At 42.8% G+C, this 72,089-nt stretch overlaps 2 protein-coding genes across 3 annotated transcripts; one reads left to right on the top strand and one right to left on the bottom strand.

The window, feature by feature from the left end:
- Positions 1–63,970: 63,970 nt before the first annotated feature.
- LOC123119575 (FBD-associated F-box protein At5g60610) lies at positions 63,971–65,995 on the bottom strand. Of its 2 annotated transcripts, XM_044539431.1 has the most exons (3): positions 64,859–65,972; positions 64,622–64,756; positions 63,971–64,531 (listed from the first exon to the last, which is right to left on the bottom strand). In XM_044539431.1, exons 1-3 carry the CDS (start codon positions 65,747–65,749, stop codon positions 64,175–64,177), a joined length of 1,383 nt encoding a protein of 460 aa, XP_044395366.1. In that variant the 5' UTR covers positions 65,750–65,972; the 3' UTR covers positions 63,971–64,174. The 2 variants fall into 2 exon arrangements, with proteins under 2 accessions (XP_044395366.1, XP_044395365.1); XM_044539430.1 differs by having other exon boundaries at positions 64,622–65,995.
- A 67-nt stretch (positions 65,996–66,062) lies between these two features.
- LOC123119576 (uncharacterized) lies at positions 66,063–70,643 on the top strand. Its single transcript, XM_044539432.1, has 2 exons — positions 66,063–67,949; positions 70,269–70,643. The coding sequence occupies exons 1-2, from the start codon at positions 66,580–66,582 to the stop codon at positions 70,291–70,293; spliced, it is 1,395 nt and encodes a 464-aa protein (XP_044395367.1). The 5' UTR covers positions 66,063–66,579; the 3' UTR covers positions 70,294–70,643.
- The last annotated feature ends 1,446 nt before the right edge of the window (positions 70,644–72,089 follow it).

Raw genomic sequence — 72,089 nt, 5'->3', positions numbered from 1 at the left:
ATTGTCCACATTTTTTAAAAAAAATTCATTTAATTTTAAAAGTGTTCATGGCTTTAAATTTTCCCTTCTAGTTTTATGAGTGTTCATGTGTATTTTTCAAAAATGCGATTATATTTTCTGTAAAAAAGCAGAAAAAATAGACAAAGAAAAAGAAGCAAGTAGAAAGAAGAAATGAGAAAGGGGAAAAAGAAAAGGGAATCAAAAATAAAAAAATAACCAAAAAAGGGTTAGCAAAAGGGAAAGAAGAAGAAGAAGAAGAAAGAAGGAAATGATTTTTTTTGGAGAAGAATCGAAAGAGAGAAAGAATCAAGAAAACCGAAATCCCGAATGGGTCTTCCCATTTAGGGCGGTGCGTAGGCGATCCATGATCGGTATATGGCATTGGTGATTGAAAGAGCATTGTAATTTCCATGTAGTATACACAACAGTTTGGCTTTGCATGGCTGTCACATGGACTTGGAAATTGAGCAACTTGATGTGAAGACATCATTCTTACATGTGGCCTAGAGGAGAAGATATATTCATCACCAGGGTGCAGAATAAGTTATTCTTCACCTGAGGTAATCTTACGATCACTTCATAATTAAATTACATTTGGAATTCAAATAGTTACATTCCCTTGGATTCACTACGTAAAATTTGGTATAAGAAACTAAAAATATAGGTCATAAGACAAGAAAAATTGGAGTTTATGTATATTTTACACTACGTTTTTACGTTTGTAATTTTACATAACATAAAATATTTTTTATGGTGATTATATATTTTCTTACGGTCTCTTTTTACGTCAGAAATAAGACAAAACTTACGGAACGCAAAATTACAGTGCATTGGTGGTAAAATAGAGGGGGTGAAGAATAACTATTCCTCATCCAGGGTGACGAATAGTATATATATATATATACATATATATATATATATATCCTATATATATATATAGGTGTCCCATATGGCCGTCCTATATATATATATATATATATATATATATATATATATATATATATATATATATATATATATATATATATATATATATATATATAGGACGGCCATATGGGACACCTAGGTGCCTGGGCACCTTGCCTATAGACCGTTGGATTACATTGAGATGTGTGCATGCGTAACTACTATTAACACTAACGGGTGACCCGTTACCTCTTTTATTAGGAAAAAGTTATTGCTTGATATGGACATTTAATTCCCACATTAGAAGGAGAGAGAAAATCAGTAATTAATGATCCATTAAGGTCATGCATGCTCCATTACGTGCCCTTCTTTCTTTCTTATACGTGCACGTATTTCATTTTCTAGTATGTCTTGAAAATCATTTTCGGATATGTCTTCAATATACGTGTAGTTTTTGTAGAACACACTGTTTATTTTAATTTTTGTTATATTATTTATGGGTATGTCTCTTATATCATTTACGAGTATGTGTTCAAGGCATATACAGTGTATTTTATTTTGGGGTATATTATTTTATGGGTATGCCTTCAAATACCATTTACGAGTTTGTATTCAAAAAAGGTATATTATGTTTAGGTATGTCACAATTAATATTACATCATTTTAATTTTCAGAACACAGTGCGTGTAATTTTTTTAGAACACAGTACGTGTATTTTATATTGGTATATTATTTACGGGTATGTCTCCAATATCATTTACGTGTATGTCTTCAAGACATATATGTGTTTTATTTTTGAGTATATTATTTACGGGTATGTCTCCCATACCAATTACGAGTATGTATTCAAAAAAGTATTATATTTTGGGTATGTCACCGGTTACTGGTATATAATCGCCCAATGATATGAAATTGATAGTACCCAATACAATTACAGATGTGAGAAATTAAGAGTGCTCAATATATTTTTAGGTATGTGCATACTCATCATATTTATAGACAAGTACATACCCTCTCTTGAAAAATATAAGTATATACCCAATAATACATAGGTATTATGCGTATTCGCAAAGTGGGTATGATACCTAACTTTTGTCTACGCAAATATGAGGGCATGGTACCAAATCAATTTCAGTATATAGTCGCAAATACATAGCGTACAACTTCTGCATGAAAATGTAATGAGAGAAGGAAAAAAAATAAAAGGAGATGTACTAATTGAGAGAATTTAAAACACTTAATTATATGTCATACATGGAAAGTCTTGCATGCAAATACTAGGAAACAAATCAGAATTTCTAGAAAAGGCACTAACGGGTTGGACCCGATCAAGGTGCCCAGGCACCTAGGTGCCCCAAACATTTTACCTATATATATATATATATGAAGTAGGCAAAGGTTCATAGTTGCAATCAAGGAGCACTTAGTTTGCAAATTTAAGAAGAGGTTGTATGGCTTGAAGCATGCTCGTCGGCAATGGTACAAGAAGTTTGAGCCTTTTATGTTTATGTTTGTTTAGCATAAAGCACAACCTGATCACTATGACTTATGAAGAGGTACGTCAAGGATGATTGCATTATTCTCTTGCTATATGTTCATGACATGCTAATTGTTGGGAATGGCACAAAGAAGATTGCTCTCCTCGTGAAGGAATTGAGTAAATCGTTTGCCATGAAGGGTTTAGGACCAATGAAACAAATACTTGGCATGATGATTTCTTGTGATAAACGAAGAAGCTGCTTTGGCTCTCACAAGAAAGGTACATCAAGAAGATACTTGAAAGGTTCAATATGAATGATAAAGTATATTAGTTTTGAACAGCGTCCTACAAGCAAGAAGGAGAAAGAAGAAATGTGTAAAGTACCATACCAATCTATTGTAGCGAGAAGATGATAATTTGAAGCCTTTAGGTAGTCCAAAGTTGTGCGAAAACCCGCTACCCATTAGGGTTATGACCTGGAGTCATTTTGAAATTTGCACATGAAGGAAGGGGATGTCTAGCCTCCCATCTAGCAGTAATCAACACAAGTGACGAAATCCGGATAGCTTCCATTGAAGAAGAAGGGAAAACAAAGAGAGAAAGAAAAAGGAGAAAGATTGAAGGAAGAAGCTTGCCATCAAGCAAAGTGATCCCATCACGAAGGTTGTGAAGTTAAGATCCACTACCTTATCTCCTTCAAGCTGCAATTCTACCATCTACAATGAGATTGTTTTAGTCCCTGGCTATTGACCCCAAAATCTTGTTGTTGTCATCCACCATAGTGAAATCTTCATGTATGAGAGTCTCCAGTACTACCTAGAGAAAAACGTGTTATATCTTTTTTTTAAAACACCCCATATATTAATTAATTCAAAGAAATGTTCTTACAATCATTCGTTACAGCATACACCACGCAGGGCGGAACATAATTAAAAAGAATCCCATCGGACCTAGTATCGAAGCTAAACTTAGCAATCTCACCCTATTGGCAATCCGATTTATCTTTGAGATATTAAAATTTTGGATCATCCTGGATATACTCAGAGCCTCATTCATTAGATCAACCAGAGGGGACCTGTCAATATTCTCATTTGCAAGAAACGAATGTACAAAAGCACAATCAGTCTCTAAGATAATAGAATGGTGAAGCGTGATACCTATATAAAGTCCTGCGAGGCAGGCGCGGAGTTCAGCTTCATTCACACTGGTACACCGATCAATAAAATCCCACGAAGAAACAATAATTTCTCCGGAAGAATTACGAGCCACAACCCCCACACTGGCTGCACTAAGACTCTCCACAAAACTGGCGTCAACATTGATCTTAATATGGTCATTAGGGGAAGGTGTCCACATCACATTATCTTTAAACAGTGTAAAATCATCTACAACACCGCTCACTTTCTCCTTACCTTTGTTGCTAGCATCCATTTGAACAGTGTCGTTATTGGATGTGAAGGTGGCCCAATAGTTGCCCAAAAAAAGTGCAGAGGCATTAACAGATTCTTTCCCCTTTTTAAAAATTAAATCATTTCTTAAATGCCATGCTCGCCGGAAAAGAAACAAGATTTGCTCCCTCTGCTGCACGCTCAATTGAGCCAACAAAATCAACAACCAATCTGGTCCCGAGCACTTGAAGACAACTTCATCCGGAATATTCCATAGCTCTCTCATATTTGATAATAGGGGAAGAACATTTGGATAACTTCAATCCGTGGCTTTTACCCCAACTTGAGATTTTTGCATGTAAAAATACTGGTGTTCCTCTCTGTTGATTTTCTACCGCTCTTCTGCGTGGTTTTGTTTGACACCAAACACCTAAAATATATTAACATAGTGAACTGGTAACATCTGTTATACAACCATATCAATGTAGGTAGAAAATCACAGGCTAACATATTAGAGTATTTATATCCCATGACAACGCACGGGCAATTATCTAATACTTCCTTTGTTCCAAAATAAATGTCATTGATTTAGTACAAGTTATCAGTCACACTTATTGTGATAAAAGGAGCATAAAATAAAAAATGCCTGGTTAATCTCTTCGTGCTTATTTCAAGTTGAAAAACGAAAGCCTACGCCACATCGTGAGAGGCACTGTCACATCTCCCAGCCGACCGTATCGCTGCCGGAGATCCTCCACCGCCTCCTCCCTGCCAGCGTAACCTTGAGCCGACCGACCTCCCTTCCATGGCTCGGCGCCGTTTAGTTTAGCATACACGAACCCCCGTCCAGCCGCCGGCTGTCTCATCCACCGCCGCCCAACTTTCCAAGATGCATGGTTCCCTCACTCGTCCAACATATGCGTGTTACACGAGAACAACAATTTCCCAGACCTGAATTCTTGAAGGTTACAATAACCCAATTAAAGAAGTGAATCACCGTTTAGCCAACAATATTTTTCTGCAGGGAACCATTTAGCCAACATTCACGGGCATGACGACAGTGTTAAGCTTGAATATTCCCGGCAATCCCATACGAGCAGCACACTACACGAGAAGGGGTATGGCGTCGGTTTCTTTACGCCGCCAGGATGAGTTTGTTAATTTGTTTCACCGTCCTTGTGCCCCCTCTTTCCAGTCCAACCTCATCAGGGAAGAAAAAATGGTGACACGTATCGCTATCGACAACCACTCCACTTTGCTCTGTCGATTGAGCATTTTGTAAACAAAAAAGCAGAAACATGCATGCACAAAAGATCGTTGGAACAAGAAACAATGCTTATACAAAACGAGCCAATTCATCCTCGTGTCCTAGATTGATTTGTTCGATCGCTACATCAGACGATGGACGGCGAGGCCGAACGTGTGGTGTCCTTGACGCCGGCAACCACGGCATCCACGGCGACGACGCTGGAGCTGGACAGGCGCTTCGGCTCCGGATCGTTCTCCGAGGCAACGGCAGCGGCAACCGCCTCGGCGGTGACGCTGGACAGCTTGACCGCCTCGCCCTCGGCCGACGAGCGCTTGAGGAACTCGATGCACTCCTCGACGGCCTCGTTCCTTATGGAGTCGTCCCGGCGGCACGTCACGGCCCCGGCAGCACCGGCGCGTGGCGAGGAGGTCCTGCTGCTGCTGCTGCGCTGCACCGAGGCCTTGGACACCGCGGTGAGCATGATGAGGCGGAGCACGACGTCACGGATGCGCTCGAGCAGCGACACCGACGCGGCCGGCCGCGCCGTGGACGCGCGGCACCTGCCCCTCGCCAGCCGCGGCATGCACGCCGCGCTCGCCGCCCTCGCAGCCTTGCTCTTCATGCTGTACGTGCGTGCGTAGCTAGCTACTGTCCGATCGATCGAGTTACAGGACTTGCGGTGAGTGGAGTGGTTTGCTGGTGACTGTGCCGGGATACCGGGGCGTAGCTGGCTATAGGTCTATATATAGGGTCGTCTAGTAGCTGCGTGTAGTACAAGCGTATATTTGCTTGTCTAAATTACTGGTTAATAAGTATGGGTATGTGTGTCTCTTGCTCTGGCCGAGGTTAAGCTAACATGGCTTGGCTCTAGTTTAATAAGCGTCTAAGCAAATGGAAGAAAGCCACAGGAAGCAGACCAGATTGGGTGTACGTGGTCATTTGGTCATTTGGTCCGTCCAGTATGTGTTGAACGTGAGCTCGCTATACGACAGGTTATCGGCGGGAGTTTGCCGGCCGGCGTTTCAGCAGGTTTGGAGCGCCACGATGACACTAAAATCTAATCAAAATTTTCCTTTGACAGCTCGTTAAAAGCAAACTCCTGTCGAGCCATCGGATTTTGAAGCGCCACGGGCAAGGTTTTTGTGCAGTTGCAGTGAACCATCTGCTTCTTCTGGCCTGTCATAGTGGTTTTTATTTAGCAGCGCATGCCATAGTTTTTGTGCAGTTGTTTTCCGAAGTTCTTTTTTACAAAAGGAGGTCATCCCCGCCCCCCCCTCCCCCCCCGGCTCTCGCGTCGCCCCTCGTGGGCGACCGAAACCCTAGCGCCTCGAACCCTCCTCCCCCCTCTCCCCCTCCCCGCCGCCGCCCGAGGACTCCGCCGGCCCTGCTGTGCGGCCTCCCATGAAGGTGGCGTCGAGGCTCTGCTGCCCTGCCTCGTCGCAGGGGGCTCCGGAAGCCGGGGCAACGGCCCCGGGTGGAGATGGCGGCGCGGATCTCACCGGTGGATGGCGTCGAGGGAGCTGGCCGTTCCTTCCGGCCGTGTAGGCAGCGGTAGGGCGGCGGAGGTCCTCCGTGGCTGCGGGATGCTCCGGTGGTTCCACCGGATCTGGATCCTGGCCTCCTCCCCTTGCTTCAGCTCGCTCGGCCAGATCTGGCTTTTGGGCGTGGGGTGGCGGGAGCTCTGGAACGGGGGAAACCCCTGGTCTACTTCGGGTTGACCTCGACAGCGTCAGCGCTGCTGCGCAGGTCCCCTCCTGAGGGCGCGTCGAGCTTTCAATCTCGTCACCTCTCTTCCTCCCCCGCGTTCCCAGGTGAAAGCCTTGGCCTTTTGGGCCGGACGGCGGCGGCGTTCCAACGTCGTGTTCCTCCTTGGAGGCGTCGTCCTAGGGATGGGCGGAGGTTACGGCTGTGGCGTTTGGTGGATGGTGGTGGCGGCGGTGCGCTGCTTTCTAGGCCGCCGGTGATGTGGGAGGCGATTGGCTGGCCGCAATCCTTCAGCGGTTCTTGTTCGGTACCATCGTGGGCTGTTGGCTGGTGTTCGGCGTCCTCATGTAGTGGCATGGTATGGACGTAGGGGAGACGCTTTCTCCTCTCCAACATTGGCCCCTTTGGGTCGATGACAGAGCCGAGTTTCTCTCCATGCGATTCAGCCTCTCCCGTTCACTTTCGTTGGCGTCTCTGGTTGGCCTCTGCTCTGCCATTCTTGCCGCGGTGGGCGCTCTGGCGGCTTGACTGTGGTTTCTTAGTGTAAGCGATGGCGTTTGCAGCTTTGCTATGTGTAGCTCCTGGTTTCAAGCGTGATTTGCCTGCGATATTTCAGTTTTTGGTCAAGTTTTGGCCTTTGTAATCAGCTCCTTTGTATCCTAGCCGGTTGATGGCTTCATTAATCTGAAGTCGGGCTCCATGCCTTTTCTCTAAAAAGGTCATCCCCGGCCTCTGCATCAAAATGATGCATACGACCATATTATAATAAGCAAATAGTTCCACAAAGTCTCCTAGTCTCAGACAAAAAAAATGCTCATACCGAGCTGGAAATAAAGAAAGCAGGATAGCCACAAGCGGCAGTATAAAAGAAGATAGGAAACTAATCGCCTATCCTATTACATGACCGCCGTCCAAACCGGTTGAAAATAGCCCGTGCTACCGTCTCCCAATGGATAGACCCAGTAACCATACGCTCCCTGGCATCCATCAGAGTGAGTAGCGACCACATACGGATCAGCATAGTGGCCCGAAAGATAACCTGCAAGAAATGAACATTTGTTGCTCTGTTAAAAACCATATCATTCCTGTAGTTTCATATAGCCCATAATAAAGCACATACGCCTACACGGATGTGTCTCGCTGTTTCTATGTCAACTCCATTTAGCCACGTCCCAAACAACGTGTTGATACTAGTAGGAGGAGCAATGTTAAACGCTATATGGATAGACCGCCATAAAACTTTGGCCATCGGGCAATCAAGAAAGAGGTGTTTGATAGATTCATCATGATTACAGAAGCTACATCTTCGAGATCCGGTCCAGTTGTGTTTTTGCCAAGTTGTTCTTAGTGAGAATTACTTGTTTGTGGACAAACCACATAAACACTTTAATCCGTAAGGGCACTTTGACCTTCCAAATATGCAAAGATTGAGGGAGGGAAACCGAATTGATTAAATCCAAATACATGGATTTCACTGAAAACACTCCATTCTTGGTTAGTTTCCAGTGTACCTGATCTGGCTGTTGAGAACGGTGGACATCCATCAATCTTCTCACAAGATGGAGCCACGCTTCCCAACGGTTTCCCGCTAGCGTCCTTCTGAATTGAATGTTTAGAAGGTTTGACCGTAATACTGGTGCAACATATGCATCTCTACGCTGAACAATATTATAGAGAGAAGGATATTGGATAGCGAGAGGCGTCTCCCCTAGCCACGTATCCTCCCATAATCTCGTGGAATTACCATTACCAACGATAAACTTTGGCCTATTGAAAAAGGCTAATTTCACTCTCATTAGTCCTTTCCAAAAAGGCGAATCAGTTGGTCTGACCGTCACCTGTGCTAAGGTCTTAGTGTTAAGGTACTTATTACGCAGAATGTGGGCCCATGTGGCATGGGTCTCTATAGATAACTTATACAGCCACTTGCTGAGTAAGCATATATTCTTCACCTCTAGATTTTCATTTCCAAGACCACCTTGGTCTTTTGGCCTACAAATGACATCCCATATAGCGTGTTGGTATTTTCGTTTTAACTCGTCACTCTGCCAAAAGAAATGCGATCGATAGAAGTCCAATCTTTTCCGTACCCCTACTGGGATCTCAAAGAAGGACAGTAGAAACATTGGCACACTCGTGAGCACCGAACTAATGAGAATTAGTCGGCCTCCGTATGACATGAGCTTGCCCTTCCAGCAACTTAGTTTCTTTTCAATCGATCTTCAATGCACTTCCATTCTTTGTTAGAGAGCTTGCGATGGTGAATCGGTATGCCCAGGTATGTGAAAGGCAACGAGCCTATCCCACAACCAAACAGTTGTTTGTAGGTTCTTGTTCGTCTTCAGCTCTCCCAAAGCAGAACAATTCACTTTTATGGAAGTTAATCTTTAACCCCGACAACTGCTCAAATAAGCATAACACAAGCTTCATATTTCTTGCTTTCGCCAGATCATCCTCCATGGAGATGATAGTATCATCTGCGTACTGTAGAATAGACAGTCCACCATCCACTAGATGTGGAACAAGCCCACCTACCTGGCCATTCTCTTTAGCTCTTCCTATCAGAATTTTCAACATGTCTACCACTATGTTGAACAAGATAGGTGACATCGGGTCTCCCTGTCTTAAACCCTTGTGTGTCTGCAAATAGTGACCTATATCATCATTCACCTTTATTCTGACACTGCCTTTTTGCGTGAAAGAATCTACCTGCTTTCTCCAGGATTGATCGAATCCTTTCATCCGCAAGGCTTGTTGAAGAAAGGCCACTTAACCTTATCGTATGCTTTCTCAAAATCCACCTTAAAAACCACCCCATCTAATTTTTCGTGTGAATCTCATGGAGCGTTTCATGAAGGACCACAACCCCTTCAAGGATGTTTCTGTCCGACATGAAGGCTATTTGAGAAGGTTGCACCACACTGTGTGCAATCTGCATCAGCATGTTCGTCCCCACCTTAGTGAAGATTTTAAAACTGACGTTAAGAAGACATATGGGTCGGAACTGCTCAATCCGAACCACGTCTGACTTCTTAGGAAGTAAAGTTATCGTTCCAAAATTTAAGTGAAATAACTGAAATGCCTAGCAAACAAATCGTGGAACATTGGAACAAATCACCCTTAATAATTGTTGGGGAACGTAGTAATTTTCAAAAAATTCCTACGCACACGCAAGATCATGGTGATGCATAGCAACGAGAGGGGAGAGTGTGTCCACGTACCCTCGTAGACCGAAAGCGGAAGCGTTATGACAACGCGGTTGATGTAGTCGTACGTCTTCACGATCCGACCGATCCAAGTACCGAACGCACGGCACCTCCAAGTTCAGCACACGTTCAGCTCGATGACGTCCCTCGAACTCCGATCCAGCCGAGCTTTGAGGGAGAGTTCTGTCAGCACGACGGCGTGGTGACGATGATGATGTTCTACCGATGCAGGGCTTCGCCTAAGCACCGCTACGATATTCTCGAGGTGGATTATGATGGAGGGGGGCACCGCACACGGCTAAGAGATCCAAGGGATCAATTGTTCTGTCTAGAGGTGCCCCCCTGCACCCGTATATAAAGGAGGGAGGGAGAGGCCAGCCCTAGAGGGGGCGCGCCAAGTGTGGGGAGTCCTACTAGGACTCCTAAGTCCTAGTAGGATTCCCCTTTCCTTTCCGGAGTAGGAGAGAAGGAAAGAGGGGGAGAGGGAGAAGGAAAAGGGGGCTGCACCCCTTGTCCAATTCGGACCAGAGGGGGGGGCGCGCGCCTCCTTCCTTTTGGCCTCTCTCCTCTATTCCCGTATGGCCCAATAAGGCCCAGTACTTCTCTCGGTGAATTCCTGTAACTCCCCGGTACTCCGAAAATAGCCGAATCACTCGGAACCTTTCCGATGTCCGAATATAGTCGTCCAATATATCGATCTTTACGTCTCGACCATTTTGAGACTCCTCGTCATGTCCCCGATCTCATCCGGGACTCCGAACTACCTTCGGTACATCAAAACACATAAACTCATAATATAACCGTCATCTAACTTTAAGCGTGCGGACCCTACGGGTTCGAGAACAATGTAGACATGACCGAGACACGTCTCCGGTCAATAACCAATAGCGAAACCTGGATGCTCATATTGGCTCCCACATATTCTACGAAGATCTTTATCGGTCAAACCGCATAACAACATACATTGTTCCCTTTGTCATCGGTATGTTACTTGCCCGAGATTCGATCGTCGGTATCTCAATACCTAGTTCAATCTCGTTACCGGCAAGTCTCTTTACTCGTTCCGTAATACATCATCTCGCAACTAACTCATTAGTTACAATGCTTGCAAGGCTTATAGTGATGTGCATTACTGAGTGGGCCCAGAGATACCTCTCCGACAATCGGAGTGACAAATCCTAATCTCGAAATACGCCAACCCAACAAGTACCTTCGGAGACACCTGTAGAACACCTTTATAATCACACAGTTACGTTGTGACGTTTGGTAGCACACAAAGTGTTCCTCCGGTAAACGGGAGTTGCATAATCTCATAGTCATAGGAACATATATAAGTAATGAAGAAAGCAATAGCAGAATACTAAACGATCAAGTGCTAAGCTAACGGAATGGGTCAAGTCAATCACATCATTATCCTAATGATGTGATCCCGTTAATCAAATGACAACTCATATCTATGGCTACGAAACATAACCATCTTTGATCAACGAGCTAGTCAAGTAGAGGCATACTAGTGACACTCTGTTTGTCTATGTATTCACACAAGTATTATGTTTCCGGTTAATACAATTCTAGCATGAATAATAAACATTTATCATGAAATAAGGAAATAAATAATAACTTTATTATTGCCTCTAGGGCATATTTCCTTCAGTCTTCCACTTGCACTAGAGTCAATAATCTAGATCACATCACCATGTGATTTAACATCAATAGTTCATATCACCATGTGATTAACACCCATAGTTCACATCGTCATGTGGCCAACACCCAAAGGGTTTACTAGAGTCAATAATCTAGTTCACATCGCTATGTGATTAACACCCAAAGAGTACTAAGGTGTGATCATGTTTTGCTTGTGAGAGAAGTTTAGTCAACAGGTCTGCCATATTCAGATCCGTATGTATTTTGCAAATTTCTATGTCTACAATGCTCTGCACGGAGCTACTTTAGCTAATTGCTCCCACTTACAATATGTATCCAGATGAAGACTTAGAGTCATCTGGATCAGTGCCAAAACTTGTATCGACGTAACCCTCTTACGACGAACCTTTTGTCACCTCCATAATCGAGAAACATATCCTTATTCCACTAAGGATAATTTTGACCGTTGTCCAGTGATCTACTCCTAGATCACTATTGTACTCCCTTGCCAAAATCAGTGTAGGGTATACAATAGATCTGGTACATAGCATGGCATACTTTATAGAACCTATGGCTGAGGCATAGGGAATGACTTTCATTCTTTTTCTATCTTCTGCCGTGGTCGGGCTTTGAGTCTTACTCAATTTCACACCTTGTAACACAGGCAAGAACTCTTTCTTTGACTGTTCCATTTTGAACTACTTCAAAATCTTGTCAAGGTATGTACTCATCGAAAAACTTATCAAGCGTTTTGATCTATCTCTATAGATCTTGATGCTCAATATGTAAGCAGCTTCACCGAGGTCTTTCTTTAAAAAACTCCTTTCAAACACTCCTTTATGCTTTGCAGAATAATTCTACATTATTTCCGATCAACAATATGTCATTCACATATACTTATCAGAAATGTTGTAGTGCTCCCCTCACTTTCTTGTAAATACAGGCTTTTCCAAAAGTATGTACAAAACCAAATGATTTGATCACACTATCAAAGCGTTTATTCCAACTCCGAGAGGCTTGCACTAGTCCATAAATGGATCGCTGGAGCTTGCACACTTTGTTAGCTCCCTTTGGATCAACAAAACCTTCTGGTTGCATCATATACAACTCTTCTTTAATAAATCCATTAAGGAATGCAGTTTTGTTTATCCATTTGCCAGATTTCATAAAATGCGGCAATTGCTAACATGATTCGGACAGACTTAAGCATAGATACGAGTGAGAAACTCTCATCGTAGTCAACACCTTGAACTTGTCGAAAACCTTTTGCGACAAGTCTAGCTTTGTAGATAGTAACACTACTATCAGCGCCCGTCTTCCTCTTGAAGATCCATTTAATCTCAATGGCTCGCCGATCATTTGGGCAAGTCAATCAAAGTCCATACTTTGTTCTCATACATGGATCCCATCTCAGATTTCATGGCCTCAAGCCATTTTGCGGAATCTAGGCTCACCATCGCTTCTTTATAGTTCGTAGGTTCGTCATGGTCTAGTAACATGACCTCCAGAACAGGATTACCGTACCACTCTGGTGCGGACCTCACTCTGGTTGACCTACGAGGTTTGGTAGTAACTTGATCTGAAGTTACATGATCATCATCATTAGCTTCCTCACTAATTGGTGCAGGAGTCACAGGAACAGATTTCTGTGATGAACTATTTTCAATAAGGGAGCAGGTACAGTTACCTCATCAAGTTCTACTTTCCTCCCACTCACTTCTTTCGAGAGAAACTCCTTCTCTAGAAAGGATCCATTCTTAGCAACGAAAGTCTTGCCTTCGGATCTGTGATAGAAGGTTTACCCAACAGTCTCCTTTGGGTATCCTTGAAGGAAATATGCCCTAGAGGCAATAATAAAGTTATTATTTATTTCCTTATATCATGATAAATGTTTATTATTCATGCTAGAATTGTATTAACCGGAAACTTGATACATGTGTGAATACATAGACAAACAAAGTGTCACTAGTATGCCTCTACTTGACTAGCTCGTTGATCAAAGATGGTTATGTTTCCTAGCCATAGACATGAGTTGTCATTTGATTAACGGGATCACATCATTAGGAGAATTATGTGATTGACTTGACCCATTCCGTTAGCTTAGCACTCGATCGTTTAGTATGTTGCTATTGCTTTCTTCATGACTTATACATGTTCCTATGACTATAAGATTATGCAACTCCCGTTTACCGGAGGAACACTTTGTGTGCTACCAAACGTCACAACGTAACTGGGTGATTATAAAGGTGCTCTACAGGTGTCTCCGAAGGTACTTGTTGGGTTGGCGTATTTCGAGATTAGGATTTGTCACTCCAATTGTCGGAGAGGTATCTCTGGGCCCACTCGGTAATGCACATCACTATAAGCCTTGCAAGCATTGCAACTAATGAGCTAGTTGCGGGATGATGTATTACGGAACGAGTAAAGAGACTTGCCAGTAACAAGATTGAACTAGGTATTGAGATACCGACGATCGAATCTCGGGCAAGTAACATACCGATGACAAAGGGAACAACGTATGTTGTTATGCGGTTTGACCGATAAAGATCTTCGTAGAATATGTGGGAGCCAATATGAGCATCCAGGTTCCGCTATTGGTTATTGACCGGAGACGTGTCTCGGTCATGTCTACATAGTTCTCGAACCCGTAGGGTCCGCACGCTTAAAGTTAGATGACGGTTATATTATGAGTTTATGTGTTTTGATGTACCGAAGGAGTTCGGAGTCCCCGATGAGATCAGGGACATGACGAGGAGTCTCGAAATGTCCGAGACATAAAGATCGATATATTGGACGACTATATTCGGACTTCGGAAAGGTTCCGAGTGATTCGGGTATTTATCGGAGTATCGGAGAGTTACGGGAATTTGCCGGGGAGAAGTATTGGGCCTTATTGGGCCATACGGGAATAGAGGAGAGAGGCCAAAAGGAAGGAGGCGCGCACCCCCCCTCTGGTCCGAATTGGACAAGGGGTGCAGCCCCCTTTTCCTTCTCCCTCTCCCTCTCTTTCCTTCTCCCCTACTCCAACAAGGAAAGGAGGAGTCCTACTCCCGGTGGGAGTAGGAATCCCTCCTTGGCGCGCCCTCCTCCTAGGCCGGCCGCCTCCCCCCTTGCTCATTTATATACGGGGGCAGGAGGGCACCCCAGAGACAACAATTGATCTCTTGATCTCTTAGCCGTGTGCGGTGCCCCCTCCACCATAATCCACCTCGATAATATCGTAGCGGTGCTTAGGCGAAGCCCTGCGTCGGTAGAACATCATCATCGTCACCACGCCGCCGTGTTGACGGAACTCTCCCTCAAAGCTCGGCTGGATCGGAGTTCGAGGGACGTCATCGAGCTGAACGTGTGCTGAACTCGGAGGTGCCGTGCGTTCGGTACTTGATCGGTCGGATCGTGAAGACGTACGACTACATCAACCGCGTTGTGCTAACGCTTCCGCTTTCGGTCTACGAGGGTACGTGGACAACACTCTCCCCTCTCGTTGCTATGCATCACCATGATCTTGCGTGTGCGTAGGAATTTTTTTGAAATTACTACGTTCCCCAACAGTGGCATCCGAGCCTGGTTTTATGCGTAGATGTCATATGCACGAGTAGAACACAAGTGAGTTGTGGGCGATATAAGTCATACTGCTTACCAGCATGTCATACTTTGGTTCGGCGGTATTGTTGGATGAAGCGGCCCGGACCGACATTACGCGTACGCTTACGCGAGACTGGTTCTACCGACGTGCTTTGCACATAGGTGGCTGGCGGGTGTCAGTTTCTCCAACTTTAGTTGAACCGAGTGTGGCTACGCCCGGTCCTTGCGAAGGTTAAAACAGCACCAACTTGACAAACTATCGTTGTGGTTTTGATGCGTAGGTAAGAACGGTTCTTGCTAAGCCCGTAGCAGCCACGTAAAACTTGCAACAACAAAGTAGAGGACGTCTAACTTGTTTTTGCAGGGCATGTTGTGATGTGATATGGTCAAAGCATGATGCTAAATTTATTGTATGAGATGATCATGTTTTGTAACCGAGTTATCGGCAACTGGCAGGAGCCATATGGTTGTCGCTTTATTGTATGCAATGCAATCGCCCTGTAATGCTTTACTTTATCACTAAGCGGTAGCGATAGTCGTAGAAGCATAAGATTGGCGAGACGACAACGATGCTACGATGGAGATCAAGGTGTCGCGCCGGTGACGATGGTGATCATGACGGTGCTTCGGAGATGGAGATCACAAGCACAAGATGATGATGGCCATATCATATCACTTATATTGATTGCATGTGATGTTTATCTTTTATGCATCTTATCTTGCTTTGATTGACGGTAGCATTATAAGATGATCCCTCACTAAATTATCAAAGTATAAGTGTTCTCCCTGAGTATGCACCGTTGCGAAAGTTCTTCGTGCTGAGACACCACGTGATGATCGGGTGTGATAGGCTCTACGTTCAAATACAACGGGTGCAAAACAGTTGCACACGCGGAATACTCAGGTTAAGCTTGACGAGCCTAGCATATAACAGATATGGCCTCGGAACACGGAGACCGAAAGGTCGAGCGTGAATCATATAGTAGATATGATCAACATAGTGATGTTCACCGTTGAAACTACTCCATCTCACGTGATGATCGGACATGGTTTAGTTGATATGGATCACGTGATCACTTAGAGGATTAGAGGGATGTCTATCTAAGTGGGAGTTCTTAAGTAATATGATTAATTGAACTTAAATTTATCATGAACTTAGTCCTGATAGTATTTTGCAAATTATGTTGTAGATCAATAGCTCGCGTTGTTGCTTCCCTGTGTTTATTTTTGATATGTTCCTAGAGAAAAATTATGTTGAAAGATGTTAGTAGCAAAGATGCGGATTGGATCCGTGATCTGAGGATTATCCTCATTGCTGCACAGAAGAATTATGTCCTTGATGCACCGCTAGGTGACAGACCTATTGCAGGAGCAGATGCAGACGTTATGAACGTTTGGCTAGCTCAATATGATGACTACTTGATAGTTTAGTGCACCATGCTTAACGGCTTAGAATCGGGACTTCAAAGACGTTTTGAACGTCATGGACCATATGAGATGTTCCAGGAGTTGAAGTTAATATTTCAAGCAAATACCCGAGTTGAGAGATATGAAGTCTCCAACAAGTTCTATAGCTAAAAGATGGAGGAGAATAGCTCAAGCAGTGAGCATGTGCTCAGATTGTCTGGGTACTACAATCGCTTGAATCAAGTGGGAGTTAATCTTCCAGATAAAATAGTGATTGACAGAATTCTCTAGTCACCATCACCAAGTTAGTAGAACTTCGTGATGAACTATAGTATGCAAGGGATGACGAAAGTAATTCCCGAGCTCTTCGTGATGCTGAAATCGACGAAGGTAGAAATCAAGAAAAACATCAAGTGTTGATGGTTGACGAGACCACTAGTTTCAAGAAAAGGGCAAAGGGAAGAAGGGGAACTTCAAGAAGAACGGCAAGCAAGTTGCTGCTCAAGTGAAGAAGCCTAAGTCTGGTCCTAAGCCTGAGACTAAGTGCTTCTACTGCAAAGGGACTGGTCACTGGAAGCGGAACTACCCCAAGTATTTGGTGGATAAGAAGGATGGCAAAGTGAACAAAGGTATATTGGATATACATGTTATTGATGTGTACTTTACTAGTGTTTATAGCAACCCCTCGGCATTTGATACTGGTTCAGTTGCTAAGAGTAGTAACTCGAAACGGGAGTTGCAGAATAAACAGAGACTAGTAAAAGGCGAGGTGACGATGTGTGTTGGAAGTAGTTCCAAGATTGATATGATCATCATCGCACACTCCCTATACTTTCGGGATTAGTGTTGAAACTAAATAAGTGTTATTTGGTGTTTGCGTTGAGCATGAATATGATTTGATCATGTTTGTTGCAATACGGTTATTCATTTAAATTAGAGAATAATTGTTGTTCTGTTTACATGAATAAAACCTTCTATGGTCATACACCCAATAAAATGGTTTGTTGGATCTCGATCGTAGTGATACACATATTCATAATAATGAAGCCAAAAGATGCAAAGTTAATAATGATAGTGCAACTTATTTGTGGCACTGCCGTTTAGGTCATATTGGTGTAAAGCGCATGAAGAAACTCCATACTGATGGGATTTTGGAATCACTTGATTATGAATCACTTGATGCTTGCGAACCGTGCCTCATGGGCAAGATGACTAAAACGCCGTTCTCCGGAACTATGGAGAGAGCAACAGATTTGTTGGAAATCATACATACAGATGTATGTGGTCCGATGAATATTGAGGCTCGTAGCAGGTATCATTATTTTCTGACCTTCACAGATGATTTGAGCAGATATGGGTATATCTACTTAATGAAACAGAAGTCTGAAACATTTGAAAAGTTCATATAATTTCAGAGTGAAGTGGAAAATCATCGTAACAAGAAAATAAAGTTTCTACGATCTGATCGTGGAGAAGAGTATTTGAGTTACGAGTTTGGCCTTCAGTTAAAACAATGTGAAATAGTTTCACTACTCACGCCACCTGGAACACCACAGTGTAATGGTGTGTCCGAACATCGTAACCGTACTTTATTAGATATGGTGCGATATATGATGTCTCTTACCGATCTACCACTATCGTTTTGGGGTTATGCATTAGAGACAGCTGCATTCACGTTAAATAGGGTACCATCTAAATCCGTTGAGACGACATCTTATGAACTGTGGTTTGGCAAGAAACCAAAGTTGTCGTTTCTTAAAGTTTGGGGTTGCGATGCTTATGTGAAAAAGTTTCATCCTGATAAGCTCAAACCCAAATCGGAGAAATGTGTCTTCATAGGATACCCAAAGGAGACAGTTGGGTACACCTTCTATCACAGATCCGAAGGCAAGACATTCGTTGCTAAGAATGGATCCTTTCTAGAGAAGGAGTTTCTCTCGAAAGAAGTGAGTGGGAGGAAAGTAGAACTTGATGAGGTAATTGTACCTGCTCCCTTATTGGAAAGTAGTTCATCGCAGAAACCAGTTTCTGTGACGCCTATACCAATTAGTGAGGAAGTTAATGATGATGATCATGGAACTTCAGATCAAGTTATTACTGAACCTCGTAGGTCAACCAGAGTAAGATCCGCACCAGAGTGGTACGGTAATCCTGTTCTGGAGGTTATGTTACTAGACCATGACAAACCTACGAACTATGAAGAAGCGATGATGAGCCCAGATTCCGCAAAATGGCTTGAGGCCATGAAATCTGAGATGAGATCCATGTATGAGAACAAAGTATGGACTTTGATTGACTTGCCCAATGATCGGCGAGCCATTGAGATTAAATGGATCTTCAAGAGGAAGACGGACGCTGATAGTAGTGTTACTATCTACAAAGCTAGAATTGTCGCAAAAGGTTTTCGACAAGTTTAAGGTGTTGACTACGATGAGAGTTTCTCACTCGTATCTATGCTTAAGTCTGTCCGAATCATGTTAGCAATTGCCGCATTTTATGAAATCTGGCAAATGGATAAACAAAACTGCATTCCTTAATGGATTTATTAAAGAAGAGTTGTATATGATGCAACCAGAAGGTTTTGTCAATCCTAAAGGTGCTAACAAAATATGCAAGCTCCAGCGATCCATCTATGGACTGGTGCAAGCATCTCGGAGTTGGAATATACGCTTTGATAAGTTGATCAAAGGATATAGTTTTATACAGACTTGCGGTGAAGCCTGTATTTACAAGAAAGTGAGTGGGAGCACTACAACATTTCTGATAAGTATATGTGAATGACATATTGTTGATCGGAAATAATGTAGAATTATTCTGCAAAGCATAAAGGAGTGTTTGAAAGGAGTTTTTCAAAGAAAGACCTCGGTGAAGCTGCTTACATATTGAGCATCAAGATCTATAGAGATAGATCAAGACGCTTGATAAGTTTTTTCAATGAGTACATACCTTAACAAGATTTTGAAGTGGTTCAAAATGGAACAGTCAAAGAAAGAGTTTCTTGCCTGTGTTACAAGGTGTGAAATTGAGTAAGACTCAAAGCCCGACCACGGCAGAAGATAGAAAAAGAATGAAAGTCATTCCCTATGCCTCGGCCATAGGTTCTATAAAGTATGCCATGCTGTGTACCAGATCTATTGTATACCCTACACTGATTTTGGCAAGGGAGTACAATAGTGATCTAGGAGTAGATCACTGGACAGCGGTCAAAATTATCCTTAGTGGAATAAGGATATGTTTCTCGATTATGGAAGTGACAAAAGGTTCGTCGTAAAGGGTTACGTCGATGCAAGTTTTGACACTAATCTAGATGACTCTAAGTCTCGGTCTAGATACATATTGAAAGTGGGAGCAATTAGCTAGAGTAGCTCCGTGCAGAGCATTGTAGACATAGAAATTTGCAAAATACTTACGGATCTGAATGTGACAGACCCGTTGACTAAAATTATCTCACAAGCAAAACATGATCACACCTTAGTACTCTTTGGGTGTTAATCACATAGCGATGTGAACTAGATTATTGACTCTAGTAAACCCTTTGGGTGTTGGTCACATGACGATGTGAACTATGGGTGTTAATCACATGGTGATGTGAACTATTGATGTTAAATCACATGGCGATGTGAACTAGATTATTGACTCTAGTGCAAGTGGGAGACTGAAGGAAATATGCCCTAGAGGCAATAATAAAGTTATTATTTATTTCCTTATATCATGATAAATGTTTATTATTCATGCTAGAATTGTATTAACCGGAAACATAATACATGTGTGAATACATAGACAAACAGAGTGTCACTAGTATGCCTCTACTTGACTAGCTCGTTGATCAAAGATGGTTATGTTTCCTAGCCATAGACATGAGTTGTCATTTGATTAACGAGATCACATCATTAGGAGAATGATGTGATTGACTTGACCCATTCCGTTAGCTTAGCACTCGATCGTTTAGTATGTTGCTATTGCTTTCTTCATGACTTATACATGTTCCTATGACTATGAGATTATGCAACTCCCGTTTACCGGAGGAACACTTTGTGTGCTACCAAACGTCACAACGTAACTGGGTGATTATAAAGGTGCTCTACAGGTGTCTCCAAAGGTACTTGTTGGGTTGGCGTATTTCGAGATTAGGATTTGTCACTCCGATTGTCGGAGAGGTATCTCTGGGCCCACTCGGTAATGCACATCACTATAAGCCTTGCAAGCATTGCAACTAATGAGCTAGTTGCGGGATGATGTATTACGGAACGAGTAAAGAGACTTGCCGGTAACAAGATTGAACTAGGTATTGAGATACCGACGATCGAATCTCGGGCAAGTAACATACAGATGACAAAGGGAACAACGTATATTGTTATGCGGTTTGACCGATAAAGATCTTCGTAAAATATGTGGGAGCCAATATGAGCATCCAGGTTCCGCTATTGGTTATTGACCGGAGACGTGTCTCGGTCATGTCTACATAGTTCTCGAACCCGTAGGGTCCGCACGCTTAAAGTTAGATGACGGTTATATTATGAGTTTATGTGTTTTGATGTACCGAAGGAGTTCGGAGTCCCGGATAAGATCAGGGACATGACGAGGAGTCTTGAAATGGCCGAGACGTAAAGATCGATATATTGGATGACTATATTCGGACTTCGGAAAGGTTCCGAGTGATTCGGGTATTTATCGGAGTACCGCAGAGTTACGGGACTTCGCCGGGGAGAAGTATTGGGCCTTATTGGGCCATACGGGAATAGAGGAGAGAGGCCAAAAGGAAGGAGGCGCGCACCCCCCCTCTAGTCCGAATTGGACAAGGGGTGCAGCCCCCTTTTCCTTCTCCCTCTCCCCCTCTTTCCTTCTCTCCTACTCCAACAAGGAAAGGAGGAGTCCTACTCCCGGTGGGAGTAGGACTCCCCCCTTGGCGCGCCCTCCTCCTAGGCCGGCCGCCTCCCCCTTGCTCCTTTATATATGGGGGCAGGGGGGCACCCCAAAGACAACAATTGATCTCTTGATCTCTTAGTCGTGTGCGGTGCCCCCCTCCACCATAATCCACCTCGATAATATCGTAGCGGTGCTTAGGCGAAGCCCTGCGTCGGTAGAACATCATCATCGTCAGCACGCTATCGTGCTAACAGAACTCTCTCTCAAAGCTCAGCTGGATCGGAGTTCGAGGAACGTCATCGAGCTGAACGTGTGCTGAACTCGGAGGTGCCGTACGTTCGGTACTTGGACCGGTCGGATCGTGAAGACATACGACTACATCAACCGCGTTGCGCTAACGCTTCCGCTTTCGGTCTACGAGGGTACGTGGACAACACTCTCCCCTCTCGTTGCTATGCATCGCCATGATCTTGCGTGTGCGTAGCAAATTTTTTGAAATTACTACGTTCCCCAACAGTACTATGAAGACAAATTTCTCCGATTTGGGTTCGAGCTTATCAGGTTGAAGATTTTGAAGGAAATATGCCCTAGAGGCAATATTAAAGTTATTATTTATCTTCTTATATCATGATAAATGTTTATTATTGATGCTAGAATTGTATTAACCGGAAACTTGATACATGTGTGAATACATAGACAAACAGAGTGTCACTAGTATGCCTCTACTTGACTAGCTTGTTAATCAAAGATGGTTATGTTTCCTAACCATAGACATGAGTTGTCATTTGATTAACGAGATCACATCATTAGGAGAATGATGTGATTGACTTGACCCATTCCGTTAGCTTAGCACTCGATCTTTAGTATGTTGCTATTGCTTTCTTCATGACTTATACATGTTCCTATGACTATGAGATTATGCAACTCCCGTTTACCGGAGGAACACTTTGTGTGCTACCAAACGTCACAACGTAACTGGGTGATTATAAAGGTGCTCTACAGGTGTCTCCGAAGGTACTTGTTGGGTTGGCGTATTTCGAGATTAGGATTTGTCACTCTGATTGTCGGAAAGGTATCTCTGGGTCCACTTGGTAATGCACATCACTTAAAGCCTTGCAAGCATTGCAACTAATGAGCTAGTTGCGGGATGATGTATTACGGAACGAGTAAAGAGACTTGCCTTTAATGAGATTGAAGTAGGTATTGAGATACCGACGATCGAATCTCGGACAAGTAACATACCGATGACAAAGGGAACAACGTATGTTGTTATGCGGTTTGACCGATAAAGATCTTCGTAGAATATGTGGGAGCCAATATGAGCATCCAGGTTCCGCTATTGGTTATTAACCGGAGACGTGTCTCGGTCATGTCTACATAGTTCTCGAACCCGTATGGTCCGCACGCTTAAAGTTAGATGACTGTTATATTATGAGTTTATGTGTTTTGATGTACCGAAGGAGTTCGCAGTCCCGGATGAGATCAGGGACATGACGAGGAGTCTCGAAATGGTCGAGACGTAAAGATTGATATATTGGACGACTATATTCGGACATCGGAATGGTTCCAAGTGATTCAGGTATTGTTCGGAGTACCGGAGAGTTACGGGAATTCGTATTGGGCCTTAATGGGCCATACGGGAAAGGAGAGAAAGGCCCCAAAGGGTGGCCGCACCCCTCCCATGGACTAGTCCGAATTGGACTAGGGAGGGGGGGCGCCCCCTTCCTTCCTTCTCCTTCTCCCTTCCCTTCTCCTACTCCAACAAGGAAAGGAGGAGTCCTACTCCCGGTGGGAGTAGGACTCCCCCCTTGGCGCGCCCTCCTCCTAGGCCGGCCGCCTCCCCCCTTGCTCGTTTATATACGGGGGCAGGGGGGCACCCCAAGGACAACAATTGATCTCTTGATCTCTTAGCCGTGTGCGGTGCCCCCTCCACCATAATCCACCTCGATAATATCATAGCGGTGCTTAGGCGAAGCCCTTCGTCGGTAGAACATCATCATCGTCACCACGCCGTCGTGCTGACGGAACTCTCCCTCAAAGCTCGGCTGGATCGGAGTTCGAGGGACGTCATCGAGCTGAACGTGTGCTGAACTCGGAGGTGCCGTGCGTTCGGTACTTGATCGGTCGGATCGTGAAGACGTACGACTACATCAACCGCGTTGTGCTAACGCTTCCGCTTTCGGTCTACGAGGGTACGTGGACAACACTCTCCCCTCTCGTTGCTATGCATCACCATGATCTTGCGTGTGCGTAGAAAATTTTGAAATTCGTACGTTCCCCAACAATGGCATCCGAGCCTGGTTTTATGCGTAGATGTCATATGCACGAGTAGAACACAAGTGAGTTGTGGGCGATATAAGTCATACTGCTTACCAGCATGTCATACTTTGGTTCGGCGGTATTGTTGGATGAAGCGGCCCGGACCGACATTATGCGTACGCTTACGCGCGACTGGTTCTACCGACGTGCTTTGCACATAGGTGGCTGGCGGGTGTCAGTTTCTCCAACTTTAGTTGAACCGAGTGTGGCTACGCCCGCTCCTTGCGAAGGTTAAAACAGTACCAACTTGACAAATTATCATTGTGGTTTTCATGCGTAGGTAAGAACGGTTCTTGCTAAGCCCGCAGCAGCCACGTAAAACCTGCAACAACAAAGTAGAGGACGTCTAACTTGTTTTTGCAGGGCATGTTGTGATGTGATATGGTCAAAGCATGATGCTAAATTTTTTGTATGAGATGATCATGTTTTGTAACCGAGGTATCGGCATCTGGCAGGAGCCATATGGTTGTCGCTTTATTGTATGCAATGCAATCACCCTGTAATGCTTTACTTTATCACTAAGCGGTAGCGATAGTCGTAGAAGCATAAGATTGGCGAGACGACAACGATGCTACGATGGAGATCAAGGTGTCGCGCCGGTGACGATGGTGATCATGACGGTGCTTCGGAGATGGAGATCACAAGCACAAGATGATGATGGCCATATCGTATCACTTATATTGCTTGCATGTGATGTTTATCTTTTATGCATCTTATCTTGCTTTGGTTGACGGTAGCATTATAAGATGATCCCTCACTAAATTATCAAAGTATAAGTGTTCTCCCTGAGTATGCACCGTTGCGAAAGTTCTTCGTGCTGAGACACCACGTGATGATCGGGTGTGATAAGCTCTACGTTCAAATACAACGGGTGCAAAACAGTTGCACACGCGGAATACTCAGGTTAAGCTTGACGAGCCTAGCATATAACAGATATGGCCTTGGAACACGGAGACCGAAAGGTCGAGCGTGAATCATATAGTAGATATGATCAACATAGTGATGTTCACCGTTGAAACTACTCCATCGCACATGATGATCGGACATGGTTTAGTTGATATGGATCACGTGATCACTTAGAGGATTAGAGGGATGTCTATCTAAGTGGGAGTTCTTAAGTAATATAAGATTAATTAAACTTTAATTTATCATGAACTTAGTCCTGGTAGTATTAGCATATCTATGTTGTAGATCAATAGCTCGCGTTTAGCTCGCATGTTTATTTTGATATGTTCCTAGAGAAAACTAAGTTGAAAGATGTTAGTAGCAATGATGCAGATTGGATCCGTGATCTGGGGATTATCCTCATTGCTGCACAGAAGAATTATGTCCTTGATGCACCGCTAGGTGACAGACCTATTGCAGGAGCAAATGCAGACGTTATGAATGTTTGGCTAGCTCAATATGATGATTACTTGATAGTTTAGTGCACCATGCTTAAAGGCTTAGAATCGGGACTTCAAAGACGTTTTGAACGTCATGGACCATATGAGATGTTCCAGGAGTTGAAGTTAATATTTCAAGCAAATACCCGAGTTGAGAGATATGAGGTCTCCAACAAGTTCTATAGCTAAAAGATGGAGGAGAATATCTCAAGTAGTGAGCATGTGCTCAGATTGTCTGGGTACTACAATCGCTTGAATCATGGGAGTTAATCTTCCAGATAAAATAGTGATTGACAGAATTCTCTAGTCACCATCACCAAGTTAGTAGAACTTCGTGATGAACTATAGTATGCAAGGGATGACGAAAACAATTCCCAAGCTCTTCGCAATGCTAAAATCGGCGAAGGTAGAAATCAAGAAAATCATCAAGTGTTGATGGTTGACAAGACCACTAGTTTCAAGAAAAGGGGCAAAGGGAAGAAGGGGAACTTCAAGAAGAACGGCAAGCAAGTTGCTGCTCAAGTGAAGAAGCCCAAGTCTGGACGTAAGTCTGAGACTAAGTGCTTATGCTGCAAAGGAACTGGTCACTGGAAGCGGAACTACCCCAAGTATTTGGCAGATAAGAAGGATGGCAAAGTGAACAAAGTTATATTTGATATACAGATTATTGATGTGTATTTTACTAGTGTTCGTAGCAACCCTTCGGTACTTGATACTGGTTCAGTTGCTAAGAGTAGTAACTCGAAACGGGAGTTGCAGAATGAACAGAAACTAGTTAAGGGTGAAGTGATGATGTGTGTTGGAAGTAGTTCCAAGATTGATATGATCATCATCGCACACTCCCTATACTTTCGGGATTAGTGTTGAACCTAAATAAGTGTTATTTGGTGTTTGCGTTGAGCATGAATATGATTTGATCATGTTTATTGCAATACGGTTATTCATTTAAGTTAGAGAATAATTGTTGTTCTATTTACATGAATAAAACCTTATATGGTTACACACCCAATGAAAATGGTTCGTTGGATCTCGATCGTAGTGATACACATATTCATAATATTCAAGCCAAAAGATGCAAAGTTAATAATGATAGTGCAACTTATTTGTGGCACTGCCGTTTAGGTCATATTGGTGTAAAGCGCATGAAGAAACTCCATGCTGATGGGCTTTTAGAATCACTTGATTACGAATCACTTGATGCTTGCGAACCATGCCTCTTGGGCAAGATGACTAAAACGCCGTTCTCCGGAACAATGGAGCGAGTAACAGATTTGTTGGAAATAATACATACTGATGTATGCGATCCGATGAGTGTTGAGGTTCGCGGCGGGTATCGTTATTTTCTGAACTTCACAGATGATTTGAGCAGATATGGGTATATCTACTTGATGAAACATAAGTCTGAAACATTTGAAAAGTTCATATAATTTCATAGTGAAGTGGAGAATCATCGTAACAAGAAAATAAAAGTTTATACGATATGATCGCAGAGGTAAAATATTTGAGTTACGAGTTTGGCCTTCAGTTAAAACAATGTGAAATAGTTTCACTACTCACGCCACCTGGAACACCATAGTGTAATGGTGTGTCCGAACGTCATAACCGTACTTTATTAGATATGGTGCGATCTATGATGTCTCTTACCGATCTACCACTATCGTTTTGGGGTTATGCATTAGAGACAGCTGCATTCACGTTAAATAGGGCACCATCTAAATCCGTTGAGACGACACCGTATGAACTATGGTTTGGCAAGAAACCTAAGCTGTCGTTTCTGAAAGTTTGAGGTTGCAATGCTTATGTGAAAAAGTTTCAACCTAATAAGCTCAAACCCAAATCGGAGAAGTGCGTCTTCATAGGATACCCAAAAGAAAATGTTGGGTACACCTTCTATCACAGATCCGAAGGCAAGATATTTGTTGCTGAGAATGGATCCTTTCTAGAGAAGGAGTTTCTCTCGAAAGAAGTGAGTGGGAGGAAAGTAGAACTTGATGAGGTAAATGTACCTGCTCCCTTATTGGAAAGTAGTTCATCACAGAAATCTGTTCCTGTGACTACTACACCAATTAGTGAGGAAGCTAATGATGATGATCATGTAACTTCAGATCAAGTTACTACCGAACCTCGTAGGTAAACCAGAGTGAGATCCGCACCAGAGTGGTACGGTAATCCTGTTCTGGAGGTCATGTTACTTGACCATGACGAACCTACGAACTATGAGGAAGCGATGATGAGCCCAGATTCCGCGAAATGGCTTGAGGCCATGAAATCTGAGATGAGCCATTGAGATTTCATGGATCTTCAAGAAGAAGACGGACGCAGATAGTAGTGTTACTATCTACAAAGCTAGAATTGTCGCAAAAGGTTTTCGACAAGTTTAAGGTGTTGACTACGATGAGAGTTTCTCACTCGTATCTATGCTTAAGTCTGTCCGAATCATGTTAGCAATTGCCGCATTTTATGAAATCTGGCAAATGGATAAACAAAATTGCATTCCTTAATGGATTTATTAAAGAAGAGTTGTATATGATGCAACCAGAAGGTTTTGTCAATCCTAAAGGTGCTAACAAAATATGCAAGCTCCAGCGATCCATCTATGGACTGGTGCAAGCATGTCAGAGTTGGAATACACGCTTTGATAAGTTGATCAAAGCATATAGTTTTATACAGACTTGCGGTGAAGCCTGTATTTACAAGAAAGTGAGTGGGAGCACTACAGCATTTTTGATAAGTATATGTGAATGACATATTGTTTATCGGAAATAATGTAGAATTATTCTGCAAAGCATAAAGGAGTGTTTGAAAGGAGTTTTTCGAAGAAAGACCTCGGTGAAGCTGCTTACATATTGAGCATCAAGATCTATAGAGATAGATCAAGACGCTTGATAAGTTTTTCAATGAGTACATACCTTGACAAGATTTTGAAGTAGTTCAAAATAGAACAGTCAAAGAAAGAGTTCTTGCCTGTGTTACAAGGTGTGAAATTGAGTAAGACTCAAAGCCCGACCACAGTAGAAGATAGAAAGAGAATGAAAGTCATTCCCTATGCCTCAGCCATAGGTTCTATAAAGTATGCCATGCTGTGTACCAGATCTATTGTATAACCTACACTGATTTTGGCAAGGGAGTACAATAGTGATCTAGGAGTAGATCACTGGACAACGGTCAAAATTATCCTTACTGGAATAAGGATATGTTTCTCGATTATGGAGGTGACAAAAAGGTTCGTCGTAAAGGGTTTCATCGATGCAATTGAAAGTGGGAGCAATTAGCTAGAGTAGCTCCGTGCAGAGCATTGTTGACATAGAAATTTGCAAAATACATACGGATCTGAATGTGGCAGACCCGTTGACTAAACTTCCCTCACAAGCAAAACATGATCACACCTTACTACTCTTTGGGTGTTAATCACATTGCAATGTGAACTAGATTATTGACTCTAGTAAACCCTTTGGGTGTTGGTCACATGACGATGTGAACAATGGGTGTTAATTACATGATGATGTAAACTATTGGTGTTAAATCACATGGTGATGTGAACTAGATTATTGACTCTAGTGCAAGTGTGAGACTAAAGAAAATATGCCCTAGAGGCAATAATAAAGTTATTATTTATTTCCTTATATCATGATAAATGTTTATTATTCATGCTAGAATTGTATTAACCGGAAACGTAATACATGTGTGAATACATAGACAAACAGAGTGTCACTAGTATGCCTCTACTTGACTAGATTGTTAATCAAAGATGGTTATGTTTCCTAACCATAGACATGAGTTGTCATTTGATTAACGAGATCACATCATTAGGAGAATGATCTGATTGACTTGACCCATTCCGTTAGCTTAGCACTCGATCTTTAGTATGTTGCTATTGCTTTCTTCATGACTTATGCATGTTCCCATGACTATGAGATTATGCAACTCCCGTTTACCAGAGGAACACTTTGTGTGCTACCAAACGTCACAACGTAACTGGGTGATTATAAAGGTGCTCTACAGGTGTCTCCGAAGGTACTTGTTGGGTTAGCGTATTTCGAGATTAGGATTTGTCACTCCGATTGTCGGAGAGGTATCTCTGGGCCCACTTGGTAATGCACATCACTTAAAGTCTTGCAAGCATTGCAACTAATGAGTTAGTTGCGGGATGATGTATTACGGAACGAGTAAAGAGACTTGCCGGCAACGACATTGAACTAGGTATTGAGATACCGACGATCGAATCTCGGGCAAGTAACATACCGATGACAAAGGGAACAACGTATGTTGTTATGCGGTTTGACCGATAAAGATCTTCGTAGAATATGTGGGAGCCAATATGAGCATCCAGGTTTCGCTATTGGTTATTGACCGGAGACGTGTCTCGGTCATGTCTACGTTGTTCTCGAACCCGTAGGGTCCGCACGCTTAAAGTTCGATGACAGTTATATTATGAGTTTATATGTTTTGATGTACCGAAGGAGTTCGGAGTCCCGGATGAGATCAGGGACATGACGAGGAGTCTCGAAATGGTCAAGACATAAAGATCGATATATTGGACGACTATATTCGGACATCGGAATGGTTCTGAGTGATTCGGGTATTTTTCGGAGTACCGGAGAGTTACGGGAATTCGTATTGGGCCTTAATGGGCCATACGGGAAAGGAGAGAAAGGCCCCAAAGGGTGGCCGCACCCCTCCCCATGGACTAGTCCGAATTGGACTAGGGAGGGGGGGCGCCCCCTTCCTTCCTTCTCCTTCTCCCTTCCCTTCTCCTACTCCAACAAGGAAAGGAGGAGTCCTACTCCCGGTGGGAGTAGGACTCCCTCCTTGGTGCGCCCTCCTCCTAGGCCGGCTGCCTCCCCCCTTGCTCATTTATATACGGGGGCAGGAGGGCACCCCAAAGACAACAATTGATCTCTTGATCTCTTAGCCGTGTGCGGTGCCCCCTCCACCATAATCCACCTCGATAATATTGTAGCGGTGCTTAGGCGAAGCCCTGCGTCGGTAGAACATCATCATCGTCACCACGCCGTCGTGCTGACGGAACTCTCCCTCAAAGCTCGGCTGGATCGGAGTTCGAGGGACGTCATCGAGCTGAACGTGTGCTGAACTCGGAGGTACCGTGCGTTCGGTACTTGATCGGTCGGATCGTGAAGACGTACGACTACATCAACCGCGTTGTGCTAACGCTTCCACTTTCGGTCTACGAGGGTACGTGGACAACACTCTCCCCTCTCGTTGCTATGCATCACCATGATCTTGCGTGTGCGTAGAAACTTTTGAAATTACTACGTTCCCCAACAGCTTTTTCACATAAGCATCGCAGCCCCAAACTTTACGAAACGACAACTTTGGTTTCTTGTCAAACCACAGTTCATAAGGTGTCATCTCAACGGATTTAGATGGTGCCCTTTTTAATGTGAATGCAGCTGTCTCTAATGCATAACCCAAAACTATAGTGGTAGATTGGTAAGAAACATCATAGATCGCACAATATCTAATAAAGTACGGTTATGACGTCCGGACATACCATTACGCTGTGGTGTTCCAGGTGGCGTGAGTTGCGAAACTATTCCGCATTGTTTCAAATGAAGACCAAACTCGTAACTCAAATATTCTTCTCCACGATCAGATCGTAGAAACTTTATTTTCTTGTTACGATGATTTTCCATTTCACTCTGAAATTATATGAACTTTTCAAATGTTTCAGACTTTATGTTTCATCAAGTAGATATATCCATATGCTCAAATCATCTGTGAAGGTCAGAAAATAACGATACCTGCCGCGAGCCTCAATATTCATCGGACCACATACATCAGTATGTATGATTTCCAACAAATCTGTTGCTCGCTCCATTGTTCCGGAGAACGGCGTTTTAGTCATCTTGCCCAAGAGGTATGGTTAGCAAGCATCAAGTGATTCGTAATCAAGTGATTCCAAAAGCCCATCAGCATGCAGTTTCTTCATGCGCTTTACACCAATATGACCTAAACGGCAGTGTCACAAATAAGTTGCACTATCATTATTAACTTTGCATCTTTTGGCTTCAATATTATGAATATGTGTATCACTACGATCGAGATCCAACGAACCATTTTCATTGGGTGTGTAACCATATAAGGTTTTATTCATGTAAACAGAACAACAATTATTCTCTAACTTAAATGAATAACCGTATTGCAATAAACATGATCAAATCATATTCATGCTCAACGCAAACACCAAATAACACTTATTTAGGTTCAACACTAATCCCGAAAGTATAGGGAGTGTGCGATGATGATCATATCAATCTTGGAACCACTTCCAATACACATCGTTACTTCATCCTTAACTAGTTTCTGTTCATTATGCAACTCCCGTTTCGAGTTACTACTCTTTTAGCAACTGAACCAGTATCAAGTACCGAGGGGTTGCTATAAACACTAGCAAAGTACACATCAATAACATATATATCAAATATACTTTTGTTCACTTTGCCATCCTTCTTATCCGCCAATTATTTGGGGTAGTTCCGCTTCCAGTGACCAGTCCTTTTTGCAGTAGAAGCACTCAGTATCAGGCTTAGGTCCAAACTTGGGCTTCTTCACTTGAGCAGCAACTTGCTTGCCGTTCTTCTTGAAGTTCCCCTTCTTTCCCTTTGCCCTTTTCTTGAAACTAGTGATCTTGTTAACCATCAACACTTGATGCTCTTTTCTTGATTTCTACCTTCGCCGATCTCAGCATCGCGAAGAGCTCGGGAATTACTTTCGTCATCCCTTGCATATTATAGTTCATCACTAAGTTCTATTAACTTGGTGATAGTGACTAGAGAACTTTGTCAATTACTATCTTATCTAGAATATTAACTCCCACCTGATTCAAGTAATTGTAGTACTCAGACAATCTGAGCACATGCTCACTGGTTGAGCTATTCTCCTCCATCTTATTGGCAAAGTACTGTCAGAGGTCTCATACCTCTCGACATGGGCATGAGTATGAAATACCAATTTCAACTCTTGGAACATCTTATATCCTCCGTGGCGTTTCAAAACATTTTTGAAGTCCCGGTGCTAAGCCGTAAAGCATGGTGCACTAAACTATCACGTAGTCATCATACCGAGCTTTTGTCAAACGTTCATAACGTCTGCATCTGCTCCTGCAATAGGTCTGTCACCTAGTGGTGCATCAAGGACATAATTCTTCTATGCAGCAATGAGGATAGACCTCAGATCACGGACCAAGTCCGCATCATTGCTACTATCATTTTTCAATATTTTTCTCTAGGAACATATCAAAATATAAATGGGGAGCAACAACGCGAGCTATTGATCTACAACATAGATATGCTAATACTATCAGGACTAAGTTAATGATAAATTAAAGTTCAATTAATCATATTACTTAAGAACTCCCACTTAGATAGACATCCCTCTAATCTTCTAAGTGATCACGTGATCCATATCAACTAAACCATGTCCGATCATCACGTGAGATGGAGTAGTTTCAATGGTGAACATCACTATGTTGATCATATCTACTATATGATTCACGCTCGACCTTTCGGTCTCAGTGTTCCGAGGCCATATCTGTTATATGCTAGGCTCGTCAAGTTTAACCTGAGTATTCCGCGTGTGCAACTGTTTTGCACCCGTTGTATTTGAACGTAGAGCCTATCACACCCGATCATCACGTGGTGTCTCAGCACGAAGAACTTTCGCAACGGTGCATACTCAGGGAGAACACTTATACCTTGATAATTTAGTGAGAGATCATCTTATAATGCTACCGTCAATCAAAGCAAGATAAGATGCATAAAAGATAAACATCACATGCAATCAATATAAGTGATATGATATGGCCATCATCATCTTGTGCTTGTGATCTCCATCTCCGAAGCACCGTCATGATCACCATCGTCACCGGCGCGACACCTTGATCTCCATCGTAGCATCGTTGTCGTCTCGCCAATCTTATGCTTCTACGACTATCGCTACCGCTTAGTGATAAAGTAAAGCATTACAGGGCGTTTGCATTGCATACAATAAAGCGACAACCATATGGCTCCTGCCAGTTGCCGATAAATCGGTTACAAAACATGATCATCTCATACAATAAAATATAGCATCATGCTTTGACCATATCACATCACAACATGCCCTGCAAAAACAAGTTAGACGTCCTCTACTTTGTTGTTGCAAGTTTTACGTGGCTGCTACGGGCTGAGCAAGAACCGTTCTTACCTACGCATCAAAACCACAACGATAGTTTGTCAAGTTGGTGCTGTTTTAACCTTCGCAAGGACCGGGCGTAGCCACACTCGGTTCAACTAAAGTTGGAGAAACTGATACCCGCTAGAAACTTGTGTGCATAGCACGGCGGTAAAACCAGTCTCACGTAAGCGTACGCGTAATGTCGGTTCGGGCCGCTTCATCCAACAATACCGCCGAACCAAAGTATGACATGCTGGTAAGCAGTATGACTTATATCGCCCACAACTCACTTGTGTTCTACTCGTGCATATAACATCTATGCATAAAACCTGGCTCGGATGCCACTGTTGGGGAACGTAGTAATTTTCAAAAAAATTCTACGCACACGCAAGATCATGGTGATGCATAGCAACGAGAGGGGAGAGTGTGTCCACGTACCCTCGTAGACCGAAAGCGGAAGCGTTATGACAACACGGTTGATGTAGTCGTACGTCTTCACGATTCGACCGATCCAAGTACCGAACGCACGGCACCTCCTAGTTCAGCACACGTTCAGCTCGATGACGTCCCTCAAACTCCGATCCAGCCGAGCTTTGAGGGAGAGTTCTGTCAGCACGACGGCGTGGTGACGATTATGATGTTCTACCGACGCAGAGCTTTGCCTAAGCACCGCTACGATATTCTCGAGGTGGATTATGGTGGAGGGGGGCACCACACACGGCTAAGAAATCCAAGGAATCAATTGTTGTATCTAGAGGTGCCCCCCTGCACCCGTATATAAAGGAGGGAGGGAGAGGCCGGCCCTAGAGGGGGCGCGCCAAGTGTGGGGAGTCCTACTAGGACTCCTAAGTCCTAGTAGGATTCCCCTTTCCTTTCCGGAGTTGGAGAGAAGGAAAGAGGGGGAGAGGGAGAAGGAAAAGGGGGCTGCACCCCTTGTCCAATTCGGACCAGAGGGGGGCACGCGCCTCCTTCCTTTTGGCCTATCTCCTCTATTCCCGTATGGCCCAATAAGGCCCGGTACTTCTCCCGGTGAATTCCCGTAACTCCCCGGTACTCCGAAAATAGCCGAATCACTCGGAACCTTTCCGATGTCCGAATATAGTCGTCCAATATATCGATCTTTACGTCTCGACCATTTCGAGACTCCTCATCATGTCCCCGATCTCATCCGGGACTCCGAACTACCTTCGGTACATCAAAACACATAAACTCATAATATAACCGTCATCGAACTTTAAGCGTGCGGACCCTACGGGTTCGAGAACAATGTAGACATGACTGAGACACGTCTCCGGTCAATAACCAATAGCGGACCCTGAATGCTCATGTTGGCTCCCACATATTCTACGAAGATCTTTATCGGTCAAACCGCATAACAACATACGTTGTTCCCTTTGTCATCGGTATGTTACTTGCCCGAGATTCGATCATCGGTATCTCAATACCTAGTTCAATCTCGTTACCGGCAAGTTTCTTTACTCGTTCCGTAATACATCATCCCGCAACTAACTCATTAGTTACAATGCTTGCAAGGCTTATAGTGATGTGCATTACTGAGTGGGCCCAGAGATACCTCTCCGACAATCGGAGTGACAAATCCTAATCTCGAAATACGCCAAACCAACAAGTACCTTCGGAGACACCTGTAGAGCACCTTTATAATCACCCAGTTACGTTGTGACGTTTGGTAGCACACAAAGTGTTCCTCCGGTAAACGGGAGTTGCATAATCTCATAGTCATAGGAACATATATAAGTCATGAAGAAAGCAATAGCAGAATACTAAACGATCAAGTGCTAAGCTAACGGAATGGGTCAAGTCAATCACATCATTCTCCTAATGATGTGATCCCGTTAATCAAATGACAACTCATGTCTATGGCTAGGAAACATAACCATCTTTGATCAACGAGCTAGTCAAGTAGAGGCATACTAGTGACACTCTGTTTGTCTATGTATTCACACAAGTATTATGTTTCCGGTTAATACAATTCTAGCATGAATAATAAACATTTATCATGAAATAAGGAAATAAATAATAACTTTATTATTGCCTCTAGGGCATATTTCCTTCAATAATATGCCAGCACCGTTTATAAAACTCAGCCGGAAAACCATCCGGTCCAGGCGCTTTATTATTCTTCATCTATGAAATCGCCTCAAACACCTCTTTCTCCGAGAACGGGGCGGATAAGATCTCATTCTCATCCGTCGCAAGTTGAGGAACATCCTCAACCCGTGACTCGTCTAAGGACACAAAACTATCTCCAGGAGCCCCAAATAACTGCTTATAATAGTTAGTGATGTATAATTATGTTTCCCAAAGTGGCCTCTAGTGTTTTCTTCTTCGGCAACGGTTGAATTTTATTGACTCAAAATGAAGCAATAAAGGGATACAAACACAATGAGCGTATGTCATGCCTCTACATAACAAGGATACACACATAGAGCACCAATTATTATTTGGGGGCTGCTACGCGTCGGCCGGCAGACGCGAGCCGTTTGATCTGACACAATTTGACGGATAAACGTTTTCCTCTAGTTTGCAACAAAGATCTTGTTGCAGAAACATTTGCAGCGGAGGTTGTGTTGCGGAATATATTTTTGCAACATAGGTCGTGTTGCGAGATTTTTTTGCAACATAGGTCGTGTTGCGAGTTTTTTTTTCTACTTTCACCTTTTTTGCAACAACAATGATGTTGTGGAAAAACTTCTGCAACATAGCTAATGTTGCAGAAAATTGTGCAACTGAAATTATGTGTAGAAACGTCGACATCGTTGCCTTCACTGTGCTCGTCGCCGCCGACGGCAACAGAGCAGCAGCGCCGCCGCTCCCGCTGTTGCAGAAGCACACCGGCGAGTCGTGCCTCGCCTGAAAAATGACTTGAGGTGAGTGAGCCTGCAGTTCCGCGTCGAAGCCTCGCCCTGCCACAATACCCCTTGGAATCCCTTGCAATGGAGCAGCGCCGATTTGCAACCTGGATGCACCGCCACCTGCTTGCTCCCTTACAACGACGACGACTAGTTCGGCGGCGCAGATGAGGTCGGGAGATGGGCGGTGACGAGATATGGAAGGAGAGATGGAGATGGTTGATGACCCACAAGTATAGGGGATCAATTGTATCTCTTTTCGATAAGTAAGAGTGTCGAACCCAACGAGGAGCGGAAGGAAATGACAAGTAGTTTTCAGTAAGGTAATGTCTGCAAGTGCTGAAACTGTAAGTAGCGAGTAGTTTGATAGCGAGATAATTTGTAATGAGCAACTAACGATAGTATCAAGGTAGCCCAATCCTTTTGAGGCAAAGGACAGGCCATGACGGTCTCTTATAATAAGCAAAGCGTTCTTGAGGGTACACAGGAATTTCATCTAGTCACTTTCATCATGTTGGTTTGATTTGTGTTCGCTACTTTGATAATTTGATATGTGGGTGGACCGGTCCTTAGGTGCTGTTCTTACTTGAACAAACCTCCTACTTATGATTAAACCTCCCACAAGCATCCGCAACTACGAGAAAAGTATTAAGAATAAATCCTAACCATAGCATTAAACTCTAGGATCAAATCGGTCCCTTACGGAATAGTGCATAAACTGGGGTTTAAGTTTCTGTCACTCTTGCAACCCACCATCTATTTACTACTCCACAATGCATTCCCTTAGGCCCAAATATGGTGAAGTGTCATGTAGTCGATGTTCACATGACACCACTAAGGGAATCACAACATACATACCATCAAAATATCGAACACATATCAAATTCACATGATTACTTGCCACATGATTTATCCCGTGACCTCAAGAACAAAAGTAACAACTCACAAATAATCAACATGATCATGATCAAAGGGGTATTAATATGCATAATGGATCTTAACATATAATCTTACACCAAATAAACCATATAGTAATCAACTACAAGATGTAATCAACACTACTAGTCACCCCTAGCACCAATCTATAGTTCCGGTAACAAGATTGAATACAAGAGATGAACTAGGGTTTGAGATGAGATGGTGCTGGTGAAGATGTTGATGGAGATTGCCCTCCCCGAGATGGGAGAGTTGTTGGTGATGATGATAACGGTGATTTCCCCCTCCGGGAGGGAAGTTCCCCCGGCAGAATCACTCCGCCGGAGGGCAAAAGTGTTCCTGCCCAAGTTCCGCCTCGAGACGGCGGTGCTCCATCCTGAAAGTCTTCTTCTTACTTTTTTCTAGGTTAAAAGCACTTATATACCAGAAGATGGGCGCCGGAGGTGGGCCGAGGAGGCCACAACCCACCAGGGCGCGCCAGGGGGGCCTGGCGCGCCCAGGTGGGTTGTGCCCACCTGGTGGCCCCCCTCTGGTGTTTATTGGCTCCAGTAATTCTTAAATATTCCATAAAAAATCCTCGTGGAGTTTCAGCTCATTTGGAGTTGTGCAGAATAGGTGGCCTGACGTAGCTTTTTCAGGTCCAGATTTCCAGCTGTCAGAATTCTCCCTCTTGGTGTGTACCTTGCAAATTATGATAGAAAAGGCATTAGAATTACTCCAAAAAGCATTATTATGGATAAAAACATTGTAAATAACAGTAACAAAACATGATGCAAAATGGACGTATCAACTCCCCCAAGCTTAGACCTCGCTTGTCCTCAAGCGACAGGCGAAATTGAAAAACATGTCCACATGCTTTGAGAGAGAGGTGTCGATAAAAACAAAATACGGACATAGAAGCATCATGTTGATTATTATAACAGCAACAAATTTAAACATAATACTTTTATCATAGAACTTCTACCATACACTTCCCATGAATAGGTAACAGTTCATCACATAATCGAAGTATACAGCAAAAACTCTATTCGAAACCAACAAACTATGTTCTCAGTCAACTTTGCAACTACAATTCATCATCTTTTCAGGAAGGGTCACGTGTCGGAGCCTTTAGGCAAGTCCACGTACTCAACCATCATATAGTCTTGCTAACACTCACCGCGTACACATGAGCAAAACATTTCAACTGGACACATAGAAAGATAGGGGCTTATAGTTTCGCCTCCCAACATGTTCACCTCAAGGGTGATGTCAACAATAATAACTCATGCTATCTATATTCAGCTGGACATATGTGTCTAGATCTTTCCTCACCACATGATTCTTGCCAAAGGAGAAAAATAAAAAGAATAGAAGGAAAACTTTGACTCTTTGCATAAAAGTAAATACATAAAAATAAAGGATAGGCCCTTCGCAGAGGGAAGCAGAGGTTGCCATGCGCTTATTTGTTTGTATGCTCAATCCCTTAGTGCAAAAGAACGTCATGTTACATTGCCCCTTAAGATGACAACCTTTATTATGCAGTCTGTCGCTTTTATTCTTTGTCATCCAAGTTCGTGCAACGCTCAATTTTCTCTTACACTAAAAGATCTCACATATTTAGAAGCAATTTTTATTGCCTTTTTGCACCGATGATAACTTACTTGAGGGATCTTGCTCAATCCCTAGGTAGGTATGGTGGACACTTGAAAAAGATTTGGGTTTAAGGGTTTTTGGATGCACAAGTAGTATCACTACTTAATGCGGAATTTTTGGCTAGCAAAGATAGGGGGCAAGCATCACATGTTAAAGGATCTATGACAATTTGACTTCTATGTGAATATAAACATACATAAACCATTACGTTGTCTTCCTTGTCCAACGTCAACAATTTTGGCATATGATATTTTGATGAGGACTCACAATCACAAAAGATTTCCAGGATAGTATATTTATATGTGAATCTTCCCTTCCCTTATTAATTCTTTCATGAGTTGCATCACTGACCAATGCTATGTTTGTCAATCTCTAATAAAATTTTCTTACTTATATTTTTCCTTATGTGGTGCTATCACCTACCATAGGATTAGTGTATGATCTTATTGATTTATTTCCTTTCTCTTTTTCTTTTCTTATTTCATATCTTTATTTGCAACATGAAAGTAAAAGAAAGAAAAATTCAAACTAAACTTTATTATATAACTTGCGCACGATAACAATGATAGATCACTAAGAAAACTCTCAAAGAAGAAAAGATTGAACTAAACTTTATTCATCTAAGACAAAGATTGAACTAAGGTAAGTAAAAGCAAAAAGATAGTGGGATGATACGATACCGGGGCACCTCCCCCAAGCTTGGCGGAAGCCAAGGGGAGTGCCCATACCCGATACTCAGTTCTCCTTTGGTGGTGAAGAAGGTGATGAAGCGATCCTGTCCTTAAGGGTCAAGAGATCCAGAAATTCCTTTTGATGTCCCTCTGACGATGGCGTCAGAAAGCTGCTCCATCTTCGTCTCGATCTTCATCAGCCAAGCACCTTCTTCCATGTTGTTGGAGGAGCAGGAAGACATGATGCCTGGTTTGATAAATCTGACCAGAAAACAACAAGAAAAGAGAACATAGGATTTCTTCGTGATACGGTGGTTAACAGGTTCTGGAAGTATATATAGAATTTTTATCTTACATGACAAGTATGCAGAAGAAAAACGGAGTTCGGAAGGTGCCCCAGGTGGGCACAACCCACCTGGGCGCGCCAGGCATGCCTGGCGCGCCTTGGTGTCTTGTTCCCACTAGGGGACGCTTCCTGGAAGTTTCTTTATTTCTAAAATTCTAAAATATTCCAAAACTGACAAAAAATATTTTTGCAGATTTTTTGGAGTCCGTTTACTTACTGTATCACGTACCTCCTTATTTTGACGATTCCGGAGTGTTTCGGAAGGACTCTTTTATGTGTTCTTTCGATGTCAAAGTTTGGATAATATTACTTTCAACATTAATAGGCGTACCTGAGATATAATGCTTTATTCGTTGCCCGTTGACAACGTTCGGGTTAGTGCCTTCGAAGTTATTTATTTTGATGGCTCCAGACCGGTAAACCTCCTCAATGACATATGGGCCTTCCCATTTGGAGAGGAGTTTGCCTGCAAAGAATCTGAAACGAGAGTTGTACAAAAGAACATATTCTCCGACTTTAAACTCGCGCTTTTGAATTCTTTTGTCATGCCACCTTTTAATTTTTTCTTTGAATAACTTTGCATTTTCATAAGCTTGGGTTCTCCATTCATCTAATGAGCTTATATCAAATAGCCTCTTTTCACCAGCAAGTTTGAAATCATAGTTGAGTTCTTTAATTGCCCAGTATGCTTTATGTTCTAACTCAAGAGGCAAGTGACAAGCTTTTCCATAAACCATTTTATAAGGAGACATACCCATAGGATTTTTATATGTTATTCTATAGGCCCAAAGTGCATCATCTAATTTCTTAGACCAATTCTTCCTGGACCTATTGACAGTCTTTTGCAAAATTAATTTTATTTCTCTATTGCTAAGCTCAACTTGACCACTAGACTGAGGATGATAAGGTGATGCGATTATATGGTTAACATCATACTTAGCAAGCATTTTACGAAAAGCACCATGAATAAAGTGTGAACCACCATCAGTCATTAAATATCTAGGGACTCCAAACCTTGGGAAAATAACTTCCTTGAGCATTTTAATAGAGGTGTTGTGATCAGCACTACTAGTTGGAATAGCTTCTACCCATTTAGTAACATAATCAACAGCAACCAAAATATGTGTATACCCATTAGAGGAAGGAAAAGGTCCCATGTAATCGAATCCCCAAACATCAAATGGTTCAACGGCAAGTGAATAATTCATAGGCATTTCTTGACGCTTACCAATATTACCTATTCTTTGGCATTCATCACAAGATGAGACATACTTACGAGCATCCTTGAAGAGAGTAGGCCAATAAAATCCAGATTGCAATACCTTATGAGCAGTTCTGTCTCCAGCATGATGCCCTCCATATGGTTCGGAGTGACATTTCCATAGGATTTGTCCCTGTTCATGGTCAGGTACACAACGTCTAATAATACCATCTACTCCTTCTTTATAAAGGTGTAGGTCATCCCAAAAGTAATGTCTTAAATCATAGAAGAATTTTTTCTTTTGTTGGTAAGTAAATCTAGGTGGCAAATATTTAGCAACAATGTAATTAGCATAGTCAGCATACCAAGGAGTACTATTAGCAACATTTATTGTAGCTAACTGCTCATCAAGAAAACTATCATCAATAGGAAGTGGGTCATCAAGCACATTTTCAAGCCTAGACAGGTTATCAGCTACTGGGTTCTCAGCTCCTTTTCTATCAATAATATGCAAATCAAATTCTTGTAGCAAGAGAACCCAGCGAATAAGTCTAGGTTTAGCATCTTTCTTTTCCATAAGATATTTAATGGCAGCATGGTCTGTGTGAACAGTTACTTTGGAATCAACAATATAAGGTCTAAACTTATCACAAGCAAACACCACTGCTAAGAATTCCTTTTTAGTAGTAACATAATTTCTTTGAGCACTCTCTAGAGTTTTACTAGCATAATGAATAACATTTAATTTCTTATCAACTCTCTGCCCTAGAACAACACCAACAGCATAATCACTAGCATCACACATAATTTCAAAAGGCAAGTTCCAATCAGGTGGTTGAACAATAGGTGCAGAGATTAAAGCTTTCTTGAGTGTTTCAAAGGCTTCTAAACAATCATCATCAAAAACAAAAGTGATATCCTTTTGCAAAAGATTAGTGAGAGGTCTAGAAATTTTAGAGAAGTCTTTAATAAATCTCCTATAGAAACCAGCATGACCTAGGAAACTACAAATACCTTTGATGTCCTTGGGACATGGCATTTTCTAAATTGCATCAACCTTAGCTTGGTCCACTTCAATACCTCTTTCAGAAATTTTATGACCCAAGACAATGACTTCACTAACCATAAAGTGGCACGTTTCCCAATTCAAGACAAGATTTGTTTGTTCACATCTCTGCAAAACTCGATCAAGATTGTTTAAACAATCATCAAAAGACTTCCCATAAACAGAGAACTCATCCATGAAAACCTCAACAATCTTTTCACAAAAGTCAGAGAATATAGCCATCATGCATCTTTGAAAGGTAGCAAGTGCATTACATAAACCAAAAGGCATACGTCTATAAGCATAAGTTCCAAAAGGACAAGTAAAAGTAGTCTTTTCTTGATCAGGTTGAGAAACAGGTATTTGTGAAAAGCCGGAATATCCATCAAGGAAGCAAAAGTGTGTGTGCTTAGATAATCTTTCAAGCATTTGATCAATAAAAGGAAAAGGGTAATGATCTTTTCTAGTTGCTTTATTTAATTTTCTAAAATCAATTACCATTCTATAGCCTGTAACAATTCTTTGTGGAATGAGTTCATTCTTATCATTAGGAACAATAGTAATACCTCCTTTCTTAGGGACACAATGAACAGGACTTGCCCATCTACTATCAGCTATGGGATAGATTATACCTGCTTTCAGAAGTTTTAATACTTCCGTTCTTACCACTTCTTTCATCTTTGGATTTAACCGACTTTGATGATCAACAACTGGTTTAGCATCAGGTTCCATATTAATTTTGTGCTGACATAGAGTGGGACTAATGCCCTTTAAGTCATCAAGAGTATATCCAATAGCATCTCGGTGCTTCCTTAGAACTTTCAATAATCTTTCTTCTTCATGTTTTGAAAGGTTAGCACTGATAATAACATGATATATCTTCTTTTCATCAAGATAAGCATATTTCAAAGTGTCTGGCAATTGTTTTAATTCAAACACAGGATCACCTTTAGGTGGAGGAGGACCTCCTAGAGTTTCAATAGGCAAATTGTGTTTAAGCATAGGACGTTGTTCAAACAAAATCTTATCTATTTCATTTCTTTCATGCATATGTAAATCATTTTCATGCTCTAGCAAGTATTGTTCTAAAGGATCAGTAGGTGGCACAGCAATAGAAGCTAGACCAATTAATTCATCCTTACTAGGCAATTCTTTTTCATGATGATTTCTACTAAACTTGGAAAAATTAAACTCATGAGACTCATCACCAAAGCTAACACCCACAGTTTGTTTCTTGCAATCTATCTTAGCATTAACTGTGTTCAAGAAAGGTCTACCAAAGATAATGGGACAGAAGTCATCTTGTGGGGAACCAAGAACAAGAAAGTCAGTAGGGTATTTTACTTTCCCACACAAGACTTCAACATCTCTAACAATCCCACAAGGTGATATGGTGTCTCTATTGGCAAGTTTAATAGTAACATCTATGTCTTCTATCTCTACAGGTGCTATGTCTTTCCTAATTTCTTGATATAAAGAGTGAGGAATAGCACTCACACTAGCACCCATGTCACATAAACCATGATAACAGTGATCTCCTATTTTAACTGAAATGACAGGCATGCTAACAACTGGTCTATGTTTATCCCTTTTATCGGGTTTGGCAATTCTAGCAGCTTCTTCACAGAAGTAAATAACATGCCCATCCACATCTTCCTCTAAGAGATCTTTAACCATAGCAATATTAGGTTCAACTCTAATTTGTTCATCAGGTTTAGGTGTTCTAACATAGCTTTTGTTAACCACTGTTGAAACTTTAGCATGTTCCTTTATCCTAACACGAAAAGGTGGTTTCTCAATATAAGCAGTAGGAACAACTGGATCAACATTATAAAGTAAAGTTTCTTCTTTAACCGGTACTGGTTCTTTAATTTCATCTTTAATAGGTGTGTGATATTTAAACCACTTCTCTTTAGGGAGTTCAACATGAGTAGCAAATGATTCACAAAAGGAGGCTACTATCTCAGAGTCAAGTCGTATTTAGTGCTAAACTTTTGAAAAGCATCGGTATCCATAAAAGATTTAACACAATCATACTTAAGCTTTATACCCGACTCTTTACCTTCGTCGAGTTCCCAATCTTCAGAGTTGCGTTTAATTCTTTCCAAAAGATCCCAGCGGAATTCAATAATTTTCTTCATAAAAGAACCAGCACAAGAAGTATCCAGCATAGTTTGATCATTACGAGAAAGCCGAGCATAAATGTTCTGAATAATAATTTCTCTTGAGAGCTCATGATTGGGGCATGAATATAACATTGACTTAAGCCTCCCCCAAGCTAGAGCGATACTTTCTCCTTCATGAGGCCAAAAATTATATATATAATTCCGATCACGATGAACTAGATGCATATGATTAAAAATGTATACAAACAAATGCAATGTGTATGAGAAAATTTGATCATGAATTTAAAAAATGTTAATCTAGTACTTGAAAAAAATGTTAGATATTTATTTGAAAAAAATTAATCAAGCATTTGAAAACTGTTAAATGTGCCTAGATCATGTATTAAAAAATATTAATCTTACATTTGAACAAAAATGTTAATCAAGCACTTGGAACATGTTAAATATGCATAGAAAAATGTTGACCACGTATTAAAAATGATATTGCATTTGAAAAATAATCAAGCTTTTGAAAATTTTAAATATGTATAGAAAAAATGTTGACCATGTAACAAAAAAATGTTAGTCTTGTATTTAAAAAGGGTGACGCTATGCGTCAGCTGGTGGATGCAATGGCGGGATCGGCCGGTTCGGTAGCCACTCGATCAATGCATCAGGCTGTAAGGTCAGCCGTACGATCCACCGTGTCAGCCCGCTTCGATCTGATTACTTCACGTGGGTGTTGAGGCGACATGGACAAGGCACCGTTTTCACGTAGCACGTGGGTACAGTGGGCCACAGTACTGGTTTAAAGTATGTTACGTGCAGACACTCGCTACTTTTGCACTGATGCACGGCTGATTTTGAAGCAAGCCAAGGGGCCATGTTGTCATGCTATAGAAGCAGAATGCTTAGGAAATGATATAAAGTTGCTTGTAAATATATATAGAACATTCAAGATTAATAATATAATAGCATGAAACAATAAAAAATTATAGATACATTGGAGACGTATCAGTCCTCATCCTCAAGTATTTCTGCGGGGTTGTTTTGTTGTTCTTGGGAGGCTTGAATGTCCTCCCACTAGTTATCAGCTTCGTCGGTCGCTGCGCCGTTGTCACTGGCGACAATGTCGTGCCTGCTGGGGCCCCCATTGGTACCTTTCACGCACTTCCGCCGATGCCTCGATGGGCTTTTAGGTGTGTCCATCATGTATACGTCATAAGTGGACATTGTTGTCCATCTCCAGGTATTGGTCAAAAGCGTAGTGGTTTCTGGAGTGCCATCGACATCCTCATCCATGTCGGTAGCCTCCTCGTAGTCTAGCACGTCGGTTAAGTCATCGAGTGTGGCGACTAAGTGGGTGGTGGGTGGGACATAAACTTCCCTGTCATCGACTTTAAGTCCGATCTTGTCATAGACCGAAGTCTGGTCGTTCGAGATTGATAAACTCTGAATGCGATCCAACATCTCATTAAGGTGAGACAGATCTTCAGGGTGCATGGCCTGGCTAGGGGTTGGGCAGACTCGAGGCATGACTTGGGCGCTGCTTGACGCGAGCTCGGCGTGCTGGTCAGCCCAGTCCGACTCTAGGCCTTGCAGCGGATTCCACAGATGGGACCGAACCCATCGGGAGATCGGATCCGAAGTTTAGGTCAGAGGTCTGCTCTAAGGTCGAGCCCGCGGCAACCGAGAGGTCCTTGATCCGGTCTGGAGCCCAGTCGGAAAGAACAAGCTCGCATGGGAGTCCGCCGTGTATTCTAGGCTTCCGAAAGTGACCATCTAGTCCGAAGCAAAGTTTTCGATGGGTGCTAGATGGCATGTCAAGTCGGCATGGAAAACCATGCTGCCAAACATGAATAGTTGGCCAGGGACAAAGATGCCATCCTAGCCAGCGTTGCAGTTGATTCGTAGATTAGTCATAGATCCTTTTTTGATCCCATAATGGAACTCTCAATGAAAGCACCAATGTCGGTGGTAAAACCGGCATACCTCGGGGTAGGGGTCCGAGCTGTGGATCTCGGATCGATAGTAACAGGAGACAAGGGACACGATGTTTACCCAGGTTCGGGCCCTCTCGAAGAGGTAATATACCCTACGTCCTGCTTTGATTATATTGATGGTTATGTATCTACTACAAGCTTGATCTACCTCGAGATCGTAAGTTGTGTTCCAACCCTAGGGCTAGGTGGATGTGATTATGAATGGGGCCCTTCTACAGGCTAAGCCCCTAGGCTTATATACATGCCAGGGGGGTACCTAGGGTTACATGGTCGGTTGCTGATTGAGAGATGTGTATGGCGGCGGTCGAAGATGTCCTTGGAGTACACGTCAAGTCTTCGGCAGAGGCTGCCTTGATCACGTCGAGGTGTGAGGCCTCCAGAGCCCTTCCTTATGAGAATGAGGGCCTCTAAGCTTGGCCCAAGAACTATGGGCCAACTAGCTTGGTACCCCTCTAGTCCAGGACATGGTACCCCGCTAGTCCAGGACACTGTCACATGGCCTTACCAAAATACTTACACATGGAGATCAAATCATAAGGAAAACCCATTGGAGAACACCTCATGAAGATTGATTGATTGATAATATGTCTTACAATAGTTGCCTGATGTGATACACGATTACAAACTAAGGCTAGATGGATGAGTGCTATGGTAGTGGAGATGGCGGCAGCTATGGCGATGGGAAATGGCGGTGCCTAAGGTTCCTGATGAGGATGAATGTCTCGATGTTTTTTGTGTATGTTCTGCTGCTCTTCTAGCATGGGGCCTTTAATATAGTCTATTTAGGTGGATCAGGTGGCGCGTTTGGCAGTCCATATGAGCGGGCATACGAGCGTGTGTGGTCATATGGAACGTCGTCGTTTGCTCTATCTTCTCTGGTGCACCTCCCACTTGATCTCCTTTATCTCCTCTTTACTTCTTTCCATATATTGACTTGATTTCGTCAACAAATAGCCCATTTCCTGTGGAAACGAAATAAATATCGCATATTTGGAATCCTTTGCATTCATTAGACATTAGTAGCACTATCGGAGCAAATATCTTAGTTTTTTTTGCCGCGCCGTCCTCGAACCAGCAAAAGGGGCTGCCTCTACTCCTTGTGTCGCGTGCTTTCGAGGAAACCCACTGACAAATGGTAATCAACTTCACATGACTACTGTCCACCATACTTATACCATGTCTTCAAGAACTAATGGATCTACTCACAAGACATCATATGGATCATGATTAGTACGTATGAATATACGAAGAACATTCTGAACATAACAATCTTTCACCAATAATTCTCCTATGACTCAATTACAAGGTGTAATCAACACATACAAGTACTCCCAGGTACCAATCTAAGCTTTGATACAAAGATTGAGCAAGAGGGGTGATCTAGGGTTTGAAGATGAGATGGTGTGGGTGAAGATGTTGATGGAGATGATGATCCTGATAATGAACAAAGTGTTGGTGATCACGATGGCTTCAATTTCCCCCTCCCATGCTCCTCGTCGACCTCCTTCTCCACCTCCCCCATCATTGTCGTGGCGTCAAAGCTGCAAGACGAAACACACGCTACTGCCTCCGGCGACTGGCCATGACCTCTATGCAAGGTAGTGAACTCTTGTGTGGCTATGATGATACGGTGACGACAACTAGACAACAAAATTGGGGGGGGGGGGTATGCGACCATGGTCACCCCATGCTGGGAACGATAGCTCAGGGTGCTACTACCATGGTCCGCATGCTGGGATTGGCACCTTGATGTGCTGGGACCAATGTTGCTATGTGTTGTGACCAGCAAAAATGTTGTTGCGACGCCACCCGTCAATGTTGCGACTCACAGATGGGATGCTGGGCCAGCCTACGGAGATGCTACGACCATAACCATCACGGTTGCGAGCTGGAGAGTGTGGTGTTGGAGCGAGGGGATGGCGATCTGCTGCTAGATGCGAGGGACATTACTGCGACGAGAACCCGTGTTTCAACAATGTTTTTCCACCTTAGTTTTTTTGAGGGACCTACAGCAGATAGAGTTGGGGCAAAGCTTTTACTATTGAAACAACCCACATGACTCACAACGGACGGCCCACACAACGACGATCGAGTGCGTCAGTGGTCCCATGCTGAGCGTTGGCCAAAATTAAAGTGTCCATGCCACCCTAGTGCTACAAGAAAAAAACATTGTAGTTGTTTGTTGGAAGCAAATCTGTAATTTCTGGAAAGCATTAATCTTTTGTACAACCTCTGTCCCAAATTAATTGACTTAGATTTATTCAGATATAGATGTATCAAACACTAAAACGTGTCTACATACATCAGTATTTAGACAAATCTGAGTCAACTAATTCGGGACTTTGGGAGTATATGTCTATTTCAAGCAATCACGACTTACCAAAAATAACAGAAAAAACATGAAGCAATCACGAATTACCAAGGAAAACAAATTTGAGTATTTTACGTAATTTCTGGAACCATTAAGTAAATTTATATTGCTTTGGTGGAAGCAAACTATGACTTACCAAAAACAGCAGAAAATAGAGTTGTTACCGCAATTTCTGGAAGCAGTTTTTCGCATGCACGTTTCTGTGGCTCAGTCGAACGCTTTAAAAGATTTCCATCGTAAACCAGGGCACACAGATTCTCTCTTTATTTCTTTGTTTGTGTGAGCGAAAGCCCCTCATTATTCATTTAGAAATTTCCCAACCTCGCCGGAATCCTAGCCCCGCCATGCCGCCAGGTCCGGCCTAGACGGACCTGCCACCGGAGCTTGTCTGCCACATCACCGACGGCCTTGATGACCTCAAGTGCTACGCGAGTGTGCGGGGCGCCTGCACGAGATGGCGTCGCACGCTCGCGCCGCCATCGTCGTCGCTGCTCATCGACCATGGCGACGACCCTGCCAAGCGCTGCACCGCCGCTGCCGTCAAGCGTCGTACCACCACAGCCTCAATCCTCGCGCGTCGCTCCTTTGAGCTCAAAGCCATCCCTTCGGGCAAGCTCTGCCCCGCCGCGCGTCGCTCGTTCAAGCTCACCACCATCCCGTCGGTCAGGACTTGTCTCGGTTGTTGTAGCGGATGGCTCGCCCTCTCCGTCCACATTGATGACGTCCGTAGCCTGCTCAGCCTCTTCCACCCCATCACAGCCGCTGAGATCCTCCTACCCCCGCTTGTCTATGACAGGCGCCTCGTCTCCAAGATCGTCTTCACGCCCAACCCTACCACTGACGACTTCGTGGCCGCTGTGATCTGTGACATCAATAGGGTTGCCTATGTCACCGCAGGGGCCAGGAGGTGGGCCATCCTCGACTCCATCCGCCTCACACCGCTGGAGACCAGCTCGCCGACCTCCTCTACCACGAAAATGGTAGGGTCTACTGCCTCACTCGGTTTGGAGATGTTCATGTGCTCTTCCTACCACAGCGCCGCCGCTGGGAACCTATCATCCTCGAGGGCGACAAATCAGCATATCCTGTAGTGCATAATAGGAAAATCATCCAGATGCATGGGATAGGGCCGGATCTAAATGCACCGGCCACCATTAAGGCATTGTTGTCGTCTGTGGGAAGCAACCTATTGTTCGACGCCACCACTAGTTTCGCCCCGCCATACGACACAATCTCGACACAATCCCGAGGGTGCCTTCTACTATATGGAGATCGCCGATGACCAGGAGTAGTTAGGAGGTCCCAGCCAGGAGGTCTTGCCTTTTCCATCGTAGTTGCTTTTGTGTTGGCCTCCTTAAGGCAGTCTTGTTTAACTTGTGTCTATACTCAGATATTGTTGCTTCCGCTGACTCTTGTGCTTTCGAGCTTTTGTATTCGAGCCCTCAAGGCCCCTGACTTGTAATATGAAGCTTGTATTATTTTAATTTGTGTCTAGAGTTATGTTGTGATATCTTTCCATGGGTCACTGATCTTGATCGTACATATTTGCGTGTATGATTGAATCGGGGGCGTCATAATATCGCCTCGCCGTTGACGCAACATCACAGGCTAGCTCGCTCAACAACCACCCGTATGCTCACAGCATGAGTGACTCATGCCGGCCATGGCAACAACAACACAAGGTCAGCCATGGGGAAGCTACTTCTCACCTCAAGTTCACTTGGTGGCTAGTTAGTATCGTGAAGTGCTGAAATTCAAGACAAAGTGGTGTGATCACTCCGCACAGGGCCATACAACTAAAAAGGTAGCATGCCCGTGCTCATGTTATGACAGAGGAGTCAGACCACCAGGCCATAGTTGTCAAAGTGCAGGGGGCACTGGCTGCGAGGCACTCAGATGGGCAGCGCACCTTCAGATATGAAGCTGCGTGGGCTCGGCATGAGGGATATGAGGAGATGGTGGCGCGTGCATGGGCCGACGCCCGACTGGCCAATCAGGAGGCTGGTGCAATCGGGGCGACATGCAGCCAGTTACAACTCACGTCAAGGGCCATGCAGGTATGGAGTAACCAGGTATTCGGCTCAATAAAAAAGCAGATTGGCCACTTAAAGGGTCAGCTCGTGGATGCCAAGGAACACGCTGCTCGGACGGGGTATAGGCAAGAGATTAAGGACATAGAGGAGCAGTTACATGAGCTATATGAAAGGGAGGAGATATACTACAAACAAAGATCTAGGATTGATTGGCTGACTGAAGGGGACCAAAACACGAAATATTTCCAGAATCGGGCTTCCCATCGCAAGAGGAAGAACACTATCAAAGGCCTGAGAAGGGAGGATGGATCAAAGTGCACTGACGATGATGGAATGAGAAAGATGGCGGCTGATTTCTATGCAAATTTGTTCGCTTCGGAGGGCTCACAGGAAGGTGACAGGGTTTTGCAACATATTGTTGCGAGTGTTACCGAAGAGATGAATGCTGAGCTGGGGGCGCCGTTCACTGATGAGGAGATTGAGCGAGCGCTCTTCCAGATGGGTCCCACTAAAGCACCGGGGCCGGATGGGCTGCCTGCAATGTTCTTTCAAAAACATTGGGCCATGGTCAAGAGCGATGTGTGTAATGCGGTGCGGGAGTTCCTATCAGGTAATGCAGCCCCGAATGGGTTTAATGACACTGTCCTAGTGTTGATCCCAAAGGTTAGCTCACCGGAGCTCCTTACACAATTCCGCCCTATAAGTTTGTGCAACATTTTGTATAAAATAGCCGCGAAAGCACTGGCTAACCAGCTAAAGGTGGTTCTACCTTTCATGATTTCCGAAGAACAAAGTGCGTTCATCCCGGGAAGGTTGATAACCGACAATGTGTTGGTGGCTTATGAGTGTGTGCATGCGATAAGAAAGAGGAAGAGAAGGAAACCATTGTGTGCTGTGAAGCTAGATATGATGAAAGCATATGATAGAGTGGAATGGGACTTTTTGGAACAAATGCTACGAAAGTTTGGCTTCTCTAGTCACTGGACGGAGATGGTCATGAGGTGTGTCAGATCTGCTACGTTTTCTGTCAAGTTGAATGGAGGGATCTCACACAGATTTAGTCCTTCTCGAGGGCTTAGATAGGGAGACCCCCTCTCCCCATATCTCTTCCTTTTCTGCATTGAAGGTTTTTCAGCGCTGCTCAAGAATGCACAAAGAGAGAAAGAAATCAAGGGAGTATCTTTTGGGAGGGAGGGGCCGACTGTTACACATCTCCTCTTCGCAGATGATAGCGTGGTATTTCTAGAGGGATCCCAAGAAAATTTCGTAGCTCTCCGAACCATTTTACATGAGTATGAAGTGGCCTCGGGACAGAAAGTCAACCTCCAAAAATCTGCCATCTTCTATGGCAAGGGGAGTACGGAAGATATGAAACAGGAGGTGCAGCAGATTATTGGCATCTCTGTGGAAGAGCTGAGTGGGAGATATCTCGGGCTGCCCACAGTTGTTGGAAGATCAAAGGAAGGAACCTTCAAATATGTTAAGGAGAGTGCTAGCGGAAAAGTGGGCGGATGGAAGGGACAAGGATTGTCCAAAACTGCAAAAGAGGTGCTTGTAAAATCGGGCCTCCAATCAACACCAACATTTACCATGAGTTGTTTCCAACTGACAAAGAAAATGTGCGGGAATCTGTCATCTATCTCTTCAAACTTCTGGTGGGGTGAAACGAATGGTCAAAGAAAGGTGCATTGGATCGCCTGGGATAAGATGTGTACGAGGAAACATGAAGGGGGTCTTGGCTTTCGCGACTCGGAGGCATTCAACCAAGCTATGCTCGCAAAACAAGCTTGGAGGATGATGCAGGACCTGAACTCTTTGTGTGCAAGGGTTTTGAAGGCTCGGTACTTTGTGGACGGCTCCATCCTTAATGCAACTTGTCCAGACGGTGGCTCCTTTACATTCAGAAGTATCATACATGGCAGGAACCTCCTGTTAGATGGGCTTATATGGAGGATTGGAGATGGCACAAGTGTGAAAATACACCATGATAACTGGATTCCGCGGAAAGGAAGCTTAAGGCCACTGGGCCAAAGCTATGTACATGGGATAACCCATGTCAGTGATCTTCTTAACGCGCACGACAACGCTTGGGACCAAGCAAAGCTGCAAGCTATGTTCCCTCCGGACGAGGTGGATGATATCATGCAAATCACGATTGGGGGGCTGACGATGGATGATTATCTCGCATGGAATTTCACCAAAGATGGTGTCTTCACGGTGCGGTCGGCATACCACCTGCGGATGACCCAGAAACGGCTAAAAACGGGCCGACCGGAAACATCATCTACGATGGCGGACCACAAGTCGTGGGTGAGCTTATGGGACACCGTAGCTCCGGGGAAGGCTAAAACGCACATGTGGCGGCTCATTCGGAATGGGCTAGCCGTCGGAGCTGAACTTCAGAGGAGGAAGATCAAGGACGGGGTGCGCTGTGTAGCATGTGGGAGGGATGAGACCAACTACCACAGATTTTGGGGTTGTTTCCACTCAGCGAAGTTTTGGAAGATGATGCAATCGGAGATGGGGGTGCCGGTGGCGATCCTGCTGGAGTCAGTTAGTCCCCAGACTGCATTATCGAAGTGGCTCTTGACGTGGTTTGCTGAGGCATCCGACGATGCAAAAGCTGTCCAGGTCCAAGGTGTGTATGCTTTGTGGTTAGCTCGGAATAATGCAAGAGAAGGTCAAAGAATTGAAGAAGCGGACGCAATTGTGAGAAGGGTTAGTCACTTAATGGAAGAATGGCAGTCCATCCACGGACGAAAGAGCGGGCAAGTAAATCAGGGCCAAAGGGAGAAGTGGCAACCACCAGATGATGGGTGGATTAAGGCAAACGTGGACGGTGCTCTGTCCAAAGTGGGGGAGATGGGAGGCGCTGGAGTTGTGTTCAGGAACCAGGAAGGGGCGTTTTTGGGAGGATCATGCCATGCTTTTCCTAGGTGCAAGGATCCGGCGAGAGCAGAACCATACGCATGTAGAAGAGCAGCACAACTTGCAGCAGAGCTCAATGTACAAAACCTTCATATTGAGATGGATTGCAGAGAGATCGTTTGCAAGCTGAGGAGCAAGGAGAAGGATCTATCTGAGCTGGGACCGATCATCGAGGAGGTTAAGCAGCTCCTGACTTCGAGAGAACGATGGAAGATCACATGGGTTAGCCGATCTGCTAACGTTGCTGCACATCGGTTAGCTAGGCATGGAGTGGCAAATAATTTATGTAAGGTTTGGTTACATGAATCACCAGACTGCATTTTGCAGGTTGTATCAGAAAATCCCTAGCTGGGAGCCTTAAATAAAGTTAAGTTGTGAGTTAAAAAAAAACGCACACCCAACAAAAATAGTGATCAGGCGCCATCCGACGGTGCAGTGCGTGGCGGACAAACACGCAAAATTAGCCGGCTGTTCGGAAGCTTTTCCCATTTAAAAAAAATTAATCTTGTATTTGAAAAACATTAATCAACCATTTGAAAAATGTTAAAAATGTGTATAAAGAAATGTTGACCATGTATTAAAAAGTGTTACCCTTGTATGAAAAAATGTTAAATGTGTATTAGTAAAACATATACAAAAAATGTACGTGTATAAAAAAGTATACCAAAAAAAGGTAAGATTAAAAAAATGGTATTCATGTATATGAAACATGTTTTTTATATATACGTAAAATGTTGAATGTGTACTAAAACCCTAAAAATGAAAAACAAAAAACAAAGAAAACCGAGAAAAACAAAAGTGAATAAAATAAGAAACCAAAAACAAAATAAAACAACAACAACAACAAGAAAAACTCCAGTGAAAACCGAGAAAGAAAGCCAGAAACCGACAAAAAACAAAGAAAACACACAATAAAACATGAAGAAACAAAGTAAACTTTTAAGAACCGTGAAAAAACTGAAGAAAAACGATGAAAACAGAGAAAAACGTAAATAACAAGAAAAGAAAAAACGTGGGAAACCAGCCCAGTGAACGAACACAACGATGATTGAAATCCAGCAAACGAAAAAAAAGCGAATATGGGCCGGCCCAAAAGTTACATGTGGGAGGGAATCTTTCGCGGCTTCCATTTATCGCCTTAACCGAGCTACAAAGTTCCCCTCGCTGAAGCGTCTGGAGCTACTGGGCCGGCCTATTTTGCGATATTTTTAATGAAATATGTAAAAAAGAGGAAGTGTTCCCACAGGGGATCGATCCCGCAATCAGCTGTTTGGGACGCATCAGCGTTGCAACTACGCTAGAAGCAAGTTCTTGCTCGAAGAAGGAGAAAAGCAGTTTTCTTTGTTTTTCTTCTGATTCTCCATTTTCTTTTCTTTCTTTTCTTTTTTGCTTTTATTTTTTGTTCTCCAGGATTTTTCATTTGTTTTTCAGTTTTTTTATTTTCCTTTTTCTTTTTTTTTCTTTTTTTTGGCCTTTCATTTTTTGGGTTTTTGTTTTTGTTTATGTTTGTTTTCATTCTACATTCTTATATACATGGTCAACATTTTTAAACTACTTGTTCAATATTTTTCAAGTACATGATCAAAAAAAATTCAAATACTTTGTTCAAAATCTTTTCAAATACTTGTTCAACATTTCACAAACACTTGTTAAACATTTTTAAATACTTATTCAATATTTTTTATATACCCGTTCAACATTTTTGTACTTATTCAACATTTTTCAAATACGTGTTCAACATTTTTAATACTTATTCAACATTTCTTTAAATACTTGTTCAACATTTTTCAAGTTCTTGTTCAACATTTTTTTATCCTTATTCAACATTTTTCAAATGTGATTTTGGGAGAGTCTTTTGTAATATATGTATTTAGAATATTTTAAAGTATATAATAAAGGAAGAAAGAAAAAATGTGAAAAAAAACGAAACAGGAAACATGCAAGTGCTTACCCGCGCACGTGAGCCGGCCCCATATGCTCGCTGGCTTCAGCAAGTCGGAACACTTACTCGCTGAACGTGAGAAATAGCTATGCCCGGATTCCTTAAATGAGACGGAAGGAGCACTCATGCTAACCGAGATATAGTCTCCACCGAGAAGTCCTGCTCGACGCTCGTGAGCATCAAAATGAGGTCCTTTCGCTATTAGTAGTTGTTTGTGGGCTGGCTTCTTCGTGGCCCGCTAACGTAGAAAGGGTGTGATTCGAACTTTCACATGGCTGTTTCCTGAATATTTCGGGAATGTGAACGTTGTTGTATCCCGAACCAAATCATGGCAGTTTCGTGACTGTTTCCTGAACCAAAATGCTCCTGTTTCTACCACTTAACGTGCACAGGCACTGTAGAACCTAGTTTTGTTGAACAATATTCAGAGATAAAAAGTATCCAGAAAAACATTGTTTTGCCACAACTAGCAGCAAAGATGGAGTATATATTGTAAAAAAACTAGTTTCACGAGTGGGCGGATATTTGTTGGCTCTTTTGAAATTCTAATCCACTAGTAAATCTGTTCATCCATCTCTCTCTGAACCTGTAAAAAATTTATTTTATGTTAATGTGGTAAAAAACATAATCAAGGGCAAAGAAAACAGCGAGGCAAAACTAGATTTCTCGTAATATCACCGAAAGTAGGTTATTGTACCACTACAGCTGATTAAGTTCCAACACAAAAACATTCTTCTTGAGGTTCATTTGAATATGTGCAATCCCCGGTGAATATGAAGAAAATAAATAAATTTAAGCCTGAAAATCAAAACAGACAGGATAGTATAATAAAACTAGCAGAAGATGTATTGGTACAGGGGGAAAAACTTGGGCTAAGAGGAACTAAATATACATCATTATTTTTTTGTAAATATACGCTGAAAAATATATAAATACGCATTGATATTTTTGTGATATATGCTGAAAAATATTTAAATACACATTGAACATTTTTGTTGATATATGCTGAACAATACTTAAATACACCTTGAAATTTTTTGTCATATATGCTGAACAATATTTAAAATACACATTGAACATTTTTATGATATACGCTGAACAATTTTCAAATACACACCAAACATTTCTTTATATGGTGAACAATTTTTAAATACACAATGAATATTTTATAAAAAATACATTGGACATTTCCATCAAATATACGGTGAACATTTTCTTAAATATGTGATGAACATTTTTGTACATGCATGGGGTGAACTCTTATATAATATAGAGAAAAGAGAACAAAATGAAAAATCAACAGAAGAATAAGACAAAAGAAATAAAAAAATACTGAAAATAGAGTAAGAATAAACCTGAAACAGAAACCAGAAGGTACCGGTGGAGAAACCAAACCTGGAAGAGAAAAAGAAAATTAAATAAAAAGGAAAAGCTAAATAAAAACCAGGAAAAAAACCAAAACAGAAAACGATAGAAAAAACCGACTAAAAGAAACAAAAATACGCACCGGCCCAGCATACGAAACATAAGTTTTTTTTAGTTGGGGGGCGGGAGGCAAAAGAAACGGAAGTGAGCTACCCCACGTGAAACCCAGCGAACGAAAAAGAATTGAGCGAGCCACACATTTTTTTAAGCAAACTGCATCCTTTATTAATCGTTCAAACACATAGGGATACACATGATATCGGGCAAAACACTAAGCAACACGTAGCGCCCGGGACTAAGAGAAGCAGCTGCCTTTGCTAAGGCATGGGCCACCCCGTTATACTTCTAATTTTCATGAATGAACTTGATATCCTGAAATAGCCTCCTCTGGTGCTTGATGTCTTGTAGGATGGCATAATACCCGCACGTGGAAGCCAGCGATCCCGAAGTGGGTCGGCCCAATTTTGATCGCACGTGGGCGTCGCGACCTCCTTTTGACGGAAAATCCTATTTGACGCTAATTGCGTCAAAATGTCGAGCATTCGCACAGAGCAATCCCCCGAGCGCAAGTATTGGGCAGGCCCACTTCCCACAGCGAGGTATCCGGTTTTAGGAACCTTTGAGAGGCAAATCCTATTTGGTGCTGCAGGCACCGGTTAACGTGCATTTTCATTAACGGGCGTCTGCAGCGCACACCACCTACCGTGACCTGGGCCGGCCCATTTAATTGTGTTCTCATTTTGATAAATCGATTCGAACCGGCGACTTGATGGTTGCAAGAACACCGCCATAACCACCGAGCCACCTCCTTTGGACGTGACTGATTACCTTCTTTTAAGTTAATTTACTTCTATTTTTTTCAAACGATTTTGTTTGGTTTTTTCTTTTTTTATTCTTACGTTTTTTGATAAATGATAAATGCGCGAACTTTTGTCATTTTTACTATACTTTTGGTAAAATCTATGAACTATTTTTCCATTCGTGAACCTTTTTTGAATTCGATGAACTTCTATTTAAATCAATAAACTATTTTTTCAAATTCGATGATCTTTTTTTCAAATTCAACGGACTTTTTTCTATGTTGATGAACTATCATTAAGATCAATGAACTATTATCAAAATCAACGAACTTTTTTTCAAAACTCGTGAACTTTCATGAAAATCGATGAACTTTTTTCAAATGTATGAACTCTTTTTGAAAATCGATGAATTTTTTCAATTGTTTTGAACTATTTTGTATTTCATGAACTTTTTGAAAATTTTCATGAATTTTTTCAGACTCGTGAACTTTTTTTAATTCGTTAATTCTGGAATTAGTGAACTTTTTCTAACTTTGTGAACTTTTTCAAATTTATGAACTTTTTTCTCGAATTAGTGAACTTTTTTCTATTTTCGTTAGCTTTTTTGAATAAGTGAACCTTTTCTTTTTGAAACAAATTCGCGGCTGCAACTGTCCTTAAATACTTCGCGGTATTATTCATCAGTGTAGTGATGTGGCTCTACTGGTTAGTGAAGTGCGTACAGCAGTGCACTTCGCGGTATTATTCATTAGTGTAGTGATGTGGCTCTACTGGTTAGTGAAGTGCATACAGCAGTGCAGCGACGCGAGTTCAATTCCTCGGCCCGACTAATTGTTTTCGGGATCTTTTAGCTGCTGCCGCGTGTTCGTGGGCCGCCCCACTAAGGTGCCGCAGCGAGCGCCAGTTTGGTTCAGCGGCGCTGAACGCGCTGAATAGGAGGCCCCCTTTTCAGCAGGTTCCCTGAACCGGTTTTTCTATTTTTATACCTGTTTTATGGTTTTATTTTGTTTTTATTTTTTATTTTCTGTTTCATTTCTTTTTCTGTTTCTTCTTTCTTATCCTTTTTCTGTTTTGTTTCTTTTGAAAATTGTTCGGAAAGTTCAAAATTTGTTTGTGTTTCTAAAAAATGTTCGTGTTTAGAAAAATTGTTCATAAATTGTAAATTATAAAGATGTTCGCATTTAAAAAAATGGTTTGGGAATTTTCGGAAATGTTGTTGTTTTATAAAAATGTTTGGGATATTTTTGTTCAATTTTCTAACAATTTTTCAAAAAATGTTCCTGTTCTGAAAAATTGTCCGCAATTTCCAAAAATATTCATATTTTCATTTTTCGAGGAGTTTCAAAAAAATTTACAGTTTAAAAAATGTTCCTGATTTTCAAAAAATGTTCCTGATTTTCAAAAAATGTTCTCCTTTTCAAAATTTGTTTATAATTTCAAAAACAAATCTGTTTCACAAAAATGTTCCCATTCTCAAAATTTGTTCACAATTTCAGGAAATGTTTTGTGTTTCAGAAAATGCTCTTTTTTTAAAAAATGCTCAAATTTCATAAAAATGTTCATGATTCATAATTTTGTAGGAATTTCAAAAAATGTTAGTGGTTTCAACATTTTGTTTTCATTTAAATAAAATGTCCCCATGTTTAAAAAAAATGTACGATTAAAAAATCTGTTCTTCTATTACAAATAATGTTTAGATATTTTCAAAATGTGTCAAAAGTCTAAATGTTGTTCCTATAATTTATAAACTATTTTAGAATTTCAAATTTTGCTCACATGTTCCAAAATTTGTTCATGTTTTCAAAAATCTGTTTAAAACAATTGAATAATCTGTATGCTACAGTAAATAGGACGCTAGAGTGTTCCGTCGAAAGAAAAGGACGCTAGAGTGAATATCACGTTATAGTTAAAAAGGGTTCACGCTGTGAGTTGTCAACGTCGTCCATAAGAACAGTTGTTTATTGTAGCGTGATTGTAATTGTGAGGTTGCGAGTTTCCCCCGCGATAGATGGGCCGGCCCAGTCGGAGAAACTCCTATGCATGAGGCAGCCTGTTTGCTGCAGTTAGCGGCATATAGGATCTCCCCCTTTTGACGCCTGCAGGCGTCATATAGGATCTGCCGTCTCCACGGGCTTCTCTTGTGTCGAGGGTGGAAGCTCACTAATGGTGCGTGAATATGAGCCGGCCAATTAGTGTAGGTTCGCTCGCTGTAGGTTTTCTTTGCTTTCCTCTTTTTTTTCCTTTGGTTTTTCTGTTCTTTCACTTTTTTCCTTTCATTTTACTTTTTTCATAACTTTAGTTTTCACCGGGTTTTTCATTGCTTTATCGGCTCTCTCGGACTTTTTATTTTCTTCATTTTTTACTTTTCTTTCGTATTTTCCTTATTTTTCTTTGTTTTTGTTTCTTTCTTAGTTTTCAGCATTTTCTTCATTTTTGGTTTTGTGCTTGTTTTCTTGTTTCTTTAGTTCTCATATCTGTTTTTATAATTTTCTTGGGTTTTCCTGTTGCTTCATTTATGAGGTGTTTCTTTGTTTTTTTTTCTTCATTGCGTGTCTACTTTTTTCATACACATTTGTACATTTTCTTTATTTATTTTTGAACTTATACACATTGGTACATTTTACTTATACATCAGGAATACCTTTTATACTTTTTTAACATTTATAAAATTATGTTTTATGACTAATTTTTTAATACACATTGTTCATTTTTTATGTATATCAGGAACATTTTTTGATACATGTTAACATTTTTCAAATATATGATTAACATTTTCTATACATGATCGACATTTATGTTTTTATGTTGGAATATTTAAGACACGTTCTACATTTTTATACATTAGGACATTTTTTGGTACACATTTAGGGCCTCTTTGATTCGCAGGATTTTGAAAACGTAGGAATAGGAAAAGTATAGGATTGGATTGTCATGCCCACTTGAATCCTATAGGATTAGCAAGGAGCATTTGATTTCACGGGAAAAGCAAAAAAATAGTAAAAAGAGGTTAGAGTAGATGTTAGATTTCCTATGAAATGTAGTACGAAAGATTTCATTGGAAAAATTCCTATGGGATTCAATCCTATGAATCACAGGACAGACACAGGAAAAATTTCAAAGGATTTCAGTCCTCCAAAAATCCTATAGAATTCCCTTGAATCAAAGGAGCCCTTAACATTTTGAAATAGATGATTACGGATCTCTTTGATTCAAAGGATTTTCATAGGATCTTTAAAGGATTAGAATCCTTAGAAATTTTTCCTATGTTGATCGTTTGATTCGTAGGATTGAATCTTGTAGGATTTTTTTTTCTAAGGATTCATTTGTACTACATTTCACAGGAATTTTAACATCTACCAACCTCTTGGAAGAAATCCTTTGTTTTTCCCATGGCACAATCAAACAAACTAAAATCCTATAGGGATTCAATGGACATATCATTCCAACCCTATGTTTTAACTATTCTTGTGTTTTTGCAATCCTATGAATAAAAGAGGCCCTACAATTTAAAAATTTGTGTTTGATAACTACTTTTTCCATACACAATCTACATTTTAAGCATATATCAGGAACATATTTTTTAATTGTATGTTTTTATGTTCAAAAAATTTAATACATGTCCTACATTTTTTGTGTACACCAGGAACAATTTTTTGACCTTTAACATTTTCTAAAGATTTTTTTAATATATATTTTTCAACAATTTCCTATAATATGTATGACCCTGTAGGCCTCGCTCAGGCCGAAGAGGACCTTTTCGTTCTTCCTTAGGCTTGCACACTCATCAACGGAATCGTAATCGGCATCGGCGCCCTTCAATGACGATACACTCTTACTTAATCTACCATTCTTTGAGCTTGCACAACCCTTCGATCTGTTATGAGCTTTTTTGCTTGGCATAAAGTCATCATCGTCGCTCTCACTTTCTTAGAGCTACGACCACCCTTGTCAGATGCAACATGAGCCTTTGCCTCAGTCCTGACCTCGTTTGCTTGGCATAAAGTCATAGCCGTCTTCACTCACTTTCTTTGAGCTTGCGCCACTCCTCGCCGATGCTGCACTCTATCGTGGTGCTCGCTCAGCTGGTATAGGGCCCCAGAGAGACTTCATCCACCCAAAGTTGAAGATATTCCTGTTAAAAAATTCCGTGTCCTCGAGGTATCTCTAGAAAAATACAAATAACAATGAAACAAAATTAGAATGACGAACAAATGGTCTAACTAGGTGCAATCTGAAATATCAATTACCTTAACGTGGTCATCATATTGCTTCTGCTGAAATTTTATTTTTGGACACTCGGTAAGAACAGGTGATCCAAAACCCCGGCTTTCATGTATTTGAGTTCAACAATCCAATCCCACCTTCCACGCATTCGGAAAAAAATCTTGTTGAATTTCCTCTGGGTTCCTTTCATGGAGCTTCTCCGGGAGCCCGGGCCTCAAGAAACACTTACCCAACTCCGTTATATGGCTATCACTACTAACTAATTCTTCAAAACGCACACCTTCCAAACTAGGCATCTGCATTCGTGCGACATTGCACAAAATCAAATGAGACATCAATGGAGTAAACCACGGGAATTGTCACTTGAAATGACTGAAAAAATTGCTAAGGAAAGATGCAGAAGACAACATGCGAGGGGGGGGGGGGTTATAGAATGAGGGTAAGGGGTTGCCGGGAAAATTAGGCGGGAAAGGGTTGGCAGGAAAACTGAGCGGGAATGATGGCGAGAAAAAAGAACGGGAACGTTGAATTGGTTAAGGGCAGGAAGATAACCGGGTGGACAGAGAAAGGAAAAAAAAGACTCTTCGACCACAGGAAAGCCAAAGAGCCTCTTCAGCCTAATTTAGGCCGACAACTTTAGTCTAACGTTTACGCGAAGAGGTGGGCCCTGCAATAATCTTCGGCCTAGCGAAAACCGAAGACGCCTCTTCATCCATAATCAAACGGTTTTCGGTCTAAATAAGACTGAAATGATGTCTTCGGCCTAAGGAAGACCAAAAAGGTCCTCTTCGGCCTGAGGGAGGTCGATGGGGTCATACTTTTGATATTTCTGAATTAGGTCATTGTTTATCAGAATTTTTTTAAAAATTATTAAATATTTTTAAATAGATGATTAACATATTTTTTCAAATGCTAGATTAACATTTTCAAATAATTTATATAGAATGTTTTTCTCATATATACATGTAGGATATTTGGAAGTATAAACAAAGTAAAAAAATACAAAGCAAAAAAAGAAAAGAAAAAACATGAAAAAAAGAGAAAAAAAAACAAGGTTGCGGCCTCCTGCGAGCTAGGCCAATCCAGTAGGGCGCTCCCTCAGGTGAGGCTAGCATACAACTCGTATTGAGCGAGGTCTAGGAGCGCCCGTGCGTAGCTTGTAAGTTTGCGGGAAGCGTATAATCCCTAGGGCCACGTATGTTTATTTATAGAGACAATGGGCTTACAAGATTAAATGATCGCTAGGATTCATCTCCCTCAATCCGAACCTATGGAACTTTGTTTAGGTTGAGATTGTACTTGAATTCATTAGTCCTCCCCTGGATTCATCTCCCTCAATCCGAACCTATGGAACTTTGTTTAGGTTGAGATTGTATTTGAATTCATTAGTCCTCCCCTGAATTCATCTTCCTCAATCCGAACCTATGGAACTTTGTTTAGGTTGAGATTGTACTTGAATTCATCAGTCCTCTCATGGCGAGTGGCTTGGTGAAGTCATCGACAATTAACCAGGTCTTATATTGTGGGGCAGAGGGAGTGGCAGCTAAGATCGACGGCGCAGACATACACCTGCCTTGTTTAAATGACACAAGGTATCATAGTCATATACTCCTATATAAGCATACAATCGAGAGGTCTCGAGCCTGCTGTTTCTTTCGTGGCTCAGATCGAAGCAGGTGCAGATAGCATACATGACAAAGGTACATTGCATGGAACCATTTGAGTATTTTCTGAAGGATACAACAAATGATGATCTGCAGCGGCTATTGAGAGTGTTTCAGAATCATCCAAATCCTGCTGCTAGCAGTAACCTATCTACAAATTGTTTCAGTTTTTAAACAAAGTTCCAATTTAGCAGCAAGTCTTCAGATTTCTCATCTCGAGCATATAATGAGTTCGAAAATATGTGCCAAGTATTACTCAGATAATGGTATTCAAAATCATTACAACAATCAGCAGAGTTGAACTTTAATGGTAAGATTTACATTCAGCATAGAGTTCAAGATTCACTGTTGAGCAAACGTTAACTTCAACAGTACTATTCAGGGAAATCAGGCAAGTATTCAGTGGCAACAGGCAACAAGAAAGAGACTCGGAGAACAATGCCAATAAAACATAAGGTGAAACAACACCAACACCGGAGTTAATGTAAACTAGCACAGGGTTGCAAACATGTGACCCGTCTGACAAAAGTATCATAAACAATAGTCTCTCGAATTCTACTAAGGTACCAGATGATACAAACTCAAAAGGTACTACAAACACGCTAACCACTCAGGTTTGACAAGACACAAAATGAAATAGGCAACCGATGAGAACAAGTAGCTACATATGTGCGAATGGATCAGTTAAATCCAAATCACCAATATGCTTGATATCATAAGAACTGCGGACACAACTACCTGTTATAAAATGAAACTGAGCATCTCTGGAAACCCTGTTCTCCAGCTCAAGCTTCCTGCGTTGTTCTGCCAAGAACTTCTCATTGTTATTCCTGGTTGTGATGCCAAGTGTCACTGACTCTAGCACTTTCGCATTCAATACAAAGAATGTAAGAAAGTTAATCTGCGACTTCTTCCCCCGATATAGTTGTAACACTAACGTCTTCAGACTCATGTCAAAACATCTTAACAGATTCCGGTGTTTACGACGCCACAAATTCCCCGGTCTTGATTGAAATGACTGAAAGAACATATACAAATAATCAAAACAACAAGTTCAGACCAACAGTAGATCAAAAAGGTTGCTGAACCATTAATGAAGAATCATCACCTGAATGTGCAACTTCTCCAAGCATGGAAAGCATCTCATCAACTCAATAACAGTATCCAAACTAAGATTGTGCATATCAAGAGCCAAAATCTTGACAGTTTGTACCACTGTTATCAGGTTATCAACACGCAATCCCTTTATCAAGTATGAAAGCCACAATATTAGGCCAGTGCACAGGTCAGGTGATAGGCAATTTTTCTGCACATAGAAATGCAACTGAGAAACCACAGGGCATACCTGAATAACAGTGGAGCCAATCATGAGTCTGGACAATTCACCTGACCTGCACTTATCACTAATGAAGCCTAAAGTCTCCAGTTTAGGAGCTGCGAGTACGGTTACCTGCAGAATACTGCCCCTCTCAAAGAGCAGCCTCACAAGACAAGGAGCTTTCTCAATGACGATTTGTTCAAGCAGCAGTGACTCTATCGGTATCCCATATTCTCTCACAGCCATGCATCTAATAGTTGGGGAGTTTATTTGGATGCGGCGGAAGCCAGAGCACATGTCAATCAGCAAGCACTCGAGAGCTGGGCACCCGGCAATCAGGCTATGCAGCGAGCTCTCCGAGATCATGACATTTACAAGACCGAGCAGCTTAAGCAGGGGGAAGTGAAGGTGAAGCTCATGGAAGTTGACGTCCGAGAGGTTGCATCCACCAATGTTGGCAACACGGAGGGTGGGCGAGAAGCGGAGGATCAATGCCCGCTGTGGTTTCTCTAACAGATGGTTGATGAAATCAAGCTCCTCAAGGTTGTCCAGAGCGGCGGATCGGAGGCAAGCTTCCACGGTGTCTGCTGGTATCCAGTGGATGCAGGTGTTGATGTAGAGACGACGGCCGGGTCCCCGGTGGGAGGAAAGGATGCGCGAGACGACGTCGGAACGGACTTCGTTCCTGCCGGCGGTGAGCTCACGGCAGTCGAGATTAAGTGGGGCGGAGAGCCAGAGGTCGCGCCACCGGGACGCGAGGATTCGGGTGCGGGCGCCTTCCTTGGTGGGGAGGAGGGAGATGATGTCGCCGAGCACGGCGTCGGGGAGGGCGCTGATGTAGTCGGCGCATCCTCCGTCTTCTTCCACACCGGGCGAGGCCGGTCTCCTCCGCTTCGGGCTAGGACCCCCCGCATCCATTTGCACGAGGCGCACGGGAGGCTAGGGTTTGCTTCAGTCGAGACTCGAGGGGGTCAGTGTCGGGGGAGAAGGAGCGCATGGGGGCTCCGGCATGCGGATAGGAGTCGCCGGAGCCGGCCGAGCAAGGGAGGTAGAAGTGGGAGGCGGGGATGTGGAGGCCGCCCGCCGGCGGTCTGCTTGGGTGGAAATGGAAGGGGACTGAGATCCAGTGACTTCACTTGGTGAAGTCACGTTGCAACTTTAGGCTCTTCATCTTCATCCAAAACAGATCCAATGGTCCATATCACACAAAGGCAAAAGCCCTCAGCACTTAGTAGTTTTGGACGAGTGCAGGCTGAAGAAAAGAGTTCGCGGGAATCTGCTCCGCTCTCCCACGCCGCGCCGGGTCTCGGACAGGGAGACGGCGCTGCTCCGCCGCATCGGAGAGGAAGGGGAACCGCACCACACCACAATATCTGGGAGAGAGAGCAAGGAACTCGCGCCGGCCGCCGCATCGGAGAGGAGCCGCGCGGCCGCGCCGGCCGCCGCATTGAAGAGGAAAAGGAGCCGCGCGGCCGCACCGTCGCTGGAGGAGAGGGAGGGGCGGGCTGCCGCCGGAGGAGTAGGAAGGCCACGCGTGCCGCCGTCGCCGTCGGACCTCTGCCATCCCGCATCCAGTTGAGGTAATGTGTCCCCGATTCATACAGATACCGAGGTGGAGGCATCCATGGTTGTTCTCGAGAGGAGCGAGAGAACTCTGAAAACGAAGTTGGTGCCCCTCAAAAAAACAAACAAACCCTAGTCGATTGGGGATCCCCGCCGCCGCCCGGTCCCCACCCCCTCCTCCGGCCATGGCCGCGGTCTCCCACTCCCCTCCTCCGGCCGCGGATCGCGCCTCCTTCCCTGACTGGGTCATGCTGGACCGTTTCGTGGTATGCAAGGACGAGGTCCTCACGGACGGCGGCGACTCGACCATGGCCTCCGGCAGCAACTCGAGGGGCCACAAGTTCCACGTGGGCTTCCAGCTCCACGCGCCGCCGCAAGTGTCCCGCATACTCCTGCGGGTCGAAGGCGGCGCGTCGGTCTTCGACGACTTCCACGTCGTCGCCGCTCACCGCGACGCCTTGCTCCTCCAGATGTCTTACGTCATCGATCTGCCCCGTCCCGAGCACACCTTGATCTACAAGTGCAGGATGATTGACTTCTTCCTCTACAGGGCCGGTGGGGGTGGCTCGTCCCCGCCGTCCCTCAGGCTTCTCCCCACCATCGGTGGCACCGAGGAAGAGGTCCGAGCCCGGATCAAGGCGGAGGGTTTCTTCATGACCAACCAGTGCGTGCGGAGGGCCAAGTGCCTTGATGTGGGCGTCCTGTGCCGCGGCGACGACGAGTTTGCTGTCGCGGAGCTCCAGATCACCTGGTCCAAAAAACCACCGGAGCTCCACATCTTTTGTCCATCCAGGTCCAACCGGTGGGAGTTCAAGCAGCCGCCGGTCATACTCATTGATTGTCAGGATGATATTTCCTTGGAGGATTTGCTGTTTCACTGGGATGCGGACATGGTCGTCCCCTTTGGGAGCTACCTATGCTGGGTTGACTATTGTCGTGGGATCATGTTCTGCAATGTATTTGACGACAGCCCTGAGATCCTGTTCCTTAAATTCCCTGCAAAAGTGCCCAATCTTCGTGACAACTGCCACAGCACTGGATGGGTAGATGCATGCCAAACAGTGGGCGTCACCAGCTGTGGCGCCATGAAGTTCGTTACCGTTGTGCGTTCGGATGGACAGATTATTGGAGATTTCAAAGGATCTTCTGACTTCACTGTCACGTCATGGACTTTAAGGATAACAGAATTGAACAAGATGACGTGGGATAAGACTGATGAGCTTACATCCAATGAGCTCTGGAGTCTTGATGGTTTTGCCTCAACTCTCCCACGCACCCCGTTACAATTTCCTGTCATCAGCATGAATGATCCAAATGTTCTATGCTTTGTGCTGGGCCAGAGGGTAGCAGAACACTGTTATTACGATCACTGGTCTGTTTCCGTTGACATCAGCAGAAAGACAATCAAGGGTTTCTTCCCATATGTCAATCCTGAACTAGAAGAAACTGATGTATCTTGTGAGACCAAATTCTCGAAAGCAAAGTACTGGTACTTCGAGTCGTTTCTTCCTGCTGAGTTCTCTAAGCACCTGAATCTTCTTAGCGACAGCGCCAGGTAATTACTTACTCATCTGTGCTGAGGTTCATTATGGCTAGCTATTGTGGAGACATGGTATTTAACACTCTTGCCTACCGTTTTGATGTATGAATGATCAAGCCTTATGCTTTTCCTATTGATAACGTGAAATTGTCTCTGTAAAACTGTGTTTGGCATTTAAGACAAATTTGTGAAACACACCCTGTTATTCACAATATAAGTTCAGGACATTGACATGGTTTTCAGTAATACTTTGACCGTAACAGATCTAGTAATATGAATATGATGTTGTCCTGATTGGTAATTCTTTCTATACTGGTGGTTGAACCTATGAATGTTTTACTAGCACAAATTCTGAACTTGTTATATATTTGAATCAGAATGAGTATATCATCAGTAGATACGGACGCAGGGAAAAACTACTTCCCAATTTTGCTCATGAATTATTGGTCGCGGTTGCTGCCTGTCGTTCAACCAACAAGTAGCATTTTTTCTGAACTGGAAATACATAAATGAACTTACTAGTGTTTGTTCCCTGCACCTTCATATTTTAGCAACTTAAGCAACATCTTGTGTTTGTAAGGCGCCTCTTTCGGCATTGCTCATAGGAGAGATACCAAGGTATAGATAAGCCCAGGAAGCCTTCGGAGAAGAGAGGTGCATGGATTTTGTTTAATAGAGTATGCAGCTTCCTACCCTGCTCCCACCATGATGGACTCCATAGTCCATTTGTTTTGCGATCCACGGCTTCTGTAAGAGCATCTCCAACCGGACTGGGCTAATTTGGCCACTCATACGTCTGCAGACGTGTCTGGACAGTGTTCAGGTGTGTCCACTTTGAACCCTTATTTGTCCATGCACGCAGCCATATCCCCCATGTTGTCCGGTCAAATGCATATGATTGATGGGGATGGAGAGAGAAAGAGAAAAGAAAGAATAAATAAAGAGATAAAGTGGTCCGGGGTGGGCCGCGTCCAACGTGGCGGACTGCCCGGACACCCTCATATCCTCCCCATATATGAGTTTTGAGAGCCAAGGAGGAACAAGAGGCTTATAGGCAATTGTTTGGTTGTGAATTAGGGGCTTTACCTTTTACTTACCTAGGTATACCCATTCATCATCGTAAGCTCACGAACAGAGAGTGGAAATGTATCGAAGATCGGTTCGAAAAGAAACTTAGTTGTTGGAAGGGCAAACTTCTGTCTTATGGAGGCCGGTTGATTCTTATTAATTCGGTGCTCACAAGTTTGCCGATGTTCCTACTATCTTTCTTTGAGGTTCCAGTTGGGGTTAGGAAAAGGCTGGACTTTTATCGGTCAAGATTTTTTTGGCAGAGTGATGATCTAAAAAGAAAGTATAGACTCGCCAAGTGGGATATTATTTGTCGTCCCAAGGATCAGGGGGGTTGGGTATCGAGAATCTTGAGGTCAAGAACAGATGCCTGCTTAGTAAGTGGCTATATAAGTTATCAGGTGGGACTGATGCGACTTGGGCACAGATACTTCGTAACAATTATTTGCAATCCAAAACTTTGTCACAGGTGACAATGAGACCAACTGATTCGCCATTTTGGAAGGGGCTTATGAGAGTTAAGACAGCCTTCTTTAATAGAACAAAGTTTATAGTCGGCGATGGTAACGATACTCGCTTCTGGGAGGACACCTGGCTTGGTGAGACTCCTTTGGCATTACAGTACCCAACTCTGTATCGTATTGTGCATCGCCGTGATGCGCTTGTGGCAACGATTATGCAGGCCACCCCCTTAATATTCAGTTTAGGAGGGTGCTTGTTGGTACTAGATGGGAAGCTTGGCTTCATCTGGTGCGTAGACTGATGGAGGTTCAGCTACAACATCAGCCCGATCAGTTGTGTTGGAAGCTTACTAGGTCTGGACATTTTACCGTTAAATCGATGTACATCGATGTTATTAACTCGAGTGTCATTCCTAACTCCAAACATGTTTGGAAAGTCAAAGTTCCTTTGAAAATTAAAGTGTTTATGTGGTTTGTCCATAAACAGGTCATTCTAACAAAGGACAACTTGGTTAAGCGCAATTGGACAGGATCTACTAGGTGTAGTTTCTGTGATCGGGATGAAACCATTAAGCATCTATTCTTTGAGTGCCCGTTGGCAAGAATTTTGTGGCGCTCAGTGCAAATTGCTTTTAACATTACTCCTCCGAGTTCGGTCGGGTCATTATTTGGAACGTGGCTGGATGGGATAGAGTCCGGTACAGCTAGACACATTCGTGTAGGAGTTTGTGCGTTGTTATGGGCAATTTGAAACTGCAGAAATGATTTGGCTTTTAACAGAATAACTACTATTCATTTTTTGCAGGTTGTATTCCGTGCTACGGCGTTGATCCGTATGTGGTCCCTACTCACTCCGACGGAGGCCAGGGAGCGTTTGGTTACTGGATCTGTCCGGTGGGAGATGGTAGCGCGGGATATATTCAACCGGTTTGGATGGCGGTCATGTAATAGGATAGGCAATTAGTTTCCATACCTATTTTTCTGCCAGCCGGTTGTGGCTATATGGCCTTTTTTTGTGTGTTTTTTCATGACGAGGTCTATGTGAGCTCGACGTAGTTTTCTTTTACGACTTCTCGACATTGTTGAACTTATTTTATTTATCTAAGTGGCCGTATGCATCCACCTGATGCAGAGGCCGGGGAATCACCCCTTTTCCAAACAAAAAAAACATATGAGTTTTGAGGGTTCGTGGACAGCCCGGAGATGAGAACGGTTTGAGGGGTCCAGTTAGGTGGTGTTTTTTCTTCTCATATTCTCCCCACATATGAGGGCAGTTTGAGGGGTCCAGTTGGAGATGCTCTAACGCACTCCCCTGCACCACCACGGCCATGGGTCTTCTTCACCACCAAAACTGCAGCTTTAACTTCTGCTGACAATCACATGTAGGTCTGGCTAGTGCGCATAACAGTCCATTGGAGCACCAGCAGCCCATTTTGCCATACTCTCATAACTGGAGGAAAGGGAGGACAATTAGAGGGTTTAACCTAGTTTTATGAGCCAAGGCATAAATGTGGCTTCATAGTCCTGAAGATACCCTGCAGTATATGTCAGAAATATATTCAAAAGTATTGTATAAATTCCTGACAGTATATGCCTTCGTTATTGGGTATAAAATACTTTTGTACTATCTTCGTACCAAAATATAAGACGTTTTTGTAGGCTAAACTAGCCTACAAAGACGTCTTAATTTTGATACGGAGGTAATACTTGTTTGAAAATTGGATTGGTTCCTCTTGCCAATAGTGAATAAGTTGCTATCCTCCATTTGTAATTCTACTATTTGCTATTTTATGTTGCCCACATTATCATATGCTGCCTGCACTCTGCATGAACATCTAGTCTTGTACATGCGTGACGTGCGTATATTTCTAAGTAGGTAATCATGCATATTGATTTTCTTTCAGTTTGCATTATCAGGATGGCTTATGTGTAAATGTAGAAGTTCTCATATTGGTTAAGTGTTTTGAGATGAAGTGTTAAGTGTTCCATTTGATTGCTTTTATAGATCGAATATTATAGCCAGAACCACATATTAGGTGAAGTGCCTAAGCTTTTTGAGATGAACTCTTGAATAAGGTGTTCTTTTTCAACTTGAATTCTTTTATAGAATGGCATAGGTGGAACCAGAACCTTTTATTTTGTGCAGGATCTTATGTTTGAGTTCATTTAGTTGCAGTGCTTATATATTATGCATCATGAAAGCTAGCACATTGTAGCTAAATTTTACATGATTGGAAAGCCCATTTAAGTGTAAAGCTTATGCTTGCTCATAGTAAAGTAGATCACACAGTTAACCGAATTTGACCGGTGTGTTGCCTCATTGTTCTGGCCAGTTCAAGATGCTGCTCTGTAATCACTGTTGTTGTTGTTTTGATGAAATTAAGTGGGTGTGGTTTACTTCTTCAGACTGCCACATGAGGAACTTAAAATGCATGGTGAATTCGATTTGATTGTCTAAGGAATATGTACAATTGCTGGACTTAAACAGGTTGAGGGGCAAAATGGATTGGTGCGGTTGCATCTGTCTTCTAGGTGCGTTAGTTGGGTGGAGTATTGGTCTCATCTCGGTTGAACCCTCCATGTGTTCTGTGTGGCTCTGTGATTGCAATCTCTGTGTCCCTGTCTT

Source organism: Triticum aestivum, chromosome 5D (assembly GCF_018294505.1).
Source record: "Triticum aestivum cultivar Chinese Spring chromosome 5D, IWGSC CS RefSeq v2.1, whole genome shotgun sequence".
In the NCBI taxonomy this organism is placed as follows: Eukaryota; Viridiplantae; Streptophyta; class Magnoliopsida; order Poales; family Poaceae; genus Triticum; species Triticum aestivum.
This window is presented reverse-complemented; position numbering and strand designations above follow the sequence as displayed.

Bases quoted from the DNA above. Each gene is read 5' to 3' on its own strand.
- LOC123119575 (XM_044539430.1), bottom strand. From the start codon at position 65,749: ATGGATGCGGGGGGTCCTAGCCCGAAGCGGAGGAGACCGGCCTCGCCC. The intron at 64,532-64,621 runs GTGATGATTCTT...ATGTTCTTTCAG, and splicing joins TGGAGAAGTTGCACATTCAG to TCATTTCAATCAAGACCGGG.
- LOC123119576 (XM_044539432.1), top strand. From the start codon at position 66,580: ATGGCCGCGGTCTCCCACTCCCCTCCTCCGGCCGCGGATCGCGCCTCC. The intron at 67,950-70,268 runs GTAATTACTTAC...CATTTTTTGCAG, and splicing joins CTTCTTAGCGACAGCGCCAG to GTTGTATTCCGTGCTACGGC.